Source organism: Triturus cristatus, chromosome 12, assembly GCF_964204655.1.
Source record: "Triturus cristatus chromosome 12, aTriCri1.1, whole genome shotgun sequence".
NCBI lineage: Eukaryota > Metazoa > Chordata > Amphibia > Caudata > Salamandridae > Triturus > Triturus cristatus.
The window spans coordinates 410,414,370-410,486,458 of NC_140595.1; the positions used below are offsets into that span (position 1 = coordinate 410,414,370).

Here is a 72,089-nt window from a genome sequence, read left to right on the forward strand (position 1 = left end):
ATGCTTGTTTACTTTGCACCCAACTCTGAAGGAGGCTTTTGTTTACCATGTGTGAAAGCAGTGTGGTATAACGAAGGCTTTTTACCTGTTCTATTTTTACTTCCCTCAATAATAATCTTTATTGTCCTATTGCTAAACAATGAAAACCTTATGAAGTGAGGTTCAAAGAAGATATTTCTTACATTGAAGGTGTTCAACTGTAAGCAGAAATACAAGAGATCACATCTACAATATTACAGAGCATTACATTGGCAAGACAAAGATACCCAGACCCTTGAAGACCCCTAAATATATTATGTTAATTGTTTTGTCTGTCTCTTTCACCAAGTTAACTTTAGCGTTTATTGATGAAAGTAATACGAAGCATTGTAAATGCCATCAAATGTCAATGTACGCTACTTTACAATGGTAAAAAATTACCAGAAGCTGTAATAGCATAAATTTGGCTCCATTCTATTTCATTGGTTAGGCCACATATATGTTTACATTTGTACTTATGTATTTGTGTGACACAATAATATTAAAGAGATAAAGTGCACTTCAGGAATAGAAAGTGCATTTATTGTCTGCTTTGATATATATGTGTGTGCATATTAATGTGTTTCCATTTCAGAATCTTCCACATCCCTAATATTAACCTGGCCATTGAGAATTTTAATCTATGGATGCAAGACTCACTGGATGTAGTACTCCCCTTGAAACCCACTCAGAAAATCAGCAGGAAGAATACCGCTCCCTGGTTCACCCCTGAGCTAAGAGAGCTAAAACAATCCTGCAGGAGGCTTGAAATGAGATGGAGACGGGACTACTCAGACCTTAGCAAACTGGAATATAGAGAATCCATTAGGTCCTACAAACGTGAAATCAGAGCTGCGAAACTGCTTTTTATGAAAACAAGACTAATTTACCTGCAAACTCCCCCAAAGAAATTTTTCGCATTGCTAAGACCCTCACCAAACTACCTTCGAAACAGCCTTCAGCTGACAGTGCTCTTGCTCGCTGCAATAACCTGGCAGAATTCTTTCTACAGAAAATCCAAAAGATCTATTCCTCCCTTCCTATCCTACAGAACGATCACAGTTTGCTACCTATGCCAGAAGCACAACTTCATCCTCAAATCTTATTAGAGCCATTTCCGCCTCTAAATCTGGTTTTGCTGAGCCTAATCATCACTAAACTTAAATCTGGCTCTCCCACAGACTCTGCCCCCCCATAACCTCACACTAGCCACAGATATCATCTGTCCTGCTATCCTTGATCTCGTGAATTCCTCCATCTTATCTGGTACTGTCCCGTCAGCCTGGAAATGTGCCATGGTCAAAGCCCTGCTAAAGAAACCCAATCTCAGCCAGGATGACCTCGCCAACTACCGCCTCATTTCTCTCCTTCCCTGGGTGAGTAGAATTCTTGAGAAAAACATAAATACCATCATGGTGAGCTTTCTGGAATCAAATGATTTACTTCATTCCCCCCAGACCGATTTTCGTCCCCAGTTTGGGAACGAAACCGCCCTCCTCGCAGCAACAGAGGAGGCAAGGAGGATCCTGGTTCAAGGGGGTACTGCAGCGATCATCCTCCTCGACCGCAGTGCAGCTTTCGACACTGTCAATCATAACACCCTGATCCTCAGACTCAAAAATCTGGAAATGGCCGGCACTGCACTAACCTGGCTACAGTCCTTCCTGAGTGGACGCTCCTTTAAGGTCTTCGAAGGAGATGTAGTCTCCAATCAGTTGCCTCTCAGTTGTGGGGTTCCTCAGGGCTCCTCCCTGACCCCCACGCTACTCAATATATATATGAGACCTCTGGCGGAGATTGTCCATCCATTTGGCATAAAAATCATCACCTATGCAGATGACACGCAGCTCGTGGTGGCTCTTAACCACCCCGGCAGGTCATCTAGCACCCTAGGCGGTTGCCTAGAGAAGGTTGCCAGATGGATGGAACTCTCATGCCTCAAACGCAATGGGGACAAAACGGAGCTTATGCTCCTAGGCAACTCCCCCTCCTTCAACGCTAATTAGCTCTGCCCCAACTGTCTTGGGCCTCCTCCAGTCCCCTAAGAACAGATCAAGAGCCTTGGCATCTGGCTCGACCGCTCACTCACCTTCAATCATCAAGCAGCGAAACTCTCAGCCACCTGTTTCGGCTTGCTTAGGATGCTTCGCAAGATCCTTCCCTTTCTTCCTTTTCAAGCTAGAAGGATCATGGTCCAGGCCCTTGTCCTTTCCCGCCTGGACTATGGGAACGTCCTATATCTGGGAGCCTCACAATACACCCTCAATAAGCTTCAGATAATCCAGAATTGCGCTGCGCGCCTGCTTCTACAGATCCGCCGCCAGCAGTCTGCTAAGCCAGCCCTAGAGTCCGTTCATTGGCTGTTGATCCGGGAAAGGACTCAGTTCAAAGCCATGTGTTTGGCCCACAAAGCCTTTTAGAAAACCGGCCCAGCTGTCATCCATTCCCTGATCATCCCCTATCAACCTAGGAGAGACCTCCGCTCAACAGCGGCCTTTCTCTCTTTACCCCCCAGAATAAAGAAAGCCAGATGTGGCGGACGGTCTTTTTCCTATAACGCTGCTATCCTCTGGAACGCTCTTCCACTTCATCTCTGGAAAGAGCCCAACCTGTTAGCCTTCCAAAAGCTTTTAAAAACATGGCCCTTTAGGAACTGTATGTAACTCTCACTGCTCAGTCCTCTGCCGTGTCGTCTGTAGCGCTGGGAGGCCTCAGGGTAGCCATCGCACTCTATAAATGTAATTTCATTTCATTTCATACTAATCTTCTTTAGGTTAAAATTGTAAGGTGGTACGCTAAAATGGATTAAATGCAGTGCACTCGCCTGGAAGTAGCGTGAATGAATCATATGTGTGTTTAAAGTTTTCTTTAGGAATTGTGATCAGTTGAAGTTTATGTTTAACAATACATGAAATAGTTGGCAATATATAAGAGTACAGTATCACTTACATACAGGTGGTGCAATTATATGTGGGTTTAACGTTTTCTTTATGCCATCTTAAATGCACTTAAAGAAAGTTGTTAAGTTAGCGTGATTATGGGCCTTAAGCTTACATTCGAGACGTTTAATACTAATGTAAAAGTTGTTTTTCTGCATGTTTTTCTGCTCTGCAGGTGCAGACCAAAGGCATTCATTAGTTGGTGAAAAGCATATTGTATTTCAGAGATACTGAGGCGAGGAAGAACTGGCAAGGTTGAATGATTTTAACGAAGAACAAAGGGAGTGTTACCAGTTTGTACTATCAGCTGAAGAGAGGAATCCAAGGACGCTTTGGAAGCAAAGACTGGAATATGGAGTAGTGTTCAATGCGCAAAGATCTTTCTTTGGAACTGGAAAAGTACTGTGATTTGCATGAGGTCATATTTCTAGAATGTTATTTGTGCATTTTAATTAGTGAGCCCACCTTGGGTTAGTCAGATTCCCTTTTATACATAGAGAGGTAAATACCTCTCTTGACATCTCTATTGTGTGGTTTCCTGCTATACATGACTTTATAGAACTTTCTACAGAGGTTGACACCTTTTTGCTTCCTTGATTTATTCGGTTTTTCCCTATCCTTAGTTCAGTGTAGGGTATAGTAGATGTTGCGATTCTTTTCCTTGTATGGGGAGAAGGATCAAAACCATTTGTCTAGATTTCAAAACCTTTTCCTTATTATTTGTGACGCTGCCACAGAAATTCTTATATGTTCTTTGCTGTTGAGCACCAATGTTGTAAGACTCTTCGGTCTCACTTTGGATATCTTATATTTTTATACTATTTTTTTAATTGATATATATCAGTCTGGCTTTGAGTTTATAATAAACCTTTTAACTTACAGCTATTGACTCAGACTTTTATTGCGTGGTCCTCATGATCACACTGAACCTTAAGATCTAAATTGTTGTAAACCCATTTTCCTCTCACGCTACTAATAAGGTCTATTGAACAGAATGAACTTAGAATTAGAAAGACCAGCCAAGAGATGTCTCAAAGTCTTGGAATGGAATGGATAAGTATACCATCTTTGCTGGACTGACTCTTCTTTAAAGAAGCGACAGGTAAATTACAAAGTGAATTCTCTGATAAAGCCTTGGGACTCATGAGTTAGAACTACATTTACTTTCTATTTAGTCTCACCAGTGGCTTCAATGAAACTAGCAAATGACAATGAGCCTGATTTAGAGTTTGGCACATGGGTTACAACATCACAAAAGTTATGGATGTCTTGTTGCTTTGTTATGAGTTCCACACCATATAATGCAATTGTAATAATGCGTACAGGATATCTGTCATGTAAGTGAAGGAGTGACCCCCTAAATCAGACATAACATTGTGTTTCCGTGAGTGTACTATGTAACTTAAAGTTTAAAGTTGAACTGTCCTATAATCTGCAATAGATAAACTAGATGTCGACATGTGCCAAGTTATTAGCTGAGAGTCAACTAATGAATGCAAAGCTTTACACTAAGACTTTACACTAGATCTGATTCATGAAAGGGCCGGTCAATAAAAAAATTAATTGTAAGGAAAAAAAATAATTAAGAAATGTTTAGTGGACTTGACACAGACTTGACATACAAATGGTGTGATGCAAAAATACCTCCATCAATCATTATTAAATACATCGTCGAAAAGTTGCAGTTTCATGGTATGGTCTTTCTATTTCTTGATCATGATTGCCATGTACACATGACCGTTTGCTATATGAGAAACCTTGTGGAGTGCATAAAGAGATAAATAATATTTTATATTTTGGAATGCAGGGTGCCGTCTCTGAAGTAGTGTTAGATCTTGAGTGCATTCTGTAAATGAGCCACTGCTCAAACCTTTGATCTACTCACCTTGCCATCTCTTCCTCTTTCGGCCTCTCCCTTGGCTTTTGTCACCTCTGCTCCCTGCAAAGTATGTATATGCAGAAGCACTTTTCCCTATACCCTATAATGTAAATATTTATTTCAAACTTCTTCAGTATGCACTCTCTTATGGCAAATGTGTTATCATTTCTACTTGACTTCTGTAGACCTATAAAATAACCAACAATTTGCAGTTATACTCGATAATCCAAGATGTTTGCCTCATCTCTAGGATATGTGACAGTTCATGCTCTGGGGGAATAGTAATTAATTGTCAGCATGCTGCTGCATAGCGCATTCTCCATGTGTAAGCAGCCACAGTCCAGTTAGCAACAACACTCTGTAAAGACTGCCACCCTTGTCTTCGCTTATAGAAACTTAGCACAAATGGATCCAGAGTACTGCTACTTCATGCTCATGACATACTAAATGGTAAGCAGTTGAACCAGCCCTGCTCTCTGACAGTAATTATGCCAGGGAAGACATAGAGGGCAGACAGAGATAGAGAGTAGGTCTCCAGTGGTGCTGGGTTACTGCAGTATATGCTGCAGAAATTACTCATAGTCCAAAACTCTGTTGCTTGTGAAGCTAAAGTCTGCTCATTTTTAGGGCATATTTAGTAGTGTTGACCCTGCAAGCCACAACATGTTGATTTACTGATTAGGTTTCAGATTCTATAGGTGTTCTCTGGATCCTTCTTTCAACAAGAAAAAGAGCAAAGGCTGCCTGCCATTAAAGGGAAAAATACCCAGGAGGCATATGTGAATCATTTATTTAGTCATTACTATACATCCTTCAGATCAAGAGATCCGTTTCCCAAATTTTGTGATGCCCTAGACTTGTTCTGACCCCTTGCTCAAAATTTACTTATAGATGTCACTTGTCCCAAACCAGAAATGCTCAGATTGACTATTCTATTCCTGGCATGTTTAGTACATTTCTGCACAGTATTCCAACTTCTGTGCTGCTGATGGGGTGTTAATTAATTTGACTCCTATTACTTCAAATCTTTACTATGTGTGCCTCTTCCCAAATGGCCACTGATGACTAATGCTAGTCGAGAAACATTCCCTTATTTACTGTTCACATTTTCCTAGATATAAACTTAGTTTTTAAAGAACCTGAGAGAGCACATGAGCCCTTGAGAGTTAGAGCAATGGATCACTGCCCTCTTGTTGAAACATGTGTGTCACACTCAGAAGGTGGCATACTTGACAAGCCTTTTGAGCAAAATTCCCACCCAAATGTATTTTTGACTATGACATTACTTTCCCTGCCTCCTGATCCTATATCCTGGTTTCCAGAGGTATACTTTTTAATCATATAAATACAGCAAAAATATGCACACCCTTTCTTCCTGATGCATCAAAAGAAAGGCCACAAAACGTTGTTACAAATTGCACCCTTTGCGTGACCAGTCTTTAATTATGCAATCTAATATATGTACTAAAAGGCAGTATTTCAAAATGTTCCATCACAGGTGATTGCAAAATGACCAGCCTAATGACTATTAATTAGCCAGGTTCCTACTTGCAACACTGTATAATTGACTACAAACACCGGGATGTTGAGCTGGTAGAAACAGCAGGTCGCCATCCCTGTGTTTGATTCCCGAATGGGAAACTCTTATTTTGGAAAATTCGGGGTTAGCAGGCAGTGGTCTCCTGGACCATTGACTACTCCCACTGAAGCTGACTTCACAATTTTCAAAGGGGGAGAAGTCCCAAGGGGACACTATCACCTTTGCAAAGAAGTTACCACCTCCTATGAGGTGTCTGTAATTGATCAATGGTTCGTGACTGCAATTGGTACATACAATACCATACAATACCAAATTGGAATTATGAAGAAAATGCTTTTTAAATTCACAAAATCGATTTCAGACAAACCAAAAAGCGATTTTATGGTAATAAATTCTGCATTTTTGGGAATGACAGAGTTTGCGATCGCAAAATGGCTTTGTATATCTAGTCCTTAGTTATCTCACAAGGCACTGGGACCTACTAAAAAGTGGGAGAACTATGTTGTACAAAAACCGCCCTTTTAAATGTTTTACTTTTTATTTTCTATAATAGAAAATATATTCCATAAAACTTTTAAACATTCATAATGTACTCGTCTACTACACCTGTACATAACATTTGATCTAAACTCTCAAATACATACCCCTTTTTCATAAGTACAGTTTGAAATATCATGATATTGCTCCTCCATCAATAAATCTCAGACATTCAGATCCATTTCTCAGGCCTCTTCAAACTATAAGCTGACATCAAAAATGTTTGCATAGATTTGGTTTCTCTATTTCAGTGAATAAAAATAGTACTGCCAAGGCATCAGATATTCGAATTCTTGGGAGAAAAACCCTCCATGCTCCGTGTTGGACCTGGCATCTTTTGGCGTGTTTTCCCTGTCTTTTTGCCCTCTGGCCTCATGTTTTTGATGGTATGCTGGACTTTGCATTTGCTGGTTTAGTGTGTGCTATGCACAATGTTGTCTTCACCTCCTGTAGTGAAGCTGGACTAGAGAGGACAGAACAGGTCTCTACTGAACTCAGAGACTTTCTGCCTAAAACCTCAAAGGAAAAAGCAGTATAAATATTGGGACTCTTCCCCCAGAACTTTAGAACATGTTTGAACTAAGGAACCTGCCAAGAAGAAGAGCTGGAGAAGCTGTGAGGAGGAACTAACACTTTGCTGTGTGCTTTGCTGTGTTGGCCTGCAGTTGCTGCTTCGGTCTTAGGCAGTGAAAGGACTGGACAGGACTGGACTTTCTGCAACTTATTTTCTTGAATATCTCCAAGGGCTTGAGGTGGAGCTTGCTCCCTGTTCAAGAAGTCTCAAGAATAGCAAAGACTTCAAGTTCTTCTTCTACCAGCACTGGTTAATATGTTTTTTTGTGCTGCAACAGAAGAAAAAGTAACCTGACACCGCCAACGACACTGCTGCTGGCTACATGGCATGTTAGCACCGCAGTGACCACTGCCCTGCTTCGCACCACAACCCTGGTCTCACCACCGCTGCCGACTGACACCGCCACTGAGCTGCTGCTCGCACCGTGACCGCACTTTGCACCGCCCTGGTATCCCAAAGACAACGCTCCACGCCGACATCAACACCGCTACCTGCACCGTGGTCCGAGGGCACTGCTAAAAAATTACGCGACACACCGCTCTATCCAACACCGCAACCTTTGCCTACCGATACCGGCGCCATAGACTCCAGACCATCTACGAACGGCAGTGCTTCAGCAATGATGACGTTGCTGCTTGATCGTGACCTGCCGGCACCTCAACGAGCACCGTCCGCTTCGCACCGCAGCCCTGGTCTCACTGACGCCGCTATACACCGTTACCAAGCCGCTGCCTGCACCGTGACCTGAGTGCACCACACACCGCACTGCTGCTCTTCACACTGCTGAACCGACGCCTGTCGATGCTGGGGCTCTGGAATTCAACCTCACGGAATTCGATCTTCAACGCTTGTGACTTCAAGGGCCTGACGACTCCTCCACCGACCTCCGGAACTGATGCTTTCTGACGCTGCCTCTCCTGAGCTCATTGCAGGCCCACAACACCCTGCATTTCCAAGTTACTGTTTGTGGGTCTTCTGGATACCGCATTTGGCCTGAACTGTTAGATTTGTTTGTACACAATGCTATGATATCCCCAGACTGAGCTATTGACTAGAAGGAACTGTATTTTAAGGTTATTCTTGGAAATCTGTATTTCGATTATTGTAAGACGGATTTTTATTGTTTTGGTCTTGTTTACAGATAAATAATGGCTATTTTGCTAAAACCAGTATGGTGTCCTTTTGTAGTGTTTTCGCTTTATTACTGTGTGTTATGTGCAAATGTTTTATACATTGCCTCTGAGACAAGCCTAACTGCTCGTGCCAAGCTACCAAGGAAGTGAGCAGGGGTTATTTTAGAAGTGTAATCCCCTTACCATGACAACAAGGAAGGGTCCCTACTTGGACAAGGTGCATACCACTGCCAACTAGAGACCCCCATTTCTAACACTCCAGCTGTGTACCTTTCTATCTTATAGGTAGAATCTGCAGTTATAGTACTGACACTGTAAATGTCTTGTATCCAATCCATCTCAACCTTATTCTGTTTATTGACTATCTTTAATTTTGATAGCGCTTCTGACCCTTCAATCTTATTCCATATATTCACCTACATACCTAAAATGGAGTGTCTCCACCGTACGTAACCTATGCTATGTGGTGTATTTCGGTGTTAATGTCTCAGTCCATATCTCCTCAATGTATATGTTGTGCCTTTTGGTTAGATTTGTATGCAAGAATGGAGGCCTGAAAGAGACAGCATTCCTAGGTCCCTGTATTTGCATTCCCAAATGGTAAACATGTTTTAAAGCCACCCATGTCTATTAAAGGAACAAGTGCTGCTTTTAAAAAATAAGGTTTTCCTTTGGGAAGTTGTTGGCAGAGTAGGCAGTGGTCCTCTGGGCCACAACCTGCTCAGGGCCACTACCTGCTTCCAACACGATTTGTAAAGGAGACCTGTCCTAAGAGTCAAGCTGCACCTGAATCAGTTACCATCCCACTCAGTTGTTGGCAACTGATTAAAGGCTTGCAGCCACAATTGTGGTCACAAACAAGTGATACATACCTTTGCAACTTTTTAAAAGGAGGGAGACCCCCTTTAATGACTCCTCTTATATGCAATTTGCTAAAGGTTGCAAATGTCTTTTTATGTGTTGGAGGGACTTTTCTGGTTTGTATATCGTTACAACTACTTTGTGGTTGTAACCGTTGTGATTTTGCTAATCACAGCATTTGCAAGCACAAAAGGTGTTTTACCTCAGGGGCCATATTGTGATGTCGGTCGGCGAGCCTCCAACTGCTTGTCCGAGGCATACTGACCGACATCGTTATTTATAGGTAAAAGTCTGTCAGTTGAAAAGAATGGCTGGTGAAATTAATACATAAAACTGAAGTGTGAAAGACAAGCTTTGGGTGACTAAACTATTTAAGAATGGATATTATTATTGTAAAGTATTATGTGAAGGAAACAAAAAAGTCAACTTAACTATTGATCATGAAAACAATACTAAGCACAGCAGATAAATATTAATGCTACTAAATGAATGTGGGTACTGTAATCTTGAAATTTATGGTTTTGTTAACAGCTATCACAAATTCAGAGTAAAAAAACAATTAAAATGAGAGCTAACACCTCCCCTTAGAATATTTAATTTGTTACTGAGTGGAGAAGTCATTCACAGTGGATTTTTACGAACCCTCAAGGTGGTGACTGACAATTAAATGAGAAGAGCAGTATTGAAATCAGACTATACAATCGTAAGTAGCAGGTCCACACCTGACCACGCATCTTGAAGCTTCCCACGTACTAGCTATTCCCCTGCAACTGCTCACCTATATGCTGGTGTTTACATATAATCAACACAAGGTAGTCAGCATCAAGAAACCCTGGATAGATGAGTACTTTAAAAAGGTGTTTAACTTAGCATACTATCACAAAAATATTGGAATGATGTACAAAGCATTTTTGTGGTTGCAAATGCTCTGATTTGGATTTTGCAAACTGCATAAATGCTTTTTGAAATGTACAAGCCCAGTATTGTGATTCTTTAATAGGCTTTAAAGGGCATAAAAAACCACTGTTTGGAATGGGCATGTTTAGGAAGTCCCTTCTAAATAGTGTTTCATTGAAGCACTTAATGTTTTTGCAACCAAAATTTGGTCACAACACTTTGACATTTTACAAACATGGGGTGGTAAACCATTTGCAAAAAGGAAGGGGTCACCTTGAAATCCCTTCCACTTTGTGAATGTAAAACAAAAGTTAAGTTGGAGTATAGAAGGTGGTTCAGGGACTACATTCTATTCTCAAAACATTTTCAGAAAGTTCCAAACTCTTTATTTATTGATGCCCTGTTTCTGCTAAGGAAAATGAACAGCATTTAAAATATATATATATTTAAAAAGCAATCACAGACATAGTGGTATGTTGCTCTGCTGACCCCTGCAGACCCCTATCCCTGTGATGGCAACTTATTATAGTTAGTTGAAATTTGCAACCTACCGCATGAATATTGATGAAGTAGGTTGGAATGCGACCCATTACCATTTGGAATTTCGGATTTTGTGAATTGACCTATTTGCACATAGTTCCAAACTGGTCACAAAAATACTGGCTGCAATTTGCGACCAGTATTTTATGGCCAGTGTTTTATACATCCGGTCCAATATAGGATATGATGACTTTACTTAATGTAAAACCAATAGAAATGCATTCACACATATACAATATATAAAAGGATCATATGTAAGAAAATGTCTAAACATAATCTTCATGTCAACAACAAACTATTCAATCTACTATTCAAAGTTAAGAGGATGAAGGACTATATATAAATTATAGGATCATGAGGTAACCCTTTAATTGAAAAGTTATGTTTATAAGGAGATCAGCTTCAGCAGAATACTTATGTTGTAATATGAAGAAATTAGACTATTTGCAAAGGCAATAATGAGTGAGTGTGGGAGGATTTCTGTGGTACCACTTCACATACTCATAAATTCAATTTGCATAGGAACAAGTGTAGATCAACACCTAGAACAATCCAAAGTCTGATGTGTTGGGTTCTTTGCTGGGGGTGCGTGGAACTACGCACACATAGTCCTATGTGTTATTGGTTAATGTGGCAGTGGCAGAAGGGAGAGGTTAATAAAGCAAATATCTACTACAAAGTGGAAGGAACAACAGGAAAATCAAGGAGGGGTACTGAGAGGAGCATGCAAATACAAAAACACACATATGAAAGTGTGTCAGTTGCAAATCGATAAAGTTACCCTTACTTCAACTCCAGCAGTACTGCAGCCCTCAAAGGTTCAATACTACTCAATCCAAGCCTTTAGCTAAGTCACACACAGCATATGTCGACTCATAGATACTGCAAAGGAATCATCTGGAACCAAAGGAGGCAGGAAACACCACTGCAAGCACAAACTTCAAAACCTAAAAACAAAAGAATTATAATAATATAAGAAAGAAATGGCATGGAACTGTACACATTGCTGACACCTATACACCTCACAATATTGAAAAGGTTAAAAAAAAATAAAAAAATACAAGTATTTTGAAAATGTGATATAACTTTAGCTATTGTAGACCACACACAAATAACATTTTAGATACATTCAATCTCAGTGGGTTGCCAGTAGTTTGGCACCGGGGGCCATATAACAATAAATGCGCATTTTCATTGTTTGCGCCGGGCGCACCTTTGAAGGTCCACCCGGCGCAAATAATGAAAATGCACCCGATTACCATTGATGTGCTGCCCACAGGGCACCCGCAATCTCGGGCTGCCTTGGACACTGTGCATTCCGGTGAAAAACAGAGGGGCTGCTTAACGGCCTCTCCGTGTTTTCACAGTGCAGGCAGCAACCCGTCTACATTTGAAGGGGATTAGAGATCCCCTTGCCGGCAGGTGCAGTCAGTGACTGCGGCCGCCTGAAAGGGCATGTCTGGGGGTCCATAGGACCCCTTTTCCCCCCTTCAGAAGGCTTCTCTCAGGGGGCTCACTAACAGCATGCCACCATTTAGGTGTGAGCATCTTTGCCACTGCGCCTGTGTATGTAATAGGTAGTGGGCGCAGAGGCACAGAGATTCCCTCATTTGCATGGGGCATACACCATGCAAACGAGGGAACACCCCTCAAGATAGCGATGGCGCTTTATGTGCACCAGCTCTATAGGTATTACAGAAGGGGAGGCATAAGCGTCTGGGGCATGTTCTGTAATACCAAAGTGCCCCGGAGTGCGCAAAGCGGGCTCAAGCACCCATTGTGCCCCTGGAGCACTTTATGTAAACTGGCCCCAGGTTGTCATAGTAATCAGCTCTGCCTCACCATATACACTATGCATGATGGCATCCTGACCTTTCATCATGATTGTGATGCGTTTAAATTATGATGTCTCTGCTGCACTATGTTCCTGATTGAACAACACCATTTGGCAGACCCTGCGTTTGCCACAATTTCTTAGTAAGTGACAGGTAAGTGTTGTTCATAAGAACAGAATTTCAACTTGATTCGTGTTGCAAGTGTATTCACTGTCTCAAGCTGATGAACCGTTTGGGATGGTTCTCTTTTCAATGACCTTTGCTGGTTGCTTTCCATGTGCAGCTTATGTGTAAAATGATGCTCTACACAGTAAGGTAGTTCTCTGGCCAGAAACACCCACAACAGAGACTCAAAGAGCTGTAAGGTTTCTGCATCTGGCTGTTATCAGCCAAACTGAAAGTGTTAGCAAAGAAAATAAAAGCACAGTCAGTTTTTCACTGAGGGTTTTAGAAATATAGAGGATGGTTTAAGAGAGCATGCAATTTGAGGATGCAAGACTGTAGAAGGAAGCAGCATTATTTGCATGTGAGATTGTGCTGTATTAGGTACTTTTGATAGGCACTGGCTAACAGTCTGTTTGTTGATAGCATGCCACCAGACCACCTCTATGGCAAGGTCAAATGATCTGCTCAGCGATTGGAAGGGTAAAGAACTTGCTATGGGCAAATATAAGGAGATGTTGAGAGTCTACGTCTGTACTGTGGACCATTGCGCTGGCCCTGTTTAAACAGTAGTGCTCAACATCCTAGTGAGAGCCCAAAGGCGCTCAAGAACTTATAGCTGTCTTTGCTAGCACCTATTTCTTCCAATACAAAAAGGTGCATCAGTTAGGTTCTCAGAGGAGTGGTACAAATGTATTTACTCATTCACTCATCTCTGAGTGTGCACACAGAGGCAGCTGGTAACGTGAGATGTGTCATCCAGGCTTGGCTGTGGTAATGGGATTCATCTGGAATTGTGCTCCACTGTATTCAACATTGGTCAAATAGGACTATTTCAGCAATTTCACTGAATGCAGAATATCACCTAACTCCTGTAGTCATTCCACTTGTGAGCAATAATTAATGTAAAGAACCCTGCTTATCATATGGAACCTACTCATGGGTCAGAAAAATTCTGTAATTGAAATATGTACCAGGTAACTGCCCACCATTCCATCTGTTAACCCTAACTCAACAGGTGATAAACCTGGGAATAATTTTGATTCAGATCTCAATGCATTCCCTTAAATAAATGCAATTATCAGCACAAAGGAACCATTAGGAGAGAAAACCAAGCTTGATAAAACATCGTGCAGCATATCATTAATTTTTACAACCCCCATTCTCATTCACCCAACAATTTGCTTCAACCATTGCAAGAGATATTCATACGTTATTTTACAATTTGATCCCACATTAAGCTAGAACAAAATAAGCACATTAATAGATGTTGAGAATCAACAAGAATGTCTGGTATCAGACTATTGTGCCCTAAATATTGTTTGATAAAAATATCATGTCCTACGTGTGTTAACAAAAATATGATAGTATTAGTTAATAGTAGAAAATCTACACCCAATAAATGAGCATTTTTGTAAATTACTTTAAGGCACTGAAATGTATGTCAAATTAACTTTTTGCTATTGTTATTCTGACATGCAACCAATCAGACACATTTATTAGAGACAATATTTATTTACGGGGGGCGCTAGGTGGAGCACACGTATGATGGCCGCACTATCGTGAGGCTCTTGCAGCCTGGCATGGAAAATCCTACATTTATCCTGCTCACCCATCCCATCTGCACCCCAAACTGAAGCTAAGCACAGCTGTTGATCTGCAGAAGCTCCGATGCAAAATGTGGCCAGATTGTAAGCTCACATCCCCGGTTACACAACCGTCAAACCAGCGCTGCGAGAGCAGGGGGCGCGGAGCGGTGCTCAGGTGCAGCGGCAACATTCACGCGAGCCCACGGAGGCCCACGAGGCAGTCAGGCCCATTGGTGCGAATCCGGAAGAGGCGCCGTGGGCCGGGCGGCGAATCGCTACGTTGCCCGCAACAGCTGTCCGCTGCATAACACTGGGGGAATGTACATAAGGAACCATCGTCAGAGGCAAACCCCCCCCCGCTTGAACGAGCGACGGAGATAGCGGTAGGTGAGGCGAAGCTGCGACCCCCTCCCGCGGTGTCCAACCTGGGATGCCTTGATGCCCTGGACATACCGGTGAGACACCCTGAGCTCGTCCTCCTCCCATAGCCATAACGCCGCTACTGAATCTGCACACACCCGTGATCCAGCACTGCGGCTCAGCCTGGCGGCCTGCGGAGCTACATAAGGCTGCCGTTCATCTCCCTGGCAGCTGCCCCACAACGCTGGAACCTGCGATATCGGAAGGCGCCACAAACCATTGCATGGGCTGTATGCCCCTATGTCTGCCACCTGCAAAGCTCGGCCCCCCCTGGGACATCGTCGCTTCGTAATCACTCGCTGCAGGCCCCCACTTTCACCCAGGCGGCACTACCTTGCCTGCACGGAGCGGTGCCCGGAGACGCCATTACACTAGGGCTCTGTTCTTCCTTCAGTCCTTCTCTGTACCACCTGCGGACACTAGCCTGGTACTTGTATCGGCCCCCCTACTACATCAGACACTTGGCTTCTCCCTGCTATAGTAGTTACCTACCGGAACCCTGCTTGTAGTAAAAAGTTCCAGCAAACTTCGCCACCTCCTCTTCCAGGCGCGAAGCTAGCAGACAGGTGGTGAGCCACTCGCGCACTGCTGCTCAGATTTCCACCGTTCCACGTTAATCAAGTCTGAAGCTCCCCAAGAAACGCACGCAGCAGGGCAGCTCAGACACTGACTATCGTCTTATAAAGGCCACCATGGGGAAACCAGATACTCACCAGCCTAAACTAAATTTCGATACTACCAAACGCAGCGTCCGGACTGTACCAGAGGATCAGGAATTGGATAAAGGGGAAAGTACCCACGGAAGCATGACCTCACCTTCTGCGGACGTACAGAGCATCCTTCAGGAGGTTCACCAAGGATTCGCCACTATCGTAGACAAGGTGGATAAAATGTCGACCCGAATGGACGCCATTGCGCATAAACTCGAAGGGCATGAGGATCGCATCAAAGAGACCGAGCGTCGCATCTCGGATACCGAAGATACAATGTCCCAAGTCGCGACACAGGTTGCACACATGGACAAGCTACTGAAAGTAATCACTGCAAAGAATGAGGACTTAGAGGTGCGCAGTAGTCGCAATAATATTCGCATTCTTGGGGTCCCTGAATCAACCAATATGGGGAAGATGGAAGAATACGTGGAGAAATTATAGCACTGTCGATTGGGTCAGAGGCCTTCTCCAATCAATTCATAGTGGAACGCGGCCACCGCTCCTTGGGTCCACGCCCACCACCGGGTAGCACACCACGCCCTATTATAGTGCGACTTTTGAACTATAGGGATCGGGACATCACACTCCGTGTTGCGAGAAGCAAACAACAGCTGACCTACGATGGCGTTACATTCTCCATCTATCCAGACTTCACTTCCACAGTTCAGGAAGAACGGCGCAAATTCACGGACGTCAAAAACATGTTGGGGTTGGCCCAAATTGATTATGCACTGTTATATCCTGCGCGCCTCAGGGTCACCCATCAAGGTAAACAGCGATTCTTTACTAAGCCGCAGCAGGTGGAGGAATTTTTAAAGCATCTGAAACAAGTGAACCGCACTGCTGGGTCATTAGCATCGTCGCAACAGACCACATCGGAGGGAGCGGAGGATGACTCACAATGATTACCTTACCGATATTTGAACTTCTCCCGAGAGGCAAGTCGTGTTGTGTTGACTGCCTGACACCTGTGCTGCTGCCTTAAGACCTATATCCTGCAGATGATGGGCCTTTTCTTGAGCCCTTTTTCACTGACGCGCCAGGCACCCTCTGCCCACCTGAGTTCACCCATCCCACCGACTGTGGGCTCAACGGGCGAGGCGCACCTGTGCTGTCACCTAGGGGATTCCCCCAGCGGGTGTTCCCCCATTAATGTTCGCTGCAACTACTCTGCAGCATACGTATGTTTTTTTTTGTTAATTTTATTGTTTGGGGTATGGGGGGCACGTAATACTGGCAAATTGGGGATGCTTCAGTGGGAGGGGGTGATGGCACGTGGGGAATGTTTCAGTTTTATCATGTCTCTTACCATGTATTTCAAGGAATGGAATATTGTTTTACGCAGTCCAAAACGCATAACACGCCTAGTGGTGTGCCTCTATAGCTTATCGACATACCATGTCTGAGCCAATGTCAGCCGCACTCCCCCACGGGAAAGTGAACATAGTTACCTGGAATGTTAGGGGGATAGGGGATCCGCGTAAGAGATGCCAAATCTTAGCCTACCTGGACAGGCACCATGTTCACATTGCGCTTCTCCAGGAAATGCACAGCAACCCTCACCATACTCAAACATTTGCGCAGAAATGGGCTGACCACCGGTTCTTTTCCTCTTACTCCTCATCTGCACGGGGCACAGCCATTATTATAAAAAAGCGGACACCCTTCACCTTGATAGGAACATTTTGCAACTCTGAAGGGCGGTATTGCATTGCATGGGGGCGACTAGGAACAGACTCCGTAACGCTGACATCCTGCTATGGGCCCAACATTGATACTCCAGACTTTTTCACAACTCTGTGGGGCAAGATCTTGGAGGTTGGTTCCACACACATCATTTGGGGAGGAGACTTTAATACTGTGTATGACCCTTCGCTAGACCGCTCTAATTCCAGCCCGCATCACTACACGAAATCCAGTTCGACCCTCCGGAGCCTAATGGCATCGTGTTTCCTTACAGATGCCTGGAGACACATGCACCAGTTTAAGCGCGAAGGTACACACTTCACTACACAAGCTGCATCGTGGGCTCGTCTGGACTATGTCCTATTGTCACGGTGATTGGTGCCTGCACTGGACAGTGCTACACATCTCGCGCGCACATACTCAGATCACGCCCCAGTCTTATTAACTCTGCGCCCCTCCGGGTATTGCACCCGGCTTGGCGGCTGGCGGCTACAACCCAATGTGCTCCTAGATCCGGTTTTTCAGCAGGAATTGCGGGAGGAGATTAGTGATTTTTTAAAAAGAAATAAAGATTCTGTGGAAGAAGTGAGCACCATATGGGAAGCTTTTAAGGTCACTATCCGCGGCCTTTGTATTTACAAGAGTACGGGTGTATTGCGCGATATACAGAATACGCTGAGCAGGCTGGAGTCAGACCTACGGGCGTTAGAGACTCGGATGTCGACCACTCCCACTGAGGCTATACTGAGCAAATTCCGTGACACACTGACAGAATACACAGACACAGCTAACCGCGAAGTCAAGTTCAGGGGCAAATACTGGATAGCTAGGAGTTATGGGGAGGGTGAACGCCCTGGAAAGGCTCTCGCTGAAATGGTGCACAAGCCTCGATTCTCCAACTACATAGTGGAAATACAGGGGGCTGGAGATACGCTTCGCGACACGGCGGACATTCTTGACATTTTTACCAAATTCTATTCCTCGATATACACCACCACTAGAACTGCACCATTAGATTTGAGTGATTTTGTCGGGGATGTAGCCCTGGGCTGGCTGGGTGATGCTCGGTGAGAATTCTTATTTGCCCACTTTGAGTTGGACGAGGTCCGTGAAGCTATTATGCAAACCCAATCTGGGAAGGCGGCCGGGACGGACGGCATTCCCATCGAGTTCTACAAGACATACATTGACCTCATGGCCCCTATACTGCGCGAAGTATATGAAGACCCGTTCGAATCCGCCATACTCCCGCCCTCCATGAGAGAAGCTTTAGTCACGTCCATATTGAAGCCTAACAAACCTCCAACTAGCTGCGACTCATACCGCCCACTATCCCTAATTAACTGTGACACTAAAATCCTCGCTAATATTATTGCCAATAGACTCAGTCTATTGATAGAGAAACTGGTCCTTCCCGACCAGTCGGGATTCATACCGGGCAGAGCCACCTCCCACAACCTCCGAACTCTTTTTACAGTCCTCCATAATGTAGCGCCTGAGCTCCCACTGGCTGCAGTATTTCTCGATGCCACTAAGGCATTCGACTCTGTTGAGTGGGACTATATTTTTGCCATCTTGAGGTGCATGGGTTTACCCCCTCTCTTTTTGTTGTGGATACAACTCCTATACCATCGTCCAACCGCCAAAGTACTCATAAATGGGCACACATCCCCCCTTCGAGATTTCGAGAGGCACGAGGCAGGGCTGCCCGCTATCACCCCTCCTTTTCGCCATTGCGGTGGAACCACTGGCGGCGGAGCTCCGGCAGCATCAACAGCACCGTGCACTTTGCTGCAATCTGTGGCAGATCCTAGTGTCACTATATGCAGATGACATTACCCTGTATATCAGGCACCCGCGGAAAACTTAAACCCTATACTGCGCAAATTCTTACGCTTTGGACAACTATCCAGGATAAACATCAATTGGAAGAAATCTAGTCTCTTCCCTCTGACCTCCTCTACATCTAAATTCCCACTAGACTTCCCCATAGAGTGGTGCGACTCGGATCTAAAATACCTAGGAATTCACATCTCCCGGGATAGGGACGAACTTATGCGCTTAAACTATGGCACTGCTATCGAACGCATAAAGAGCAACATCACTCGTTGGATCGCACTGCCATTATCCCTTGTGGGACGAACGTCACTGATTAAAATGGTTATTCTCCCGCAACTCTGTATCTTTTCCTCAATATCCCATTCCATCCTGGCAGATACTTCTTTCAGGTGTTACGTGCGGAACTGATCCGTCTGGTTTGGGGAGGCAAACAATCACGGGTTAGCAGGAGCGTCCTTACGAGGCCATATGCACAGGGAGAGTTCGGTATCCCAGATATGGAGCTGTATTATCTCAGTGCGCAGGCGCACTATGTTTACTATTGGGTATACTCGCCTCGGTATATGCCACAGGTGGCGGCGGAACACTGGCTTGCTGACCCATCGCTGGCACGATCTACACTGATGTTCGGCCTCGTGAAAAGGAACCCACTACTCTTTCGTGCTCGATACTGGCATGGCAACGCATACAAATCATTTTGCAGACTCCCACACTATACTCCCCGGCATTACCGCTGGGAAACCACCCCGGATTGACACTGCTGCAGGAAAAGGCATTTCGCCAACTCCTGGGCCGGGTCCGCATCACTACATGGGGTGACCTGTATCAAGGGGGTACATTTCGCACCGTTGACACAATTTTTCAAATGCATCAGCCGACCCCGTTGGACACCTTCTTATATATACGCCTCTGACAAGGGATAGGTTCCATTACCCAAGATTTCCCACGCGAACCCACCAGCCTTCTCCCGCTTCACGCAATGCTTAGCTCTAAATCGCCGAAGCGCCTTGTCGCGACAATATATCATAAGGTATACTCAGCGCCCTAGACCTCCTTGCCCTGCGCGCACACATTGGGATGCATATCTAGGCTTGGAACTCTCTGACAAGCAATGGGAGTTTTGTTGCACACAAACGGAGCAAATCTCCGCTAGCAGCAGACTGCGGATCACGCATTACAAATTCCTACAACGCACCTATTACACTCCTGCCAGGATGTACAAGTACAAACTCAGGGAAACAGATTGTTGCAACAGATGTGGCTGTCCGAATGCTGATTTTCTGCATCTAGCCTGGAGTTGTCCCGGGGTACACGATTACTGGACTCAGGTCCTGGGCGCTCTGGAACAGATGGCCATGATCCCTATACCGAAAACTCCTCTCTTGGCATTATTGGACTCCACGGCACACATTCCTAAGGCACACTGAAAGTCTGTCTCTTTGAGTCTCTTGATGGCCAAAAGAAGAGTGACTTGTCGTTGGGGTAGAGGGCGGGCACCCAAGTTTAAAGATTGGATAAAAGACTTAGTATACTGACAAGAACAACTCTCCCAGTATGCAGTATGCCTCCCGTCCCACAGACATCTGGGGGCCCCTAGCATGTTACTTACTCGCACTCCCAAATGTGCATCCAGCTACTGACGCGACAACATAAATGCCTTCAGTTTTGCCTCATGGACAGGCGTGAACTCTTACCCCATTTTTACAACCCTAGGGCCCTTCCTACATCATGCCCCCTCGCTGTTCTCATTCGTGTTTTAACCTATTGTTACATAGAGACACACTCAGGTGCCCCGCGTAGCGATTGAAGACTCCCTACTCAGATTCCAGAATCACCGCTTGGATCTTTATGTCGAGGTTCTCCCCTATTGGCAATTTCTAGAGGCCGACCCAACGTAGCACAAGGACATTACTATGATGGACACCGTACTTTACATTGATGGACTGCTCTTTCCTCTTTGTCCATGTATATGCATGATTGCACTTACTCTACAATTGTATGCGCAGATCTTGAGGCAGCTGTAAGATGACATGATTGTTACTTGTAATGAAAGCAACCAAAACTTAAATAAAGTTTAAAAATATACGTATATATATTTATTTACATAGATGAGCTACTGGTTAGGATAAAAATAGAAGCAATTAATACATTCAGGAAGTTAGGGTTTTAAATCGAGGAGCACAAGGAATGGAGATGTCAACTGTACTCCTAATTGGTCTGTGGTGTATTCATGGCTAGATATGTTGCTTTTTTCTGTTACAATATCCTACAATTCTAAGATTTCAACCCAAATCAACTGAAATGTTTGAGCAAGATGTGTTTCATAAGAGCAAATTGTAACATTTTCTTGATGCATGATTCTCTATTCAAGGATAGGGCATACTTCCAGTTCTTGAAAAACATTATTTTCCACTCATTGGACTTCCTTAAATCCACTTTTTTTCCACATAGTCATAATTACAACAAATCACTAATTTAGATGATTAAGGGCCTCATGTAGGTAGCTAAATACCGGTCGGTAACGGCCGAAATTCGGTAAATATCCCGTTACCGAATCGGTAAAATACCGATTCGGTAAATACCGAATACTGAAATCATATGTAGGGGGCACTCAAGTGAGTGCATCATTGGTGTCAGGATTCGTTATTCACCACCAACTACAAGTTGATGGTAAATGACGAATACCTTTAAAAAAGCATTTTTGTGCAATATGTGAAGTGCCATGTGGCAGACACACATGCCCTTAGGGCATGTATGTGCGCCAAATGTGCACACATGCACGAATCAGGGGTGCGACAGGGTGTCAAAGTGACACCCTGCCACCCATGATGATGCCTCCCCTATTACCGATTCGGTATTTACCGAATCGGTAATAGTAACTGGCTTCCCATTCATTCCTATGGGCCTCCAGGCCCATAGGCATGAATGGGAAGGGATGCATCATTACCGATTCGGTAAATACCACTTCATAAATACCGATATTTACCGAATCGGTAATGATTACCGAATAATTACCTACATACTATTTACTGATTCATAAATACCGAATCGGTAAAATTCGGTATTTATGAATCGGTAAATGTTAAGCTACCTACATATGGCCCTAAATGTCTAAAGACTTTGTCAAGCGTATTATCTGCTTAATCTTATTCCCCGAAATTGATAGTTCATTGCAGTTTAACAACATGTGTCCCAGTTTGCTATTAGGACACTCACACTTCCAATATGACTCGTTAGTTGAGCTACCTTATTTATTAATTTTACTAGAGACAATACATTCACATTACAACTAGTGTTGTGTGTATACTGTTGAATATGGATGACTAATTTGCCAACATTCCTTGTTAGTCATTGGGAAGTAGTGGGCAGAATAATGCCGTTGAAACCTTTCTGACAGTCAGACCTAATTCTTTTCAATAGACATAGGCCATCTTCATTCATAACTTTGTAGACTGGTGACGCTCAGGGAAAAGGGCTCAGAGAATTAAACTACAAGTCAACTTAACTTACTTGGTGTTGGTGTAATTGTCAGATATTGTTTGTACAATAATATTTAGAAAAAGACTTACTTTCAGTAAGGAACAACTGTCTGGGAATAGTTGGTTTGTGTATACAGGGCTACTGATTGATCGTGATGTGGTTGAGCCATATATACAGGTGATAGCTTTCACCAATCATTTAGATGTATGAATGTCACCTAAATGGGACTTTTTTGTTGTGTATGCATGGTAAGTTAATGTTCCAGGACTAAATTCCAGAATGTACACCTTGGAAAAAGAAGTGTGTTTGAGGTTTTTTGAGGGAGATTAGGTCTTTCGTCCATCAGTGCTTTTGACTTTAATGACACATTATTGTAATACACGGAGTCCACAGTGAACTCCAATTGTTTGCTATTTGATGACCATATCATTGGTTCTTGACTGGCATATCAGGGTAACACTTGTTCTTCTGTTATAGTTGTAGTGATTTGGGATACTTTGCATATGTGTGGGTGTGTTTCTTCTTACCATGTAAAACTACCTAATGAGTGGTTTTTACATCAAGCTGGTAATGAGGGCATTGCCTGCCATTACTTCTCTTTTATCACGTAGGACTGTTGAGGTGGCAGTGGTGGAGAAGAGGAGGGAAATTACAGCAAGTGGTATATTTTGTAAAGGTTAGTCATCATAAGTTTTTTTGTCCTCATACTATCCCAGCTATTGCAATCTCAGGTGACCACGTGGAACCACCCTCGCACATTCTGCACAGATCATCCCATCCACACCAACCTGGGCTTAAACACCCATATTTTGTTGCTTAGGTGCAAGCATAGGACTACTCTGGTCTTAGAAGGTCTGCCCAAATAGTATCTGCTGTGTCAGGGGTACAGACCCAGTCCATTTTGCAGGACCAGCACACAGCTTTAAGCCATTCCTCCGTGCGAGGCTCCGGGTTAGTCTTCATTAGTGTTGTGCATATTGTTTTGCATATGGCTGCAAAAATGCTATTCTTTTACTTGTTCATTAGGTCCTGTGGACTTGCTGTGGTAGCTGTTTGACATGTTTGTGTGTTTTATGCTTCCCGGTGAGTTTCAATATTTAATCAATCAGGGGAATTGTAAGCGTACTACTCACCCATGAGGGTCTCAAGGTGCTGTGGGGGGTAAGCAGCTCCGTTCAGTCTTGAGCGTCTTCCTGAAGATGTTCTGGGAGGGGACGCTTCTAATGTTGATCAGGAGCACGTTCCAGGTCTTGGCCGCGATGTAGGAGAAGGTTCTTCCACCTGTTCTGGCTCTGTGGAAGAGCAGCGTTTCGGCGAGGTCGGCAAATCGAAGGTTTCTCTTGTGTACGTGGAAGGAGATTCAATCATTGAGGTATTGGGGTCCGTTATTGTGGAGGCATTTGTAAGCGTGGGTGAGTATCTTGAAATTGACTCTCTTCTCAACGGGGAGCCAGTGGAGGTTCCGTAGGTGTTGGGTGGTGAGTTTGTGTCGAGGAATGCCAAGGACGCGTCTGGCTGCGGTGTTCTGAATGGTCTGGAGCTTGCGGAGCACAGACTTGTTGATCCCAGCATAGAGGGCGTTTCCGTAGTCCAGTCTGCTGGTTATGAGTGTATGGGCGACGGCCTTCCTTGATTCGGGGGATCCACTTGAAGGTCTTTCGGAGGATTCGAAAGGTGTTAAAGCAGCTGGGGGCGATGGCGTTGACCTGTCGGGTCAAGGAGAGGGAGGAGTCTAGTACAATGCCGAGGTTTCGGGCATGGTTCATAGGGGTGGGGGGGCTGCCAAGGGCGGTGAGCCACCAGGTGTTGTCCCATGCCGAGGGGGAGGGTCCGAGGATGAGGATTTCCGTCTTCTCCGAATTGAGCTTCAAGCTGTTTCTGCTCATCCATGATGCAACGTCCTTCATTCCTTCCTGGATGTTGGGTCCTTGGTGAGGGAGAGGATGAGCTGGGTGTCATCAGCGTAGGATACTATGCTGAGTCCTGTCTGTCTGATAATGGCAGCGAGGGGGGTCATGTAGATGTTGAAAAGCATGGGGCTGAGCGATGATCCCTGGGGCACTCTGCAGTTGATTTCCATGGGTTCGGAGAGGAAAGGTGACTGATTCTTTGGGTTCTGCCGGTGAGGAACGAGTGGATCCAGTCGAGGGGTGTTCCTTGTATGCCGGTATCGTGGAGTCTGGTGGTAAGTGTGCAGTGGGAGATTGTGTTATATGCTGCAGAGAGGTCGAGTAGGATCAGGGCTGAGGAGTGTCCTTGGTCGAGGGGGGTGCGGATGTCATCTGCTGCGGCGAGTAGAGCGGTCTTGGTGCTGTTGTTGCTGTGGAATCTGGATTGGGAGGGGTCGAGGATGGAGTTTTCTTCGATGAATTTGGTTAGTTGTGCATTGACGGTCTTCTCTGTGACTTTGGCTTTGAAGGGGAGGAGTGATGGGTCAGTAGTTCTTGAGGTCGGTGGGGTCTGCTGAGGGCTTCTTCATAGGTGAAGGATGGTCGGCAGTGATGGCATGAGAACTCGCCGTGGGTGGTGTTCGGCGTCGACCTCTGGCAGTTGTTGTTCCTTCCCGGGTTGATTCCGAGGGGGGCAGCGGAGTTGTAGCTGTGGCAGGTCTTTGATCCAGGGGTCCTGGCTCTGGCTACGGTCGGGTCGCGGATGGGCCCAAAAGGGCTTGCATTTGGCGCGTCTATTGCCGCCAGTGGTGCGGCCGCGCAGCAGCCGCCATTAAGTGGGGGAGAGGGAAAGGAAGCGCATCTGGGAGGCGGGAACAGGCAGGGAGGTGAGAGGCTGAGGGGGCAGTGGCGGCGGGAAAGGGCAAGGAAACCAATGGGCACAGAAAGGCAGAAAAGGCAGAAAAGTTCAACTCAGGCACAGGCACAATAACAAGAAAGGCACAATAACAAGACAGTGGAGAAGCTAAAAGGGAGACAGAAAAAGGCAACAAAAAGACAGAAAACGGCACAAACACAGAGACAGACAACAGCGGCCAGCAGAATAGTAAGTCTCTCCCACTGGCCAATCAGGGACGAGGCGCAGGCAGGAGCCTGCGGGTGGAGGAGGGCCTCAATCACCTACCTACACAGGGGCAGCGGCAAAAGCACAACCACGGAGCTGCTGGGGGAGAGAGCAGGTCTCTTTCATATGCCTTTATGACACAATTTGTGTACTGAACTTTGGACCTGATTTAGATCTCGGTGGACCGGTTAGTCCGTCACAACGGTGACGGCTATCTTGTCCACCAACATACAAATCCCATAGGATATAATGGGATTTATATTTAGGCGGACGGAATATGGATCACCATTGTGACTGAGTAACACGTCCGATGAGATCTAAATCAGGCCATTTGAGTATGTATGTTTTTCCCTTTCTTAGCATACATTTTGATTATGATTGGGTTGCAGATTAGTATAAACTGTTTCTTCTTATTATTATTATTTTTATTATTGTTATTACTGCTGCTGCATTTCTTTGTTTCCATGACACCAGAAGCTATTAGAGCTCTGTGCCTCTGTCAATGTATATTCACTCCTTTAGGTGTGTCTACGGTCAGGATATTTTGTGTGCTGTCCTTGAGGACTTAACTTTTCTCGAGAATAATTTTGCTTTTTGAGTTCACTTTGACTTACTCAGAGTTTCCTAGAGACAGTTTTGTGTTTTAGTGCACATTCCAGTTTCACTTTACTTACTGAGCGTAGACTTTTTTTAAACCTGGTTTTGCGAGAACTGATTATAAAGAAATCCAAAAATAATACGGTTCTGAAACTACATAGTATTATTTGCGAATGTACATTTTGATAATTAATTGCACAAATGGAATGCAAACAGTTCTTTGTACTGTATTCAGCACTCTGCATGTAGATGGTTTTTAGGGCCCGATGTACAAAGCATTTTTGTGGATGCAAGAGCTTTGATTCAGAGTTTGCAACCTCAAAAATGCTTTTTGCAATTTACTAAATCCATTTTAGGAGTCTCACATTTTTTCAAACTCCTAAAATGGGTTTAGGAATGGATAAGGAATCACTATTTGCAAGGGGGGTGTTATAGATATCCCTTCTAAATAGTGATCCCTGTTGATATGTATCAATGCCATCGGGCCGAAATAAGGGTTGTAAACCATTGACAAATTACAGTCCATCGGGTGGTTGCAAAAGGGAATGGGCCCTTTGAAAGTCTTCCCCTTTGTGAATGATACAAAATGTATTTGTTCCCAAGTAGGAGTGGTCCACAGGACCAATGTCAAGTCAACACCCAAAAACAAACTTTAAAAAAAAAAACTTTTCTTTTCAAACACAGTCCCGTTCCTTGAAAGAAACCAGGCAGCATTAAAAAAAAACAGTTTCCTTTATTGAAATGCAATCACAGATACGGTGGCCACGATCCCTATGATGGCCTCCAATCGGAGATGCATTTTGTGACCCACCTCATGAATGTTAATGAGGTAGTTCAGATTCCACCCACTATTAGTCATTTCTGGAAATTAATTATTGGTGCTAAAATACTGGTCACAAATGCAGGATAATATTTTGCAAACAGTAAACAGTATGTATGTGGCCTTTGATTCTTATCCGGTGCAGTATTATCAATTCCCACAGTAATTCTAATTTCACAGGGCACTATCAGGGATCAGCTTGTGATCCTGTGGATCCCCTTCCCGAAGTTAACAATGCCTGTGTATTGGTAACTCTGGGGTGAGAAAACACCAGGGCATTTAGGGCCATCTTATAACGGCCCATCCGTACTCCCATGGCCCTAGCTGTTTTCTGCTAAATGTAACGTATGCAGCTCTACTTTGTTAGAGGTAAAAAAGGATAGACGTTATGTAAATTATTGGAAAAGTCACACTGAATTAGGAAGGGAAAAAAAAGTTTGCAACTTTCACCAAGTTGCATTGTTTTCCATTGAACTTTGGGAAGGTTTAAAAAAAATGGTAACTTCGCATACTCCAATTTTATAGCAAACCCATCTCACTAGTGGGCCCACAATGCACAATTATACTGTCCTGGAGGCTCCTGCAACACTCACAGCAGTTGACATAGTTTATATATTAACTCAACTGGCATTAAAATGATTCGTCGTGTTCCAAATGGGCATCACTTAGAAGACACAGAAACACATTAGAGAAGAAATAAATCTACTCTCAGTTCAAAACACGTATTTTTCAGTGCATCTTACAAGAAATCTCTAATACTTTTCTCCAATGAACATGTATGCTAACACCATTCAAGTTTTGCAGGTTTGGCAAACTGTTTTCTCAGTTCGAAGGAATGTTTTCTGATCCATGCTGATCTAATTACCTCGCCTTTACTGGCAATTCAGGTTTGCTTTTAAGGACATTTTAGAGGAAATTATCTTTACTTTATTTTTTTTAAAGATGCGAAAGTATTTTCTTTACCTCTGGGATAAGAAGGAAAATCAGTTAAATGCTCATTAACTACTGTATATGGTTTGTATAATATTGCTGTTGATATTTCCTGCAAAGCAAAATGTCAAAGGCAGAGATTCACCAAGGAATAGTGTACTCATAATCCATCCATTAATATCACAGTGGTGAGATCCATGTTACAACTGTTTAATACAAGTAAATAATGTCCACTTGCGCCAGCTGTTCCAGCTGCATCGATACACTTATCTTTACCTTTGCAGCTATACAAATGCATTACATTAAAGGAGGTGCTCCTAAACCTCAAGCGTCACCCGCTCGAGCCCAATCACTTTCCATGAAGGATGCCCCCTCGGCACAGAGCAGGGGCCCGATTCACAGAACTAACTTAAGACAAAATCCTAAACTTACTACCATTTTGGTATTCACAGAAGGCACTTACTCATTTTGGTATTCACAGAAGGCACTTACTCATTGATAGGTAAGTGCCTTCTGTGAATACCAAAATGAGTAAGTGCCTTCTGTGAATACCAAAATGAGTAAGTGCCTTCTGTGAATACCAAAAATGGTAATAAGTTTAGGATTTTGTCTTAAGTTAGTTCTGTGAATCAGGCCCCATGTGTCTATCTGTCAAGCAAGCAACTTAATTGAGAAGTTCCTCAGCCAATTTTGATGGTGGGACATGACTGAGGGCCTGAATCACAAAGGGCCTCTGCACTCGTGGGAGGCCACGCAGTCATGGCAGGTGGCCCACACTCGTGGGGGGGTTTCTATTTTTTGAAACTGCACTGCGGAGGTCCCGCCACGCGTGCGGGGCGACGCCACTAGTGCGGGACGCCCGCCATAAGTGCATGGCCCCCATCACAAGTGCGGTCGTCCTTTGTGAATCAGGCCCTTTGTGTTCCACTTGGGTAAATGCATTCAGTGAAAGGCGCATGAGTGTAGCTTAGATCGCTGCAGTCCATGTAACGCAGGTGGAGGCCCAACTCTCAGGGCGGTCCCACTCATCCCAAGCTATGTACCCCTCAAGTGTAGATGCACAGTCCATATTGTAAGATCCCAGTCTAATTGATAATTTTGAACACCCCCCACCTCAAATTCTTCTGTGCAGAATGTTATACCCCGCCCAAACAAAGGCATTACAGTTTCTTGTGTACAAAACCGTCAAAGCCCAAATTATTAATTTGCCCTTATAAATAATTCTTCAAATAGACAGAGTAATTTATAACCAGGAGGAAATTTACACATATAAATATATTACCACTACAAAAGTTCTGACAAAAATAACATTTGCATTGAGAACAGGCGTTATTAATGGTGGATTTAGACCTAGATGTGTAATAATTGAGTCCAACACACACATTTTTGCGCACATTATTACTCTTAGCACTTGGCTTTGCACTTACAGTTGCCAACAGGCTTAACCTTGGGTTATTTGTTCATAAAAGTACATGATTTTGCACAATTTCCATGTGTCTCCTAAATAAACACCCACATTTACCATTTGCAACCGATTTTGCATTAACCCCTGTGCCTAAATGTTGCCTTTACACAATTTATTAAATCCTATTTTCCTAGAAGAGCCAAGCCACCTTACAGAAATCTAATAAGTTACCTTGGCACCAGCCCTACACCTTACAAAGCCAAATGCTCAAATTCATATTTGAGAAATGTATGCATTGCACAACATGTTGTTAGTTGTTGGCGGTTTCTTGAGCATGACTGCGGACTGCATTATGCGGAGGCTGTTTAGTCAAAGGTCTTGTGTCCTTAAGCAGGTCATAGGATGCCCACTTATTCATGCTCCAGGTACTGAATTCACTTATTCAATATGAATATAAAGTATACGCTTTCATTAGGCCATTCATCATGCTGTCAGTCTGCGTATATGGTATCTGCTAATGCACTAGCACCTCTGTTTCTCTTATTTTCTGAACATGTAAAAAATGGGTTTTAGCACACAGTGAACAGCATCCCTTTTGACCCAACAAACTGCAAAATTGTTGCAATCGGAAGAGCACACTCCAAAAATATGTGGCCCTGAATATCGGTGGAATTACTGCATGGAACTCCACTCCGCCTGATTCTGAGCGGCTCCTGTTCCCATATCCATTTTGTTCTGGGTGTGAGAACAATGAACCAGATTTTAAGTGGTAATTCCACCTGGAAAGATTGCATGAGACTGTGGATGCAGCAGCAGAGAGAAAGATACAAAGCTCCCCATGGTAAGCATAGCTTCCCTCCCCTATTCCAAACACTCCTTCCTCTACTCCCACCCCACACAGAGGCTGCAGCATACATTTAGCTCCTTGTCAGAGCAGGTGGAAAATGTGTGCATTAAATGCCACAGAGTTCATTATTTTGTGTGGCTTTATGAATAGTGAATTGGGTCCTATGTAGTTATTCACCATTCCATCGGATTGAACTCCTAAGTGCATGGTACTGGTGGGGTGTTACCGCACAGTAACATAAATGTTGTATGCGGAGTCCCCACCCCACCAGTACCGTGCAATTTATAATCAGGGACTCGGTGTTCTAGACTGTGGTTCAAATTGGTCTCCTCTTCCCCTTCCATAGCCTCTTTCCATAGCCCACTTAGGAACATTAAATCCAGCCCCACACGGCTATTCCCCGATCTATGAGATATAACTCATAGACTCGTGGCACTGGCATGGTGTTACTGCTCAATGACATACATTTTGCAGGCAGAGTTTTCTCAAGACCCATACCATTAATCTCGTAATCAGTGCCTCTCTCTGCTACACTGGGTTTAGGATTGTTTTTTTTAATAACTACAAGGCCATATATACCACAAATATATACAGGGATTGTGTCTGTGAATTTGTACTTTGCTTCTCAGATCCTTGCGCAACATGTGTCACAAATTTATGCCCTTGCAAAATCTGCAGGGTCTTAGTTGTTTTGTGCCACACAAAATATAGTTCCACAGCAGCATGGTTAGATTAAACCCAAGCAGTGGACAACCATATGGGTGATGGTCAGTGAACAGCAGGTCAAAAGGGGGAAAAGGAGAAACATTTCCAATGTTGAATTCAGGCTTCGGAGTAATGTAATAAATTTGACAAACATTTTTCCACCTGTATTTAATCATTAAAATCTGGGCCTGCTTTTTCTGGCTACTTTCTAGACGTCCAAGATATTGCACGATGTTAGATAGTGTACAGTAAAACTACAGCACTTAGCAGCCAATGGATGGGTTACTTTCAGTAGAAGAGTTTTCGCTAGTTCTTTAGCAGCAAATTAGAGGCTGTAGGATATTTGTGGAAACTTGCATCCCACCTTAAGAATCATTGTAAGAAATCTTTCTGCTGCTAATGCCAAAAACAGCATGAGGTTTGGAAGTGAGCAATGGGACTGCACAATTAGGGGTTCAGACCAGACTTTCACAATAGGGGAAGCTTATGATGGAAGTAGCAATGCAAAGTGCTATAGTAAAAATGGATCAGCTATCCGAAAGTGGTTTAAAATACAAACACCCATGACTAAATAATAACAATAATTTTCCAAAATGGAACATGGACAATTGATGCTCATCCTGCCATCCTTTTCACTAAATAATGTGCATGAATGATCGGTGCTGTTTGGTATTTTGCTTTAACTGCACTTTACATGCTGGATTAAGCAACACATACAGATAAAATAACACCCAGTAGTCAAATCATGCTGTAAAGCCGTACGTGTGAAAATTTCATAACAATACTATAAAATAATGTCAAATAGAATTTTATACAGGTTAGAACATCTCATGGGAAAAACTCCAATTAGTGCATTTCAGCTTAGACATTGCTTTAATTTCCATTACATTTTAGCCACTGAATCTGGGCTTCCTTATCATATTAATTAATTCTTGCTGGTGGTCACAACACTAACAATATGTAAAATATCAGAAGATGGTGCTTCCATTTATTGCTATACACCCTTTAACTCATTTAATTGACTACTCACACTTAACTTCTTCCTCTATTATTAGAATCAGCCATGAGTTCATTGCAAACTCATTTCTTGAATTACTTTTGGCACCTTCAGGTAGGTTTCTCTTTCTGAAGTGTAAGGGATTACGTCAGGTTAAACTTGGAATAATATACTATGGGGGGGGGTGGTCATGGGGGGGGTGGTCCCTTGGCATTCCACTCTTCTACTTTGGCAGAGTATGTGGATCAATTTGACTCCTTTTACACTGAAATTACTGTCATGCCCTTATATTATCACCCTATTCCTATTTGAGGTAAACCATATACATGGTACTACTGTAATACTTACCTTAACTAGCAACATACATGTTAATCATCATGTTCTCAATGACCGCAGTCGGTAATATTGCTTGTGGCCCAAAATTAAGCCTGGGTGAACTTCGCTCCATTCTTGGAGTTTGCGGAGTTTTCCTCACTCTGTGGAGCACACGGAGTTCTGAAAAGAGGAGTTTTTTTCCTCGCTCACGCTCCCGAACACCAAGTTGGCGAGGGAGGAAAATACACCTCCCAGTGACATTGTTTCTCACTTGCGCTCCCCAACATCAAGTTGGTGTGCACAAGTGAGAAAAATCCACCTTCCGGTGAGATTTCTAAAGGCGGGCGGTCAGATTTCTCAATGCGTGCAGTCGCGGGTTGTCGCGACTGCTCGTGTTGAGAAACCTTCTGTTCGCATTGAGAAAGTTGCTGCCTGAGTAGAAAATCCACTCGAGCGGCAGAAAAGAAGTAGCGCCCTTTTGCGCTGCGCATTGTGCCATTCACATTGATTTTCCAGCACAGGACAAACACCCGGCGCTCAAAATCAATGCGAGTAGGCATGAACAAGCATACTCCACCACTTGTGGAACTCTGCGTAGCCCAGTGATTTTTTTGGGCCATTTCGCCCAGGCCAGGCTTACCCAAAATGCAAATCTTACCTGCAAATTCTATCTTCAGATGCTTTCTCAAGTACCTTGAAGAGAAGAAAAGAGGGAGGCACATCATTTTAACCCATCAAATCAAAATTATAGTTCTAGAATAAGCAAAATTAAATGACTGCATGAAGACTTGCTGAATGGTCTGAACTGCAGGTGCCAAGCACCCTCCAAGAAAAGGTGGAAGGTGGGCATTTGAGCAGCAAGTCTGTAGAAGAAGAGCAGGGAAATGTTTACCAGCTGCTGGGGACAGTCACCACAGGCACTGTAGACAGTAAAAACCAACTTGGCAGAAGTCCATAGAGCCAGCAGCATATTTTCCATCATCGCCTTTCCCATTAGAACGATGTGACCATCCCTGTACATGAGAGGTGTGGATTGGTGCCAGTAGGGGCGGCTCTATCTGACTGTGAGGAAGTGTTGTCTTTGCAGTTGAATTAAGGTACCTCAAGACATGATTCATTTGAATGATTTCTTGTGATATTTATACAATATGGGACAGATTTATGAAGATGTGACACAATGCAACACAACAAGACAACTTTCTGTGCTACATCACATGGAGAGGGCAGAAATGCACCGTATCTATTAAGATATGGTACATTCTTGCTCTCTCAATGCATTTATCCTTGCATCATGGTGCAAGGGTGGCTGCATTGCAGGCAGGATTGTTTCTATGCAGGAATAATCCTTAAAGGCTCTTTCCTCATTCTACGTGTACTGCAGAAGGATGTGCATTGTATAGTAATTCTCACTTAAGGCTTGCGTTGCCTGGCATCACCTTGAGTGGTGCAAGGGCATTGCATTGCTTTTGTAAATCTGGCCCTATGTCTTTACAGTTTTGGGGCACTGAGAGAAGATATCATGTGACATCACGTAAATCAGTAACTGGATCAGTACCAAGAAATGTGCCCATTAAACTACTCTGTACTGCAGATTTGTTTGAGATCCTTTCAGCTGTTTGGAATTAGGGTATCATCAGTGCTTAATTTGAGCTGGTCGTTGTTGACAGGACACACAGTCACTTCAGTTTTGAGGACTAGCACTTATTGTTCCTCACCACAATTTGACCCAGAGTAAGACAGAAAAAAATACAAAAGGAGGAAAGAAGGAGGAACACAAAGGTGGAATAAAAGTGACAAAGAAAGAAAGCAGAGCTGTAAAACAGTTAAATAAAGAGGCTGGTAGTGCCTGGTGGTGGATGAAAGAGGCACGCAGTGTAGTCAAGACCACGCCCCTGATATTCAATAATGCAGGCCGCTGGCTTCTACCCAACATTGTGGGCCCCAGCACTTATACTTTTACAAATTAAGCACTGCATAATCCTCCCCATGCATAATAATAGCCTAATTTTAATGCGAGCACACAGATAGTTTGTCAATCATTGATGACATTTATTGCACACCCAGGCACAAAACGATCATGTATGTTCCTCTGTATCCCAGGATCAATATGTATGACAAGATGCTATACTTCAAAAACCTAGGGGTAGATTACCTATTCTAACTGGTATACCCAAATGATGGCAAGATGCTATACTTCAAAAACCTAGGGGAAGATTACCTATTCTAACTGGTATACCCAAATGATGGCAAGATGCTATACTTCAAAAACCTAGGGGAAGATTACCTATTCTAACTGGTATACCCAAATGATGGCAAGATGCTATACTTCAAAAACCTAGGGGAAGATTACCTATTCTAACTGGTATACCCAAATGATGACAAGATGCTATACTTCAAAAACCTAGGGGCAGATTACCTATTCTAACTGGTATACCCAAATGATGGCAAGATGCTCTACTTCAAAAACCTAGGGGAAGATTACCTATTCTAACTGGTATACCCAAATGATGACAAGATGCTATACTTCAAAAACCTACGGGTAGATTACCTATTCTAACTGATATACCCACATGATGGCCCAGGTGGATTGACAGATGTAAAATGCTGTTGATAGCTCTGCTTCGTTCCTCTTAACATAGCAGACCCTTTTGAGGATTTTGTTGTCAGGGATTGGCAGAGAGTACGTCTTTGTCCGCATGTAGCTACCTTTTGCACTTTATACCCTAAATTTATATGTATGAATTTCGGCTTATTCTTTTTACATGTGCTTTTATGGTCAATATTGACTGACTAAGGATATTTTGATTGATTGAACTGTTCTTTCAACCATTGTGGCACAGCAAGGGTACTTGCGGCACTGCATTTCATGAAAGGGAGAGAACAGAAATGCTCCATATTTACAGTGATGTGGAGCATTTCTGCAATCTCCTTGCGCTGGCGCACTGCGTGCTGCCTAGCGCCAATGCAGGCACCCTTGCACCATGGTGAAAGGATGCCTACGTTACGGGCAGGATTATTTTTGTGCAGGAAGGCAGACCTTCCTGCACAAGAACAATCCTAAATGAATATTCCTCTTTTTATGTACAGAGTGCAGCACACATGGAAAGAGGAATTAATCAGGAGAAATAAAAATATTTCTCCTTGTTACCCCTGGGTGCATGCTGTGGCATTAAACCAGGTTTACAAGTCTTTGTAAATTTAGGTTTGCATCAAAGTACTTGGTTGGACGCCTGGGAACGCCCCTGCTCCATCCATGCAATCTCTACCAACGCAAAATAACTCAAGGCTGCACTATGCACTGTGTTGTGTTACTTTATATTTACTACACCACGCAAAGCCATGCAAAGTTGCTTTGCGTGGCTTAGTAGAGCCGTAAAATGATTTTGCGTTGGGACTGCACCACAAAAGTGACGCAACCCTGAAGCTAAATCTAAATAAATCTTCCACCTTAGTGTCAGTGATTTATTATGTTACATCTTTGGCAGTATGACAAAACATTCTAGTTAGTTGCTAGATCAGCTGGGCAGTTATGTGGAGTTATGACATTTATGGAAGTAGGAAGATCCTGGTGGTAGCTAGCATGTGGTTTTATGTGTTACTCGTTTTAGGACTGTAACACACATGCTTTTTACCATTGTTGATATGACTTCAAGAACATTTTCTACTGCTCATATAATGATGCATCAATAGAAGAAATCATAAGTAGCTGGTATGAATGTCGAGGTGCTGCTGTCTCTTAAACCAACCAGTATTGTACTTATAAATGCAGTGTAATATTTCTTGCCGTGAACTCTTTAGAAAATGCATATAACGATATATAAAAGGCTTTCAACGATTGATGACAACACGACTTCTCCCTGTGGTATAACATGTCAGTTACTATGAGAAATGCTCCTGTCTGCAAAAGGGACATGCCAATTGTACTCGAGCACAAAAGGAAATGTATGCTACTGTAAATTATTTGTATGCAATGTTTCTTTTTTCATAAGTGGATTGAAACATGTCATGTGAATTTATTCAACTGTGGGAAGCAAAGTAACAATGTTCATCCTTGACTTTATTCAAATTATACCTATGATTAGTTCCCATAGTTTTTTTAATCAAATCTTAATATTTTGAAACTTGTACATGAATTTCAATTACAACCACGGACAGTGAGAAATATTGTCAAGTTCATTACATTGGAATACAGTTTTCTATCAACAAAGTCCAACAAAAACCCTCAACAGCTTCCCTCACCTCAACACCCAGATTTGGCCTCGATAGAGTTAAATCCCATTTCCAGGTACTAGTTTGTCCACTCCTCGTGTGCTGTTATGTGTCTACCATCTTGGAGGAAGTATAGATCATATCAGTTGAGAGGTTTCCGCTGGTATAATGCCAAGTATCCTCTGATACTTGGGGTAGGCGCATTCACAAAAGTCAGTTGAGAGGTACAATCAGAATGGCGCTCGGCTCAAGGGCGTGCTGCCAGAGATCCTGATGTGGTCTGTTATCCCCAAAGTTCTAAGTTGACTCACTCACCCTGTCATGGAGCTGTTACCCCGGGTTCTAATTGTCCTCCGAAAAGCTGGCTCTTTGTTGTGGTTATGGGGAATGTCTCTACCATCGAGGACCCTTGTGCAGAGGCTCATGTCCAGCTTAAGAACAAAGTGCCTCATTGGTTGGCTGGACATCCGAATTTTACACTTCGACATTACGATGGTCCAGTGAGTGGATGGGGTTGGCCCTTCTAAAATGACTCTCTGTGGTGATTATATTATTGTTGAATTTAGGCACCCTCATCTTGCTAAGTGAATTTTCAGTAACTTACCACAACAGTCCTTTCCCATAATTGGTAACATCAGTGTTTTGCCCTTTTGAGTATTTTGCAGGCATTTGCGATCTGGAACAAGACCCTTGTGCCCTCCATCAACCTTACAGAGGCCGTGTTTCAATCTTCCTTGCTCTAATAGATATACGCCATTAGATGACCTCAATGATCTGGACTGACCTAATCAGAAGTCACCTGATAATAAGTCTCCCGGTAGGAGCCCTGTGCCCACCTTGGCCCCATTAAGGCCTACCTTTGATATAGGCGTCGGTCTTCAGAATGTCACAGGCCTTAGCTGGCAGGATGAGAAGAACATCAAAAGAATAACTTTGTGCCCTGGTGTTGTTCTCCACATCACTATCCCTGATGATCGTTCTGTCTTAGGCCGAAATTAATCACCTGGAATGAGGCTGGTTTAACCTCTAAACTGACGGATACGGATTAGTTTCACTATAAAGCTGGGTATGATCTTGTTATGCTCCAGGAAACCTGGTGCCTGGATCACCCAATTTGGGATGGTTTTCAGGGTTTTAGTTTCCCTCCCCAGAGGCCCTTCAGAGGAAGGCATAGAGGGAGTTTATTGGTTTTAGCCCATATTACAAGCAATTTTAAGATATATCATATACCCTTTACCTGCTGCGTGCAGGTAAGAGCGGTGGGGCAGGGAGGGGGGATTTCGACAGACGACGATGAGGGAAAAATAATTATTTTTTTTAAACTTTTTTTCTCGTGGTCGTCTGTTGAATCCCCCCCCCCCCCCCAAACCGGCCCCACTGCTCTTACCTGCACGGGCCGTGGGTGCCCTTTACCCATCCAGTGATGCAGGTTTTGTGGGTGGTGCTTCCTAGTTTATTTAATTTCTGTATAATTAATTTCTATTAGTCTGTGAGACCCAATTACCCATCATGCAACCCAGAGGTTCGGATTTCTGTTGTACACTGCTTAAAGAGAAGGTTTTCATCCATGTCATCAGATTGCAATATCTTAATCAAGGGGGGGGGATTTTAATGCCAAACTGGGGTCTACCACTACAGTTATCCCGCCTTTCCATGTTGGGCAGGACATAGACTTCACTGGGAATAAAGACTATAGGGGTAGAAAGTAACTAAAACTCTTACTGGAATCCGACCTGCAGAATGGAATGGAGTTTAGTGCCAGTCTAGAGTCAGAGGTCCCTACATTTAATGGGCAAGGGCAAGGGTTGGTTATTGACTATGTTTTATTCTCACCTACTGTTGGCTCTCTTATTGAATCTATCAATGTGGTGGTTAATGCCTCTAGTGAGCATAACTCCATTGAGCTATCCTTGGCTTTCCCCGGGCCAGTCCATCATACCCTAAAGGCGAGCACAGTGGGTGTATGCTTGCATGATCAAGGGTTGCGGATTAGGTGGAAGGGTGTGGACTTTCTAAAGTTCCTTATCTGGCTGATAACATCTAACCTACCCCTAGTAGTGAACTATTGGCTGGTGGACATGTAACCCAGTACTGCTAGAATCGAGGCCTTTGTCTCCTTCGATGCTAGAATCAAGGACAACCTCTTGAGCGAGGCACAGACTCCAAATGTCACTGAACCAGGTTAGTTTGGCAAGGAGTGTAGGTGTGCAAATAGCTATCTGCAGGAAGCACTGTCATCAGCCCCTAGGGACAGGATGAAGGTATAGGTGTGTTGAGCTGAATATATAATAGCCATCAGAAATAGAAAGTGTGCTATCAAGCAAGAGATGTGAGAGGGCTTGGTAAATGTGTTGCCAGGTCTTGCTGCTGTGCTTACAAATTCAAAGCCATTTACTCTTATGAGGGCCCTGGGGATAGTAAGTCTGTGAATCGATAATCCTGCTTTCCACTATTCGTACAGTTTGAGCTAGAGGAGGTTTGGGAGGTGACTATGGGTAGCCCTTCCAAGAAAACACCTGGCCCGGGTGGGGTCCCAATGGACCTGTATAAGGCAACCGTGGAATTTTGGTTCCCAATCACTACTAATGTAATTAATAACGCATCCCTATGATGCTTTCCCAAAATATGGCAAACTGATGTGACAGTCCTCGTGTACAAAAAAATTCTACAAAAATTACCAGCAATGCGGTGTGGTGATTTCCCTTCTGAACTCAATGGTTAAGGTCATCAGATGTATAGTTCTGACAAGGATTGGTCTAGTGTGGCTAAGGTAATCTACGAAGTACGATATGGGTTTAGGGAAGGACTAGGCACTATTGAGCAATGTCTCAGTCTCCACTTGGTCATTAGTAAATATGCTTTTTTAAAAGGGAACTAGTTATTCCTCTCATTCATATATCTATCTAGTGCATTTGATAGAGGTAATCGTGGTAAACTTTGGGATATACTTTTGACCCCAGGGCTATATGAGGCTGCGCTGCACTGTGGGGTTAGCACCTCTGTTAGATATGGTCCAGAGGGCAAATGCACTGACAATTTTGAACTACATTGCGGTGCCCTTCAGTGTTGCGTCCTGCCCCTATCCTGTTTCAACTTCATTCATTGGTTAAATGTTACCTTTAGGGAAGGAGATGCCCATGATAAAGTCTGCACCCCTTCGAGCTCTGTTATACGCATTTGATGCTGTGCTAATGTTCTATACTCCTAATGGCATGAGGGCCTTAATTAGCAGCTGTGTTACCTTTATGGATGGACTGAACCTGGACACCAATATAGGTAAAACCAAGTACATGGTATGCAAGAAGAAGGCAGGGAAGGTGGGTTAATTCTCTATTGAAGGAAAACGCATTGAAAGGGTCACAAAATGTCTTTATTTATCAGGTGTCTTTGATGAGGAAACCCACATGACTGCCCTGCACCGCAAACTGGTACTTATACATTAGTCACTCCGTGGGCACCCTGTTTGACTTCTCTAAGAGACTAAGCAGCAAGCCTATACAGCCCCTTTTAGAGGTCTTTCAGAGAAAGTACATACCTCTTTTAATGTATTGAGCGGGGTTTGGGGTTACCAGGATGTTGCACCGATGCAGGTGTAGGAGAACCATTTTTGCCACCGTCTTTTGGGATTACTTCCTTCAACCCTTATTTTTCTACATGCTAAGCTGGGCATTCAATATGTAACTGACTGAATTAAGGTGGCCCCTTTGGTTCTTTGGGTTTCCTTATGGGCTAATGAACTGTCCACCTTAATAGGGAAATTATTACTGATTGCCTGAGTTGTTAAAAGGGGTCTGCTATCCCTGGTTGAGCTATAAGATATCTATGGCTAAAGAAATTGGGTGTAAGGATATATTTTTATCTCCGTCATTGCTCACAAATTCTGATATGCTTAAGGTTAAATGCCTTTCTGCATTACACAACAGGACATGCAGGGAATAGGAGCAGATTCCCAAATCTGTTATGCAGGATTAAGCTATAATACCGACCTCATCCAACTTGGAGCAATACTTTACCTGGGTTGTGAACCCCTGGGAACACTCACTTTTATCTACATTCCATCTAGGGACCATTAAATCACTTTTTTTTTTACCTTGGGCCGATTTGACACTGGTTCTGTGCTTGTTTTCCCATGTGATGAGACTTCCGCACAATCCCACAAAACCCTTTATCTTCTTTTGTAAATATTATGCCTATTTTACTCAAATGTTTTTAAAACCTGTGCTTACTATGTTTGAACTTTGACAATGGAAGCCTAAACTTTATTTTTTAAGAACGTTGCCTAATGTCCAGGTTTGTTTTAATGTTGGGTAGTCTTTTTAAAATCCGCAGTCTCTAAGCAAAGGCCCTTTCTGTTCTAACTTTTACACGTGTCATTTTTCTGATTGGATGGTGATGGATTTTTGTGCAGTTTTTATGATTGATGATGTATTTTTGTGCTTCTTTTATGATTGTTATGAATAATCGAATAAAGCTTATTGATGATCATGATGATGACATGTTATACCACTATATAAACAACAAAAGGAACCACAACAAATAATTTCACATATAAAAATATTGTGAAACAAAGATAGTCAAATGCAATTAAATAGAAAAAATATCAGCAATAAAATAAGTAAATGCAACACAACTTAAATGTTAAGAAAAAAGTTACAGAATACTAAAATATCAAAATGTAAACATCTAAAAATAAAGTCCTACTGTTCTCAAACAAATAAGAACTACATTACCTGGAGTCCAATGCTGTTACATTACTACAAAAAGTTACAATATAGAAAATAAACCACTACATCGACAAACAAAACCTACCACAAATATATAATCTGTAATCCTTTCTACAAAATTATTAATTATTACAATATTAATTTATGTATATTCACCTGGATCATTTCAAAATCCATGAACAAATTGAAACAACCCATCAAAAGGATATGAAAGAAATTAATATTCTAATACTTATTACAAGTAAGCAAACTACAACACAATAGATACAAAAATCATGCCTTAAATGTAAATACATAACACATAAATAATATCAAATACTGATAAAACATCCAATAGAAATAGCCTCACTGCTCAAAACACAATATCCATATTACAATTAAAAATTACAAATGTAGTAATTTGTGATTCATACATACAACATACTTAAGTCCCACACAACATTTCAGAGTAAGGCAAAAAAGTATTACTTACAATTCAGTAACTGAAGTCCTTGAAAAGAATCCATAATCCATAATTGAAATTGTAAATACACAAAAAAGATCCTCATAAAAACAACTCAAAAAATGTACAAATATTTGAAAAGTATATGATCCAACTAAAAAATCCACATCACTTCCTTTGATTCCCTTGAAAACCAAAACAAAATATGCAAAAAAGCAAAAAATAATGTTTTAACTTTGGACATAAAAAAATGTAACTTATTTTTGTTATAGTGAAAAAGCACAATCTGGCATCAAAAATCTTCCACCCACAATTGTATGTTGCATGTTTAAAAAAATACATACACTCCCTCTAAACAAAAAATACCTACATACAAACACAATAAAACATACATCTATACACTTTGGGGCAGATTTACAAGCCCCTTGCAAGACATTTACGTCGCCGTTGCGTCACTTCTGTGACACAGCGGCGGCGTAAACCATGCGCCATGTTGTGCCTTATTTACAACGTGACGCATCTCGGGAGATGCGACACGTTGTAAAGCCCTGCGCTACATTAGACCTGCATCAGGTTTAATGTATGTAGGGTGGGCGTTCCGTCGGAAAAAGCCTCGGAAAAGTGATGCAGTGAAATCTACAAGATTTCACTGAGTCACTTTTCCGATCCTGCTGCGTCAAAACCCTGCGCCTGCTTGAAGCAGGCGGAAGGCATGACGCAGCATGTTCGGTATGGGCAGCCCCTGAGCATTGCTGGAGTTGCGTTGTGCTTGCGACACGACTCCAGCAATGCGCCGCCCTTATGCCATAAGATGCGTCACGCATCTGTTTATCCTTGCGCCATGATGCGCTGCATTGTAAACGCGGCGCATCTGTGGTGGCGCAAGGGTAAACTTGCGTGACGCATCTTTCCTGGCGCATCCCTGCTGATTTGCAGGGATGCGCCCGGAAACATATATCTGCCCCTCAGTCTACATTTAAACTAGAAATCTACAAAATATCCTAATAAGTACGTCCTACCACACTCACATAACTAACATACTCTATTTCCCAATTCCAACTAACAAAAACACTATAGCTATATAAGCTATACACTCTAACCTAACATCCCACCCCACTCACAAGAATTGCTACAAAATAGTAAAAAAAAGTTCCTGAACTGAAATTGAGAACCACACCCAGGAACCACCATTCACTAGACCAGCAAACAAAGTCTAAATAGGAAAAAAACTACAAAATCAAGTTACCGGTGAAAAAAAACAGCAAAAACAAAATAAAAGATTTAATTCCCATCCCAACAAATACAAAAAAGTTGATAATAACCTGAAAAAAGAATTTCAAAAACTGTGGGCCTCATTTATGGCTTTTCAGCGTAGGGCAGTGTAGCAAGGCAACTTGCTGCACTGCCCTACGCCAAAGTGAAAGGGCAGGAACGCACAGTATTGAACTAATACAGTGCACTCCTGTCCTTTCTGCCTGTACTGGTGCCATTTTGGCAGCCTTGCGCCAACATAGGCACCCTTGCACCATAATGCAAGGGTGCCTCTGTTGCAGACAGGATTGTTTTTGTGCAGGAAGAGGCACCTTCCTGCAAAAAAACAATCCAACAAGGCATTTTCCTCTTTCTGTGTGTGCTGCAGAATGCAGCACCCATGGAAAGAGGAAAAAACTAGGAGAAATAAGCATATTTCACCTCATTATGCCTCACCTCGGGAGGCATACAGAGTTGATGCTTTCCCAGGATTATATCAGTTTGTAAATCTGGAGCAGCATCAAATTCCATGAGTGTTGAGTGGGAAAAAACACAGCAGCACCAATGGAACCCCTCCTGAGCATAGAGTAAGGTGACAAAACAATTTGCAGTGCCTCACTGTTAGAAATTGGGGTCTCTAGTTGGCAGAGGTAGGCCCCTTTGTCCAAATAGGGACCCTTGCTTCTAGTCAGGGTAAGGGGGATACACTTCTAAAATAACCCTTGCTCACCCCCTTGGTTGCATGGCACGAGTAGACAGGTTTATCTCAGAGGCAGTGTAAAGCATTTGTGAAAACATACAGTAATACAGTGAAAACACTACAAATGAGCACCACACCAGTTTAGAAAAAATAGTAATCTTTATCTAAACCAAAACAAGACCAAACAACAAAAATCCACAATACAGTAATAAAAATGTGACTTTCAGATGGTAGAAATATTTTAGTTCAAAGCAAATTGCAGAAGCAACACTTTGCACACAAAGTACCTTGGATGCATCACGCCAAAACGGGCCGCAGGGAAGGTGATGCGTCGGTTCCTTACACTCAGGGAAGGTGATGTGCAAGGCACTTGCTCTGGGGGAGGTGATGCGTTGGTTCCTTACTGCAGCGCAGAGGAGTTGTGGCGTCTGTACCTTACCGGAGAGGAGTTGTTGCGTCGATTTCCTACTGCGTGGGGAGTTTAAGCGTCTTTTTCTTACTGCGTTCCTCAATGATGCTATAGACAATCTGGGAAGATGCGTGGATTCTTGCAGCCACACAGCAGGGCCTGCGTCAGGAACGGTGCAGTGATCTCAGACTTCGGAGATCGTTGCACCCGATGTGACATGCGGCGATTTCTCAAGCCATGGCACGCGCTGCAAAGGTTTCTTCAGAGATGCGTCGGAAACAGGTACGGATGCGTCACACTTCTTCGATGTCGCATTGATTTTCCAGCTCCCAGTGAAAAACAGTTCTCTAGAGGTCCCAAAACAACAGCAGGCACCCCTTGCAGTCAGTACTCCCAGCAAGGAAGTTTAGGGGAGCTGGTGGTGAAGTCTTTATGTCTCTGAGACTTCAGAACAGGAGGTAAGCTCAGTTGCAAGCCCTTGGAGATCTTTTTCTCCAGATGGGGACACAGCAATCAGCAAAGTCCTTTTCTCCTTTCCTTGGCAGCAAGTAGCCACTGCAGGCCAACCCCACACAGCAAACAGCTCAGGGACAGTATTCCTCCTCAGCTTCTCCGGCTCTTCTCCTTGGCAAAGGTTCCTCTTGATTTCCCAGAAGTGATCTAAATTTCTGGGGTTGGGGCCCCTCTTTTTATACACAAAAATCATTTGTTCTCTGAAGGCAGAGAGTGTCTGTACCCAGCCAAAACCAGTTCTGTCTTCACTGGTGCAGCTTCCTGGCAGGAGGTGGAGACAGCATTGTGGAAGGCAGCCCAGGCCCTTTCAGTTGAAAGGAAATCTCCTCCCTCTACTCTAAATGCAGCCCAGGTCTATTCAGTTCAGCCCTGACCAATCAGGGTTTCTGGAGCCACTGCTCCTCTACAGCCCCTGTCATCCAAAAGCCAAACATACAATACACAAAACAGGCAGAGGCATACTGGATGGCTAAGAAAGAAAATACCTACTTTCTAAAAGTGGTATTTTTAAACACAGAATGTAAAAATCAACCTCACTAAAATATGCATTTTAACATTCTGAGTTCAGGCATACTAAACTTTATTTTCCTACCTTGTTCCCAGGGGTTGTTAGTTAGTTCTATCCTATGGGAACAGGTACCTTTGCAACAGTGCAAAACGAAATTGGCACTAATCCACTATCAGGTCATGCCACACACACCAGGGCATGTCCTACCTTTGCCATACACTGCACCCTGCCCACAGGGGTACCCTGGGCCTACCTCTGGTGTGACTGAATTGTAAGAAAAGGGAAGGTTAGGGCCTTGCAAGTTGGTGCACTTGTGAAGTCGACATGGCAGTACTAGACTGCACACAGGCTCTGCAATGGCAGGCCAGAGTTACATTTACAGGATGCTTGTGTGTGTGACACAATCAGTGCTGCAAGCCCACTACCAGCATTTGATTTAGAGGCCCTGGGCACACACGGTGCACTGTACTAGGGACTTACTAGTAAATCAAATAGCCAATCATGGAAACACCAATCCATAACAGCAATTTACAAAGGGAGTACTTGCACTTTGGCACTGAACAGCAGTGGCAAAGTGCCCAAAGCATCTAGACCAGCACACAGCAAAAACACAGGAGGCAAAGGCAAAAATACAGGGGAGACCCACGCCAATGGTGCCAGGTCTAACACTCACCTTACTCATGATTTATGAGGCCACTCAAAGCCATGAAGGGTGACTTTGTGAGGCTTCACAAATCTTTATGAGAGCCCTGCATTATCCATGCCTCACTTTACATGGCGAAACAGTGATGCAGGGCTCTCATAAATATGCCCCTATAGTCTTACCTTCATATTATGTTCTACAATATTCTGGATATCACAATATCTTCTGCCGATATTAATGTGGAACACCCCCGCTACAGTACACAGCCTTCGTAGGACAGCTTAGTAACAATATTCTCGAGTTTTGTAAGATCAATATTGACTTTTTGTATGGAAATAATTTATATTGATGACTAGATGCTGCTGCTTTTTTGTCACCTGGTGTTTTAAGACATCATTAGGATATAATGAATCGGAGAAACATATCAAAGGATTTGAAAGGCTGAAAGGTGGCTAACTAGAGTATTAATGTGACTTTATCTGTGCCCAAAGGGAAGTGGCCAAGTGTTGGGTAAAGCCTGGAGTAGCTTAATTATCTTGAACACACCAAGGGCCTGAATTACGACTTTGGCGATGCGCTGCCGGGTTTGTCCCGCCACCGCACCACCAAACCCATGGTTGGTCCAACCGCCCGATTACGTGTGTTTCTCATCTGGCAAGCTTTTTTGCAGTTCCCACTGCGATGTCTCTGAAAATGGGCACTGCAATGGGAACGCCAAAAACAGTTCCCTCAAGGCGTGGACTGTAAAGTCGATGCCGTGCACAAACTGGGGTGCATGCACACAGGGGGGCACATGTACGGCCCCCTTTGTTTCCTCTCTGTCACGGTTTTCATGGAGGAGGAAACTTCCATGAAAACTGTGGCAGAGAGGAAACTTGCAATATGCTTTGCGGGACCGCAGCAGTCCCGCCAAGCATATTGCCGCCTCAACACAATCACATTACCACCACGAAATGCCGATTCCCTGGTGCCTGCAACGGCGCAATGGCAGTCTGACCGCCCTAATTGTAATAGGGCGGTAGGAAGTCCGCCACCCCGCACCCCCACCCAGACTTGTAAGCAAGCCCTTAGTGACAGAAAAGGGAGGGTGATATGGCAAGAAGGCTACTAGATTACTACTCAATAGAGCACAGAGACTATCTACTACTTCTACTAAAATAGATTTTGCCTACATGCACATTTGATTACAGGGTTGTTAATAGATTTTTGAGTTGGAATATAGAAGGCAGAATTTGCATCAGGTAAAAATACATGCCTAGTAGTTTGAAAAGTGATTTGGGGACACTCCAGTATCCACCCTTTCAAAGGGAGGAATTGAATACAAGAATCAGCATTCAGGATATCAGATGTTGAATAGAGGGGATGGCTCATTGGTGTACCGCTGGTGGAGATGGCATGCATGTAGAATTGTATATCAAGATCACAGACATTCTTGGTCCATATATCTCGAACGTATTTGAGGAAGCTTGGAATAGAAGGTACTAAATGTGCTACTAAATGTTGCTGTTGTAGGTCACAGTCACTCCTTAATAATGATGTGAAGACGGATACTGGATGATCTTGAGTCCAAAAATCTCATCTTTAGTAGAGGATGGACCAATCTGAATGTGTTCCTTAGTTTACGTGAACTCTTCTATATATTTGATGCTATTTCAGGCTTGATAGGTATGCAAACTTCAATGCAAAGAAGGCTTTCAGTTGTGTCCACTGGAGTGTTCCAGGGTCTTTTTATGGTGCATTGAAATATTATTGAGAAAGCAAATTATTATAGTATAATAAAGTTCTGTATCAACTATCTGTTATATGCAAAGGGACTTTCTACAGGGATATCCGTCCATTTCCTTAATCTTCGCATCAATTTTTGAACCATTGCCAGTCATGATGAAAAAGGCACTGCTACTGTGGTGCCATAGGTTTGGTACTTTTTTAATGTTCTAAATATTCTATTCTACATGTGTGGCCCCACGCACATATTTCCTAAAATGTTTCAGATCATTTAGAAGTTTTTGTTTTCACCTAGATTGCACATAAATTGCCCCAAAGGAGGTTATGGCGACCTCCTAATTGTGCCTTGGTGGGACCTGACACTGTATATTGCTCTGGAAGCAGATGCCTTAAAATACTAATATGAATATTAGTGAGGGTTGAAATGAACAAAGTGGTGAATCTGTTCTTTGTACTAATTCTACCGAGGTAAAAGTATGGCAGTTTTGGTCCATTTTTCAAATGTCAATGGTGGTTTGTATCACAGTTGCATTAAGATAGTGATGCCTAGGTTCTTAAACGTTCTCTAAATGATGCGCATGCACCTAAAAAAGTATGCATCTAGGAGACTGGCTTAACTAATATTAATCTTGATTTGAAGTGGAAACTCACCATACATAGCTCTTTCCATTTTGGAAGTGGGGTAAGAGGAGGGTTAATTGTATGATTCAGACTATGAGCTATAATATGTTGCTTCTAATATTGAATACATCATATAATGGCAAGTGACACACCGCGTGTGGACTTAGAAAGTGTTTGGAGGAAATTCGAAGAAAAAGTGATAAACAAAAATTATGATAAAGAAGGAACATATGGATTACTATGAAGGAACATAATCGCCAATGTGGTGGAATTTAGCTGTGCAATTGGTTGGGGAGTAATGACGCCCCATTTTTTGAAGCTTCTAAAATTGATACATAGTACCCTAGGGATACAGTATGCAAAATTATGTTGTTTTAAATGTTCGGAAATCTAGTGAGCCCAGTAGAGTTAAAGAACAAGTTATGAGATCCACAAGACTGATGCCAAGAGCTTGCCTCTATCAGATAAGAACAATCATATGTTTTGGATGTGCTTTGGGCAGGGTGAGAGGTGGTACCCCCATTATCCTGAACATATTCCTTTACAAGTAATCCTTGTTTGGTGATACTCGAGCCTCATGTTGCAGGGAATCTGATTGTGTGAAGAGTTTTCTGTGGACGAGCTACATCAGGACGAAACATTGCTGAGACTGGGGGACTTTTGAAGTTCTTGTCGCCAGAACACAGTAAATGTTTGAAGCATGCTCCTCAGTTATAGTTTAATGTAGAAGATGACTAGATTTTTAGAGCAGCAGGACGGATATTGATGTGTAAGGTTCTCCCACCGGGTAGAAGGCCCAGCCCTTCTTTCCTCCATCTGTCTCTGCTTGCCCCTACAATTTGCTTTTGTACACATTCACTTGCATATGTCTTCAGTTGTTCTTGCAGTGCGCTGTAATGCCAATTGGTGCAGCAGCACTACGGGCAAACTATAAACAAATAAATAAACAAGTGAGTAAATTAAAAAAAAGAGTTGAATAGTGGCTATAAGATATGATGAATGGATTGAGGCCTAAACCCTCTAGGATTGTGAAGTATTTATTAAAGTGGTATTTTCAGTAGGATGGTATTCCATCCGACACACTTCATGCACGTATCACTCTAATTGTATTGGTTCCTCTGTTGCAATACATTAAAAAACAATCACATGGGTGTCCGTGTACAGCTCTTAGACAGTTATTCCAAGACGTATTATGATCCGATGATGCACCCTACAGAAAAAGCACAAATTCACTGCTTCAAAATCAGTGTATCATGGTGGCCCTAAAATAGAAAAGAAACCCACCGGTTTTCTTACTTATGACCATGGTCCAAAGTATAACGTTTTAAAATGGCTGCGACCTCTGATGTATTTTAAAGCAGCATCACTTCTATGATATCAGTTTTGACTACTGAATATATATGCAGTATGTATATTTCTGAAAAAGTAAATTCCATGAAAGGACACAATGAGAAATGTTCCACTAGCAGGGTACTTTATCTTGAAAATATCGTGCACCAGACAGTTATATTCACTGAAAGAAGAGGTTTCTTTTGCCACTTGATGAGAATGATGTGCCTGGCACTAATAAAATATTAAACTCCAATTTTAAGGATATGTGTAAGTAGCTTAGCCAATTCCTTCATAATAAAATATTTTACGGCACACGAGGGGAACCATGCATCACAATTTCTGCACACTACTGGCTGCACACATTTCCCGTATGCCTGTATCTGCCTTGATTAGTCACTTGTTTCTACTTCATTTATGTATCATTGCATGTAATGACTCCAAGCGTTTTAATAATATATGGAGGGAGGCATAAAAACAGGTTTTAGATTGTTTTGCTTATTAGTTTATAGTACCTACTGAAACTACTTAATGTTATGTTTAGAGTCATGTGCTGTCATTTTTGTTCGGTCTGTAGCAGACAGTCTAAACAGAATAATGATGGTCTATGTTTCCTCTTTCAAACATCATTCAGATTATACATAACATAAAAATAAGTTTAATGACCATTGTGAATTTTTCATTTGCTGTTGTAACTTTTAACTTTACTCATGTTTTGGAGTATTTTGGGTCAGAGATTTGACTGTGTACCCCAGCCCCAAACCTGGTCAGTGTTTGCCTGGAGAGCTCATAGCCGGCTAAATTAAAAGATGGTATCGAACCACTATCAAACCACATCTGATATTTCTTCAGTTTCAGAGATATAGGATTTATCACAAGGTTTGTTTGGCACGTGCACAGCTCCTTTTAAAACAGTTTAACAGTTAATGTTGACTTTTCGAGATTTTGAGTGGATGTTATGACCGTGCTTCCAGGGTGTCACTCCTCTGATGCGAGTGCCTCAAATAAATCCTGGTGTAGCAAACCCTAGATTTAGGGTGTGTCCCCCGGGCACTGGTTGAACGAATGAATCATTTGCATTGTTTAAACCAATAAACGATTGTTTGTGATTTTCAATAAAGTTGCACTCTTGTCAATTCATTTGAACGTTCGTTTAATTCATCACGACGTTTTTTTGTAACGAAAATGCAGTGTTTAACAAATTCTACGTGTCTCACATATCCCAATGCATTTCGGCTTAAACATAGCCTTCGTCAGGGGTTTATCTATAACATAAATGAACAAAATGAGCTTTCCTGCAATGTATCTGACAGACAAAGAAAACGATAAGTTCATTTGGCTAAAATGTGTCAATTGCATAACGTAGGTTTGTGGTTTCTCCTGTTCGCCATAAATCTAGCATGCTCCGGTTTTTATCTATGTGTGGATCTTTACGTGAGTTTGTACGAGTGGCTTTTTGAACTTCGATTAAAATTCGTAGTGCGGATGTGACTATGTGTATGCAATTTAATATGTTGGGTTCACTGGTGTTGGTTACTTACTCGTGAGTCAGCGTGGTCTGGTTCTAACTGAGCTCCTTCGGTATGTGTCGGTCGCTGAAGCGCTCTCCCTTCGTGTCGGTGGTTGGATTGGAAATTTCATATCGGTTCTATGGGCGTGTGATTAAGTGTGCCTTGGAGTGTAAGAGTCGAAATAGGACTATGAGTGTGGCGGTTGGTAATGGTGCAAGGGTTTCTGGATCTAGTAGTGCTTGTGCGCTGATTGAATTCTACATTATGTCTGATGGTAGATTAATTAACACATAATATTAGAAGCATAACGGTCTTAAAAAACTTCTCAAGATGATATTAATTAGGCAATTTAAATCAGAGATAACATGTAAATTCCATGCGATCGTTCATCCCATGTGGTTTCATGGAATTTAGTAGACGTATCCAATAATTCTCCCGTTTTAACAATGTCTTATGGTTGTCTCTTTCTTCAATTTTGTTAACCGTTTCTAGGACCATGAATTTCAATTGGCTTACGTTGTGACCACTTTCTTGGAAGTGGCTGGCTACTGTGGATTTTGCATTGTTTGTTCTAATGTTGCTTTTGTGCTCATTCAAGCGTACTTTTATTTTTCTTTCTGTTTGTCCTACGTATATCTTCCCACATGGGCATTTTAAGGCATATATGGTGTTTGTAGTATCACACGTGGCTGTTACTTTCAGTTTGATGTTATGTCCTCTCATTGGGTGAGTTATTTGTGATCCTGGTATAATGTTATTACAGTTGTTACAATTTTTACAAGCGATTGTGCCTTTGTATTGGATGAGTTGATTTGATTGAATGGGGTTCTTTATTATTTCTCCCAAGTTTTTAGCTCTGGTGTATGCGAATATAGGTTCATTTTCAAAGATTTGGTGAAAATCTGGTTCTACACGGAGTATGGGCCAGTGTTTTTTAATGGTGTCCTTGAATCTTTTGCTCATGGTTGAGTATTTTGACACCACGGTCATGCGATCTTGTTGGTTCCTCTTACTTGGTAGTAGTGCCATTTTTCTGCTGATCTTGTTGTTTCTCTCCTCTGCTTGATGTAGGATATTTCGGGGATATAACCAACAAGATCGCATGACCGTGGTGTCAAAATACTCAACCATGAGCAAAAGATTCAAGGACACCATTAAAAAACACTGGCCCATACTCCGTGTAGAACCAGATTTTCACCAAATCTTTGAAAATGAACCTATATTCGCATACACCAGAGCTAAAAACTTGGGAGAAATAATAAAGAACCCCATTCAATCAAATCAACTCATCCAATACAAAGGCACAATCGCTTGTAAAAATTGTAACAACTGTAATAACATTATACCAGGATCACAAATAACTCACCCAATGAGAGGACATAACATCAAACTGAAAGTAACAGCCACGTGTGATACTACAAACACCATATATGCCTTAAAATGCCCATGTGGGAAGATATACGTAGGACAAACAGAAAGAAAAATAAAAGTACGCTTGAATGAGCACAAAAGCAACATTAGAACAAACAATGCAAAATCCACAGTAGCCAGCCACTTCCAAGAAAGTGGTCACAACGTAAGCCAATTGAAATTCATGGTCCTAGAAACGGTTAACAAAATTGAAGAAAGAGACAACCATAAGACATTGTTAAAACGGGAGAATTATTGGATACGTCTACTAAATTCCATGAAACCACATGGGATGAACGATCGCATGGAATTTACATGTTATCTCTGATTTAAATTGCCTAATTAATATCATCTTGAGAAGTTTTTTAAGACCGTTATGCTTCTAATATTATGTGTTAATTAATCTACCATCAGACATAATGTAGAATTCAATCAGCGCACAAGCACTACTAGATCCAGAAACCCTTGCACCATTACCAACCGCCACACTCATAGTCCTATTTCGACTCTTACACTCCAAGGCACACTTAATCACACGCCCATAGAACCGATATGAAATTTCCAATCCAACCACCGACACGAAGGGAGAGCGCTTCAGCGACCGACACATACCGAAGGAGCTCAGTTAGAACCAGACCACGCTGACTCACGAGTAAGTAACCAACACCAGTGAACCCAACATATTAAATTGCATACACATAGTCACATCCGCACTACGAATTTTAATCGAAGTTCAAAAAGCCACTCGTACAAACTCACGTAAAGATCCACACATAGATAAAAACCGGAGCATGCTAGATTTATGGCGAACAGGAGAAACCACAAACCTACGTTATGCAATTGACACATTTTAGCCAAATGAACTTATCGTTTTCTTTGTCTGTCAGATACATTGCAGGAAAGCTCATTTTGTTCATTTATGTTATAGATAAACCCCTGACGAAGGCTATGTTTAAGCCGAAATGCATTGGGATATGTGAGACACGTAGAATTTGTTAAACACTGCATTTTCGTTACAAAAAAACGTCGTGATGAATTAAACGAACGTTCAAATGAATTGACAAGAGTGCAACTTTATTGAAAATCACAAACAATCGTTTATTGGTTTAAACAATGCAAATGATTCATTCGTTCAACCAGTGCCCGGGGGACACACCCTAAATCTAGGGTTTGCTACACCAGGATTTCTTCAGTTTCCTCAGGGACACTTTTTTCACAGTGATTTGCCATTCTTTCTGCACAGTGCTTTGAGGCTTGCGGTGTCCATGAGCAGATATGTTTGACAACATCGGGCATGGTGTACATGAGCAGATATATTTGACAACATCAGTCAGCCATGTAGACACCACCCCTTCTTCCTGCTTCCCTTCTTTATCCTGTGCTCGGTAAAGCTGAATAACCTGGTGAGATTAGGATGCAGTCCCTGCTGAGCTATTACAGACAGAGGCCCCACCAACTTCAACTCCTTACTTCTTCTCTGTATTGCAGTCTCAATTTGGAAATTTGACCCGTCTACGAGATATGCCCCAGTATCTTACCTGGTCTTACTTTAATGTTATGGTATTCAATAGTTCAGTCATGATATATTGACAGGTCCATACTAAAACTTCATTCTCTGGTAGAAGGTCGTTCAGATTGAAGCCGCCTTGCATGTGGCAGGTAGGCTTGTGGTAAGCAGGATGTAGTCAGAGTAAGCCGAAGTTTATTCAGCCCAACTTTTGAAGATCGTGAGGAACAGCTCTTGGCCAAGACATGTTTCCAGATCAGGCAGAGGTCTTGCTCTCTCAGTGGAGGGATTTCATGTCACAGTTGTATTCAACACAGAAAGCAAAATCCAATCCTTCTTGTAGGCACAAGATGGCACTAAGGGCTAAAAAAACAAGAAGGTGGATAGGAGACAGCTATGGTTAGTAGCGAAGCATTATCGGCCAATCGCCTCCTTCCAGCGCTAAGATACAGTGAACTTCTGATCCTTGCATTAGAAAACCTAGTACTTTCTTGACAGACCAGCTCAATGACAGAAGACTACAGAGATTCTACAGAGATGTAGGTGAAAAGCACAAACAGGTAAGGAAGAGCTAAGGAAGTAAATAAAGTATCTTCTTGGAACATCAAGATGTGGTGATGTTGTTCCAAGTAAAGTGGCAGCTCTCCTTCCTCATTGTAGGATCCTCAGCAAGCAGAAAATAGTATTTTTCATTGCACTCAGAGTAATGAAGGGACTTATATATGTAATCTACTAAGATATTAAGAACTCCATTACTCTAATTTGATTCTTTGCTTTTATATGATTTACAATTTTGATTGTAAAATATTCCAGATATATATTATATTTGAATGTTTATGTACTATATCCAGTTGCACTATTCTAGACACAAATATTTAGCATCTCTATCCATCGTAGTATTGAACCTAGCAGTTTCACCAGCCCTTTCAGTCAAATAACATTAGAATTTTTTTCCTTCTACCATTATGGACCCATGCTCTTAATATTACTTTTTCCCTTTTACTATGTACAGCGCTTTATTATGTCTTAGGCATCTTGGCACCTTGCAAGTACAATCAACTACACCAGGCAGTAATCCAACAGCATAACTAGAGTGTTTCATGTTCAACAAAAATGTAAATAAAATTGAATATGACTTCAGAATGTATTGTTTTTTCAAAAGAGATATTGAATCACTGCAGTTATCTATAGACCCGAGAGGTCCAGAGGCATTCTGAACATTGCCTATGATAAAATTATAAATATTCTAATTGTTACTCCATCAGTAATACAACAATTTCGTCAGCTCGTTTCACAACCTTTTGGCTGCTTATTGGCCACTTCTCTGATCAGGAGCTCTGCCTATAGAGTCTCTCAAACAATGACCAGCCTGGTGCTGCCTTCACGGGTGGCATAGAGCTCAGTTATTTCATATTGAAGATACTTACTAAAGCTGTGACCAGCAAGAAGAGAGCACTGAAACACATGCTTGTTTGGGATTAGTGTAAGGCCTGAAATTTGTAGTCTTCATCTAAACAGGGAATTATAGGAAATGGAAAAGGGGAGGATTGCAGGATTTATATTTGAGGTTATATCAGAAGATACCAAACCAGGTGAATATGGAAATATTTGTAATGCATAATGAAACATGAAGTGTACTTGTGCTTGATGGACTTTGTCAGTGCCTTGGATTGTGAATGGTCAGTATACAAATATTAATCTGGAGGAGGTTCCTGATAGTCCCATGCAAACTGTACAATGTGTGTTTGCTATTACCACTTTAGGATTGGTATACAATTGAAGTCCCAACCGCTAGTCATCGGAAGGTTGTCTACACTGATTTCAGCAAGAATGTCCTGCAACAGCTGGGTCCTTAACACAGGACAAGCTTAAATTGATGTAATTAGTTGAGGCAACAGTCCATGATGTGCTACAAACATCTTTACAGCTAAGGCATTGAAGAAGAGGACTGAATCGTATCAAATCAACAGCCAAGATCAATATTATTTGAGAAGTAACTAGTATTCTCTTAAAGCCTTTCTTGGTTAAAATCAGTCCATATATTGATTCTTATGGATGCCACAATGGTGGCTCCTGTGAAGGCATTGAATATTTGGTGTGTGGCTGCTTTGGCTTGTTTCACACATGTCATCCTTTCTGAAAATACATAGTCCTTAGTCTGCAAGGAAGAAGTCAGACGCACTTCTAAGATTTGTTGTGAGTGATTAGCGGTTTCCTGTTGAATCTCTGTTGGAGGTCATTCATGTCGTCAAGCTTTGGCACTCATGGAGGCTGTTGCTGCACAGAGTTTTGTGGTGTCTGAAAAATAAATGGTTTATGTGGTGATACCCAATGGATGGGAGTAGACTTGGTTGAGAATGTCTGAGTAAAACAACAATAGGGCTCTCAGAGGCCCATTTGTAAAATATGGCCCTTACTGTTGATTCATTGGAGACATAACTGCTTCTTGAAGGCAAGCCTGCCAATTTCAGGTAACACCGAGTACCAACTATCATCTCCCATTGAATATTGCTTTTTATTTCGCCATTTTAGTGTTTTGATTCTGCTGTGTCAGGTTATATAAGCTGTATGATGTGACATTAATAGAGAATGATGCAGTCCAATTCTTTGCTGAAAGGCCCTTATTGTTTTTCTGTGCTATCATGTTGCTCTTCAAGAATGGATTAGGGTTAGTACCCCGTGCAGAGCAGCAAAAGAATTCACTGTCAGTTGGCTACAATGTTGCGAGCCAGCTTTCTTCGGATAATGCATCACTCCTGCTGCAGCTGGGTGGGTTGAAAGAGGTGCAGCAACTGCCAACTAACTTATTGCTAAAAGGTTTGCCAATAACTTCTGCTAGCTGTCAGGTAGACATTTTCTGTCATTCTGTGTATAAAAACTAAGAGGCAGCACCAGCACGCCCAATAATCGAAGGTTGGGCGAACGATAATGGAAGACTTGACTGAATCTCATTCAGTGTGTTTCACAGTTGCCATTATTGCCCCTTCCAGGGGATGCAAGAAACCTTTATTTCCCCAGTGCACCTATTTACTCAGTTCTGCATTACGGGGACTCATGCACTTTGATTTGCATAGCCTTGGACAGCAAGAACAATGACTTCTCTGGTAATTACATAATCCAGGTGGCTGTGCATGAAGTGGGTCATGCCCTGGGTCTAGAACACTACAATGATTCATCTGCCATAATGGCACAACTTCTAGCAGTGGCTGGACACCCAGAACTTTAAGCTGTCAGAGGATAACCACCCTGGAAACCAGCAGTTGTGTGGAAATGTTGATGGAGTGTTTGTTTGAACCAGGTCCCCCAAAGCCACAACAATTAACAAGCCAATAACACTCATCCACATATTCCTACATTCAGGCCCAACACATGTGAAAGAAACTTTATCACCATGGCCGTGCTGAGGTGGGGGATGTTTTTGTTCAAGGAATGCTAGTTTTGGAGTGTATGTGATAACCAGGTGTTGAATAGCTACCCTCTCCTCATTGGGCAGTTCTGGCAAGGACTTCCCAGTGCCGGCAGTGCTGCCTATGGATGGAAGGGTGGCAGCCTTGTCTTCTTCAAAGGGGACAAGCATTTGGGTGTTTGAAAAATACATCTTGGAATTTGGGTACCCCACATCACTGAAGGAGCTTGGGATGGCTCTCCACTTGATCCCTATTGGCAAGATGCACCTCTTCCCGACGTAACAATTATTTTAGATTTAATGAGGGGGATAAGAGAAGTGAACAGCGATTACCCCCAAATGCATAAGGTTGTGGGATGGAGTTTTAGACTTTCCGAAAGTAGCCTTTATGGCCCCACATGGATTCCTCACCTATTTCTACAAAGGCACCAAGTACTAGGAGCTCAACATCCTGCAGCTGAAATCTAGGACAAGCTTCCCAAAGTAAGTGTTGCACCACTTGATCAGTTACCACCACACTCTTAAGGAAGAAGATGAGACAGAGGTGGTCATCACGAAGATAGATGAGGAGGGAGGCTTGATTAGCACACACATCATTGATGCACCAGTCCTCCTCTTAACCTGTGTCTGTGCTCTTGGCATCTCTTTCAATGGCACGTTACCCCCAAGAAGCTCATGAGAGACTATGGCTCTGGCAGGTCGATATTACGCTCGTGCTGGCATCCGTGCTGCACATCAACAAAATGAATAGATGGATTCCCCTTTCTTCATATTGAACAATGTGGGTTGTTTGCTAGTTATTTGTTAGGGGCTTTGGGATGGAAGGAGGAACTTAAGGGAGATAACAACCATTCCTTTCCATTGTGTTTTCTCTTATATGAGTGACAAATCATGCAACCTTCTCTTTCTCTTTTTCTCATGCTAAATTATATCAGAATCTGTTTGGCCTGAGTATATACGCTATAAATAGATGCAACTTCTGGTGTGATTAGAGATTGACATTCAAATTACTGAATTTTCATTTGTTTAAAGTTTCAACAATCTAACAGCATTACTTATATAATTTATGAAGACCGAAGGAAATAATTTGGTCAGAATCCCAATTGGAGGACCTTAAATACTAATACTTAGGCTCTCTTCATGTTTGCACTTGGCCTGTATCTCTTTACTTTCTTCCCATTTGAAAAGTGTTTCATTTTACAATGCCTCTAAGGCTCTAGCAATCAGGAAAACTCTGATTGGTTGCTTGGTAAAATGATTGAACGCTTTTTGAGCAGAGTGCATGTCTGGGAAAGCAAATAGACACTAAAGGAATTACAAAGGAAAGAAGGCATTACTTCTTATCGTATTCACTGCAATATCAGCAAGTGAGGAAAGCAGTAAACAGGAATATGACTGTCAATTTACAGCTCTTTACTTTCTCTTTAATGGTGGTAAAATCATTTTTTTCACCGGCAAAATGTACTTCACCATTGGAGAAGTCACCACAAGCACTGATTGAGACAACATAAATATGGTAATATTACCAATCGGGGACTGCTCTCAATAATGTGCAAAAGGATGACAAAAATTGTGTTATTCTGTTTGGAGAACTAGAATTCACTATCTTGGTCCAATTATGTTCCTACATTACATATTATCGTGTTGTATACCTTCTCTGAAGCTGGCCAGGCGATCAAGCTCTGTGGTGTAGGTGTGTGCTACTTGGTATAGCATCTATTGATGTGCCAATTGTGGAATAATTTGCATCCAGCGCAACCTCTCTCCACTCTCTTGAAACACCATCAATCTGGCCGTGGTCTTTAATTTTATTATAAACCATCTGTATTCACGTCTTACAACAGCAGAAAATGATTTGCAGGAGGGCATATGCCACTTGATAGATGGTGGGTTTGATGGAGCAAGGACTCGTAGAAAAGAGACTTGCTCGGAAGCAATCCTCTCATTTAACTTCTAACCTTGTATTAACTATGTATTGTGTAAATTAATACACACCACATTTGACATAAAAGAAAGAGAAACTTGCCTAAGTGTCTTACTAATAAGCAACTCAAGCGAAATTCTAAAATGGCCGCTAACGGGAAATCTAACGCAGTATGACGAGCTGTCGCTTGGAGGGAATTTCGTGCGCCGGTGCAGACGCTAATAAAATGGCTGCTAGAAATCTCACAAGCTTGGCATCTGCTCTGCTGAAACTAAACCAAGCTGTTTTTCTAATGCTAATGTGGGGAAAGCATTTATAAGTAAATGGGATTAGAGTAGAGATAGGTGGTATACAGTGAAACCATTTTATTTTGAAATTAATATTTGTCTTTTTGACTTTCTCATTTGTATGTATTTGGGCCTCTCGTACGAATCCGGAGTCTGTAACCCACCTGATCTCCGCACATGCGTAGTGTGATTGAGCCAGAAGAAGTGATGTGACTCTTGAACGCAATCCAAGGACGCAAAAGATACATACCATGGGAACCAGCCCGAAGTCAACCTGAAATGAATGGGAGCACATGAAAATTATGCTTTTGTGTCTAATAAGATGTGAATACGGGTGGGAATAAAGATTTATTAATAAAAATTAATGGGTGGGATCTTTGAACAATGGACCTAAAGACTAAATTGAAAAATAAGCATGGTATGATGATCATCCCCCCTTGCCTGTCCAATCAGAGTTAGTAATTTTTCGATATTGAAACATTAATGGGTGGTACCTGAATACCAAAGAGTATAATTGAGGTAGTTTTTAGTTAGTTAGTCAAATGGAGATTTGCAGAATGATGCAGAGCTCGGGATGCTGTCGGAGTGATAAAGAATTGAATGCAGAACAATCTATCCTAAAATTAATTTAGAAGAAGATCGCACAAGAATCTCGAGGGGAAAGAGAGTGTCAAAGAGGGGTGCAACGCAAGCGTCAGTGTTAGAGAGGTCATCTATCCTTTCCTGATTCCTGTCCTGAGGCCTTTGTCGCCTGATCTTTCCCGGGGGACCCTTCCCAGCTCCTTGACCAGGGGGTTGATTTTCACACCATCCTAGGTAAATATAATTTCATGAATGTGCAGATGTGCTTTTCTCTCTATCCTCTCTTTTCTGAGCAACGTCATTGCTGAGTATGATATATCTGTTTAATTAATTAATAATTGAATCTTCCTTCCTATGAGTGACGGAGACTGTACTGTACTCTGAAAGTGGCCTACATGAAATAAATTTAGATAAAGCCTTTAAAATTTTCCTGAGTCTGTGGTCATTTCATTGCAAAGAGAATTAATCCATGTCATTTCACCATCAACTAGTTCAACTAATGGTCCATTGACCAGAGGAAAGAACTTTTTGATCAGTGAAAGATTAGTTAGGAATAATAAGTAACTAATCATGAAGCAAGAAACAACACAAACTTTGACTCCAGCGGTTTTACTTGCCTGTGCGTGTGTATGTGTGGTTGTGGGCCCAGGTGAGTATATGGTATTGGAGTATCTGTTGCTGGTTCACCGCTGGATCAGTGGGTTACGGCTGCATCTGCCACCTTGCAAAAGTCTCTTAAATCAATAGAATTTAATCAATGTACTTGACAAATATGATTTAATAAATCACGCTTGATCATCATTTGGTCAACTAATTTCAATTGTGTTTGCTCACTCATGAGCAATGTTTTAAGTATTCGAAAATAAGCTTCCTGGTATCGACACTGTTATTGAGAGCAATTACTGTAGCTTTAAAATCATTGACAATTACTTTTCCCCCCAATAATTACATATATTTGTGTGTGTTTGGCTGTTTCCGCAAGAGTATGCTGGTGTGTGTGTGCTTAGATGCTTGTAATTGTACACTGTGTGTTTTAGTATTCAGTCCAAGTATTCTTAACACAAATCTATATATGAATGAGTAAAGAGACAGTGCAGTAAATCTGTCTGTCTGGAGTGTCGTGTGGTACAAGGATGTGGAGAAGTGTGATATTGAAAATGTCTATACCTCGTCATTAGGAAGAAACACATTACAGACCACGGAGAGAACAGATCATTTAATGAAAGTTCGACCACCCAGGACGATCCTCTCATTTGATTTTAATGCTCAAGGGTAACTGGAGGTCACTTGTTTTTACAATGGTTAATGCAGTAATTTATACTCCATTATTTACAAGTGAAATGTGTTTTCTCAGGCTCTAAATTCCCATTACTCAGAGATGGGCTCTCCTGTGTTCTGTCCTCTCCGAGGCCTCAGAGTTCAATCCATCAGTTGTTGCGATAGCAGAAGCATTACCGACTTCGGGTCATCCACCAACACACACAGCATGCCAGCTTAATGACTACAACATTGCACTGGCCCCAAAGATGCTCTCTTGATTAGCCCGCATGATCAGCATGAATAATGGATCCCCTGTGCTGAGCAAGGGTGGTGGTGGTGGGAGATGTGAAATGCAAAGCGGGCAGGGCTGTTCTGGCAGAGTAAAGCATCAGATTCAAAATGCTATCATGCCATGCCACATAATGCACGGACAGCATGCGCTGTAAGGTTGTGGGCGTTTCTTGCTCCGTGTTTAAAAAAAAAAAAAAAATAAATACTGAGGGTAAATGATTCATTTTATAGTACAATTGTTCAAAGATAGTGGTAAGAAAACGACATCGAGCCCTTTTTAGAGTTTGGCGGACAGTATACTCCGCCACAAACGTGGCCACCCTATTACAAGTGTATTATAGTCTATGGCACTTGGGATACAGCGCTTGAGATATCTGCCATATTTTGACAGAGTATCCCGCCTGTTAAACTCTAAGGACCTTATTTATGAAAAATTGTGCAGCACAGCAAGTCACCTAGCTGTGCTGCGTCACTGGGAAAGGGCAGGAATGCACCGTATTTAAGGCAATAGAGTGCATTCCCGTCCTTTCCCCTGCGCTGGTGCACAATGGGCGGGCTAGCGCCAACGCAGCCAGCCTTGTATCATGGTGCAAGGGTGCCTGCGTTTCATGCAGCATGGTTTTGGTGCAGAAGGGGGCATCTTTCTGCACAAACAATCCTGAGAGGCTTTTTCCTCTTTCTATGTGTGCTGCAGAATGCAGCAAACATAGAAAGTAGAAAAAACGAGAAGAAATAAAGATAGTCCTCATCTTTACGCCTCTCCTTGGGAGGCGTTTCATATAGGCGCATTCCCAGGTTTCCCTGTTCCTCTAAATCTGGGAATGCATCAAAATCCATGGATGTTACGTGGGAACACCCACACAACACCCATGCAAATGCCTCCCTAGAGTATTGAACCCAGTGATTTGTGCTGCGTTACATTACTCGAGATTTATGAAGCCACGCACGGCCACGCAAGGCGACCGTGCATGGCTGCACAAATCTCGTTTGCGTCGCTCTTGCACCACGTTGTGTGGTGCAAGAGCGACCCAAAGGGGCTTGTAAATATACCCCTAAACGAGGCCTATAGTTTTTAGAGACAGAAGGAAAACTTATGAAATATTCTGAAACTTCCTTTTCTGGCTCAATATCCAAGAGCGTTATTTCTCTGCAAATCATGTTTTGTGCATGTACGAAAATACAGCTGAGTTCTTTTTTTTTTATTTCAAAAGAATTTTATTATTTTAAAGAAGCAAATACAGACATGAGATACAAGCAAAAGTGATACAATTGATATCAGACAAGGGCAATAAATATGTTAGAATAACATTAAATAATAGGAAATCAAATCATTGTCATTCATTAATCCGCAGATATCAGATAAATAAATTAATTAAGGAGAGACGAAACAAATTGATATCCGGCAAAGATAATTATCAAAAGTATCACCATCAGATAGCAAAAATAGGGATAAGAAGAAGGAAAAGAGAGGAAGAAGGAAAAGACGGAAAGAGTAGGAAAGAGATGAAGAAAGAAAAAGAGAGACAGGGAGGAAAAAAGGAAGAGGAGAGGATTTCCAAAGGATTCACCCGACACACAAGACAACACTAACCAGACAAATCAAAGGGATATTGCTCCACCAACCCCTCGGAGGCCAGCTCCATGTACGAATCTAAGGCTTTCCAAACACCAGTAGATATAGAAGGAGAGAGATGAGCATGGTCAACTGACGTATGAGCACTTCGTAGAAAGGAAATCCAAGCCCACCAAGTATGGTAAGAGACGGATGAAAAGGATTTCCACTCCATGAGAATTACTTTGACTGCAATAGTCAATAAGAGATCCAGCAACTGTAACTCCATGGGATCTAAAGGCAGAGGGACTGGGGCCGCCAACGGACCTAAAAGGATTAATGGAAAAGAAAGTTGGAATTTAATATTAAAGATGAGCATGAGGTGTTTGTGAATTAAATCCCAAAAGGGTTGGAGAAGGGAGCAATCAAGGAACATATGTTGAAAATCGCCTGGTAAAAGCCCACAACTCCAGCAAAGATTGTCTTCTTTGAGATTTAGCGAATACAAACGAATGGGAGTCCAGTGAAGAAGATTAATAGAGAAAAACTTAGACTGCATTAAAGAGGGGGCGATTTTGTTACGAAGAGAAAATTTACCAATATCTTGCCAGGTATCAGAAGAGATATGATCGGTAACACTATGATCAAAATGATGTAGCCATTTTTGCTGTGCGACAGTTTGGGAAGGAAGTGTAGAGGACGATAAGAATTTGTAAATCCGAGACGCAACATGACCAGTCCTGATCCATAACTGAAAAAGCGTAATCATAGGGGAAGAAGGATGAAGGTGCATTTTAGCAAGTGCTACCTTTATCTTAAGAAAGGTATAAAAGTCTAAATTAGATAAAGAAAATTGTTGAGCTAGGGATGAGAAAGGGGAAGGGTCATTGTTGGAATCATAGAGATGTTTAACAAGTGAGACACCTTTCCCAGCCCAGTAAGACATCAACTCTGGATCAATATTAATTTTAATTTTAGAATTCCGCCAAATAGACGACCATCTAGTTTTATGCAGTGGAATTGCTACTCTTTTATCAACCTTGCGAACCGCAGCAATAGTGTCTAAAATAATAGAACGAGAGAATGGAATAAAAAGGGTATTCGTGGTTAAAAAAGAGGCAGTCGGCAGTGGGGATGCCAGTTCCTGTTCTATTGTCAACCATGCTGGAACATGAAGAGATGGAGAAGAAAACCAAAGGGCACCCTGGGACGCCAGGAAAGCAGTTTGATACTTCCCCCAATCAGGAAAATTACAGCCTCCCATATCATAAGATTTCCGTAAAAATTTATAAGCAATCCTAGCCCTTCTGTCATTCCATAGAAATTTGGAGGTAAGTACGTCAAGTTCATGAAAGAAGGAATCAGAAAGCCTTACTGGAAGCATAGAGGAAACAAAATTAATAATAGGTGTGATCATCATTTTAAGAGTCTGCAGTCGGCCCCACCAAGAAATATGCTTCGGAGACCAAGTTTCTAAAAGACGTCTCACCTTAAGAATAGTTTGGGATTCATTATAAGTAGCCGTAGCATATAGGGTGGAACAAAAATAGATACCCAGATATTTTAGCTGTTTAGATTGCCACTTAAATCCCGCCGAACCCATATGAGAAGAGAAACAGTAAGCATTTAAGGGGAGCATCTCTGTCTTATCTTTGTTCAGAGTGTATCCTGAAACTTTTGAAAAAAGAGAAATCGTATCCGAAATAGCAGGGATGGCCAGTGCAATATCATCAGAAAAAATGAGAACATCATCTGCATACGCAGCTGTTTTAATCTGATGAGACCCAAAAGAGAACCCCTTAATACCTGGATGTGAGTCAATCATTCTAAGAAGAGGATCAATAGATAACAAAAATAAAAGAGGAGACAAGGGACATCCCTGCCTAGTACCTTGGCGAAGGTTAAAAAAGGACGACGTAGCTCCATTCACTCTTATGTTCGCTCTAGGTTGGGAGTAAAGAGACATAACCATACGGATAAAGGAGTCACCCAGATTGTGTGCACATAGAACAGCTCGTAGAAAAGGCCAAGAGACCTTATCAAAGGCCTTTTCCGCATCAAGGGCCAAGGCCGCTGCCGGAAGCTTGGAGCGCTTGGCAGAACCGAGAATGTGACAAAAAGTGCGGATATTATCACGTGCAAGACGACCCTTCACAAAACCTGTTTGGGAAGGATGAACCAATAGAGGAATAAAGGATTCTAGACGTTTAGCTAATATTTTAGCAAAAATCTTAGCTTCCATGTTAAGAAGAGAAATAGGACGAAAATTTTTGGGATCCGAATGATCTTTTCCTTCTTTGGGGATTACTACAATAGTAGCATCAGCAGCAGAGCCAGACACAGAGCCATCTTTAATGAAAGCATCAAAGACGGATTGAAGCTGCGGCACAATCTCAGGTATAAAGGTTTTATAAAACAAAATAGGATATCCATCAGGACCAGGAGCTTTACCAGAGCGAGTTGCTTTAATTGCAGAAATAATTTCGTCAGAGGTAATCGGGCCATTTAAAGAGATATTATCTGCCTCCGATATAGTTTTCACCGGAACTGTCTTTAAAAACTCTTGGCATTGTTCAAAAGAAGATTGAGTAGAAGGGGTATATAATTTATTATAAAAATCTCGAAAGACCTCAAGAATTTCAGTAGTCTGAAACTTTTTCTTACCAAGATGATCATTAATAGCAGAGATTTGGGAAGATTTATAAGAAGAATCTTGGAACTTTAATGTAGCCGCAAGCATCTTGCCAGCCCGGTTTTTTAGCAGCAACTTCTTAGATTTCTGAGCCTGAAGACCTATATGAGCTCTCTTAGTGACTATAGAATTATATGTATATTTTAAATTCTTAATAGATTGAAGGCAAGATTTATCTTTAGATTGCCGAAAAAGAGATTCCTGAGTTTTAATTTCCGCTGCTAAGTCCGTAAGTTCCTTTCTGATGGCAGCGTTCCTCCTTGACATACATTTAATGACCTGACCACGGAAAGTGCATTTAAAAGAGTCCCAAAGAACAACCGGGGAAACAACTGAACCCACATTCTCACGGAAAAACATCTCGATATCATGGGAAAACTCTCGAACCTTGGAAACATCATGTAATATTTCTGTGTTTAGTCTCCAAGATCGAGGACTCGCCCTAGGGGTGAAGGACAAAAGTGTGAACGTCACCGCGGCATGGTCCGAAACCAAAATAGGGTGAATAAGCGGAGATGAGGAAGATTGAACAAGAGAGGAGTGAACCAAAAGATAGTCAATACGTGAAAAGGACGAATGAGGGGACGAAAAAAAGGAGAAATCACTGCCAGTGGGATTATGAAGACGCCAGACATCCTGAAGATGGATAAGAGAGCACATATTGATCATTTGTTTATGTGATTTAGGGGGACGAAAATTAAATGCAGAATTCCTATCTAGGATAGGATCCATTGGTAAATTAAAGTCACCACCTACAATAAGATTACCAGAATGAGGTGTGTCATTTAGCTTTTTGGTGATTACTTTCCAAAAAGAGGGATCATCCTTGTTAGGGGCATAAATATTCATGACAAAGAGATCAGCATTACCATCAGACAACTTAGATAATAACCAACGTCCCTCTGTATCCTGTTCAGAGGAAACAATAGACAAACCAGAATGCTTAGAAACTAAAGTAATTACCCCATTTCTTTTGCCACAAGCATCTGAACAAGCAACATCAGAAACCCATTCTTTCTTCAAAAATGACGCCTCCCTAGCAGAGACTTTCGTCTCTTGAAAAAGGACTAGATCCGAAGAAAGAGATTTGCAGTAATCTAATATCTTTGACCTTTTTACTGGATGATTTAAACCTTTCACATTAAGAGAAAGTATATTCAATCCAGACATAAAACCAATAATAGGGAAAAATGATATTCTATATTTGATAGAGGATGTACAACAACCAAAAAAACTCGAAAACAAACACTAGCCAACAACACAAAACAGGAAGAATCCAAGGAGGAAATCCGAAGAGAGAAGGGGAAAGAAGAGGAAAGAGAAAGCAGGAAAGTAGGCAGAAGAAGAAAGAAGAACCAACAAGGAAGGTCTGAAAAAGACCAAATTCATACCAGGGGGGACATGGGAAGATGAGCAAGGGGACCATCGCGAGGGATAAAACAATCAGCATAACCAGCCCCAAAATAGTACATAACTGATTATACTTAACTTAGAAGGAAAAATATCTGAAACATGAACTAGAACTAGAATTCATTAGAGTATTCTAAAAACTATTCATCATGTAAGTCTAGATCGGAACATGTATATACCAAATTAATAAATATGTAACCAATACATAGTAACATAAAAGAATGGAGAAAGCAGAAGAGGGAAAAATGTCCAATGTTACAAATGAGGAAATGGTGAAAAACAAGCTAATAGCTATCTCAAATATGAGAAAGCATCAAAACCGATACATACCTTATGAAGAGCAGGAAAGAATAAAGAAAAAGAAACGATTTCCACAGAAGATTATAAGGTGTAGTATGAAGAGAAAAAATGAAGCATAAGAAAGTAAAGGATGAAATAACTGACCAATATAACAGTCAATGAAGCTCTATGAAAGATAAATAAGAAAGCAAGTACATAGTAAAAAATGTAACATCTAAAGAAAGTTATCTAGTAAACTGTCCGCAAATACATAAACACTTGTTATACTTAATTTAATTTAAAGAGGCAAGAGTATCTTAAATATATAACTATATAAGTAGAATAGCAGTGGAATAAAATAGAAAAACTAACTATACAGACAATAAAGTTATCTCTATATATAGCAATTAATAAGTGTCTACGAAACAATTTATGCAGCTAAACCATAAAACAATACAGATAATAATCAATAACGTACTCCATAGAGACGAAAACACCAAAACAAAAGAAGAAATACAACACCGCAAGAGTCAGAAATTGAAACCAGGAAGAAAGGAAGAACAAGAATGAACCAGAACCTGACGTATGCACGAAAAAAGCGAACAGGAGTGAGACCAACCTATCAAGAAACAATATCACGAAACAATAGAAAGTACATAAAGAAGAAATCTCGAAGATATCGGTCCATTTCATCATAAAGATATGAGGTAGACCTGACAAAGAAACGGAGAAAAAACACAGGCCACACTGAGCTTACACCGTCACGTACGAGAAGAACAGCAACAGCACACCAACAACAGCGGACAATAAGACCACCATGCAGATCTAAAAAAGACAAACTTAATAGATCTGGATAAAAGAAAACTCATTGCAGTTATATGTAACCACGTCAGGTGCCAGAGGAACCAGGGTCCCGCGAGGCCTCCATTTGAAGTTCCATCTGCAGCTCCATCTGATTATCCAAAAATGAGGCTAAATCAGCAGGTTCATCAAAAATTCTGGAACGACCTTTGAAGGTAATGCGGAATTTTGAAGGGCCAGAAAAAGAAAAGGGAATATTCATCTCAGAGAGACGCTTCCGGAGATTAAGAAAGCCCTTCCTCCTTATTACTGTGTCCCTAGCGAAGTCCTGAGAAATTGAAATGCGATGGCCATTCCATGAGACAGTTTTAACCTTCCGCATATGAGCCAGAATTTGTTCCGTATGTTGATGGCGCAGGGGCTTAAAAATTATCGCTCTTGGTTGCGTGGCAGATTTAGAGCGAAAAGTGGGAACACGGTGTGCCCGTTCCAGCTCAAAGTCTTTTTGAAAAGAAATTTGTAGCGTAGAAGGAAGCCACTGACATAAGAACTCAATCATAGCAGGGGCATCCTTCTCAACACCCTCCGGAAGACCAAAAATGCGCAGATTGGATCTGCGGTTACGATCTTCTTGTTCAGTGAGATCTCTCCGCAATGCCGCCATTGAGCGTTCTAACTGGCAAAGAGTCCTAGATTGCTTCTGCATAGTATCCTCTGCACCACTAATGCGAGTTTCTGTGGCTGATACACGAAGGGAGAGAGCCTTGAAATCATTCCTAATGGCTGCCACCTCCACTTGCAGCAAATCTGTGTTAGTCTTGGTAGACTGCGCAATGTCGTGAACATCATTAAGGCGCGCCAGAATAGTCTCAAGCGTGGAAGTGGTGTCTTTGTGAGGATTGTCCGGAGTAGGAGATATTTGCTTGGACCTCTTAAGAGAAGCTTTAGAGTCCTTTGCGTCTTTAGCAGTTGGTGACAAGCCCATATTTGCAGCCATAGAGCACACAGCCACCGTAGGTGCAAACTACAGCACCTCAGAGAAATGAAGGGAAGGAAAAAGCCAAAGGATACTAGTATATAATATAAAAAAAAGAAATGAGCAAAAAGTGGAAAGCGCACTTTCAGCAACCAACACAGGATAGAACTAATGGCGGGCTTACATGGCAAGTGAGAGGAGTCTCATGACAAAAATATAATGTTCTCCAGGTATCAAAAGAAACGCCTTCCGAACACAAAAAGATCAAGAAGCAGGGTGTCATAGAGCAGAAAAACACCAAATAAAGGCATCTGAGGCACTCTGAGGAGAAGTATAGTTAAAGAAAGTCCAAATATTCTCACCACAGGTAGTAATGCAGCGTGGGTAATGAACGAAGTCCAATATAAACATCCAGAACTATGAAGACAGTCACCAGCACCTGCTTTCCATCATTCCTGGCAAGTCCGGAGAAAAAGCGCCACCGTGTTGTGGAGAAAAAGCATCTCCGTCAGATAAGAAAAAAACAAAATGGCGGCCGCTCGTAAAAGCACCGAGCACCACCACAAAACGGCAGAAAAACAGTTACGGCAGCTCCAGAGATCGAAAATCCCGCTCAGGCAACACACGGCAACATCAGGGATATAAGGCCACCTTTCAGCATGTATGGGGCAATGTGAGGTAATAAATAAGCCTCCGACGGCCCTCGCTCGGCACGGAGCTCAAGCGCGACCCGCCATCTCGTAGCGGCGCGCAAGCCACGCCCCAATACAGCTGAGTTCTAATCCCTCAGGGTTACTTTTGGTGGTGAATTAACAGATGATGCTTTCAGCCATGGACCCACCCTCTGCCCTTTCGTCAAAAAAATCAGCTTTTCCCTCTGTCCTAATTTGAATGCCTTTCCCCGATAGCGTGACCTAGTAGTAGGTCTAGGGGCACATCCAAATTTCATTTTTTATTTCAAGTTAAAAGGCTCGAAATTCTGTTAATAACGCAAAAATAAATATTGAAAATAAAATAAAACGTGGGGGCATAAAAGATAACTTCACTTAATGATAAAAGTGCAGAAATAAATCCGAAGAACAGATGATAGAAGTCCAAAATGCTCAAGAATTAGGACAATAATCAGACAGTGTTACATTGCAGGTGGCAAAACACGTTCTACTGACATAACTTCAGAGGTATATTCATAGATGCAAGACAGCGGCCATTTCCATACTGGTAGGAAAAAATGGAACATATAAATATTTTAAAGAAATGCTTTCCTAGTTCAAATCAAGCATTGAGGCGGCAAGTGCAACTAAATATTTGAAAGAAACAAATCTCCTCCTACTGTGTACAAACTAAATGCAAAAAAGTAGGAAGTCAGCTCATCTCTTGGCAAAACACCGTGAATAAGACAAAATTTGTGACAAATCTGTCACAGAATAAAAAAAATGAAAAGCAGCAGCTGTGTCAGGCAGATGCCTCTGGTAGTAAAAGTGACAGTGACATAAGCCGTGACAGTGGCAAAGGCAGCACTCGAGCTGGGAATGAAGAAACGCATCCCTCCTCATCTACAGGCTCTGAGAGAAGCCACTTAAAATGATCTCATAAAACACCAGAAGAAGGAAGGGCCGGTGTTTGTTTCACAACATAATGTGCAATTAGGTGGAGCTGGTCTTCCACTATTTGTGTCAGTTTCTCATTAGCTGGTCCAGGGATGTATTACTGCTAAGAAGCTGCCACATTCTAAAAACTGTAATCAAACAATTCGTTATAGAACAGGAGAAATGGTAGAAAGAAGTGGAAAAGGGAAAGGAAACCAAACACCAATTAGAAACTAAAACAATCCTTTTCTCTCTACCAATTAAGCTACGAAGATCATTTTTGGAAAGATTTAGCGTTCCAGTATTCCAGCTTCAAACATCAGAGAGGCATCATGTTCTGTGGGCTATACCACATCTTTGTAACATGGTTCTCAGTTTGGGGCAAAAGTAGCAATACTCATGATGGTAATTTTTCGCCCAAAATGTACTTTTCTGATGATAAGATTGTTCTAAGGTGGAGAATTTGTACTTTGGCAACTTTATAAAGTTCTCCAACTTCAAAATGTTTGCTATAAAAATGCAACCAAAAGTGAGGTTTTCATAAGAAAAAGGAGAATATCAACTTTTGACACAAGATTGCTCTCGCAATATTGTCATTGTGGGAGCAATGTCAAGAAATGTCAAGAGCGAGTGAAGTTTTGTAAAGGTGACTAACTTGTGTGAATCTGTAATGTTGGTCACTTTTGCAAAACCTGACCTGCTCTGCTATAATTTTGGACACCGCTAAGATTTGACTCCATCAATCACACTGAAAAGCGTCTGAGATTTTCACAGACTGGACAGTCTCAGACAAACCACAATGTCCTTGCCAAGTGGAAGCACCATTGTGAACAGATCATCTCCCGGTTACTTTTTGCAGTAATCATTGCTTTGCCAAAGTAATGGGAAAGAGAGTGCACTCATGGGGAAGAGATATATTAGTTGGTGCTCAGTGGTGGGAGTGAGTGCAGTTTACTGGCCTGTTCCTTTATCCTTAGCCTCCCTTTGATGAAGATAATGAATCTTGTTACTTTGTTCCATGCATGGTTTGTACACTGGGTGTGTCCAATGAACATTATACTCTGACTTTGTTCTGTGAAATATTGGCAGGTGTTCTCTTCCCTTTCATGTGTCTCCTAATTTATTTGGTCTCATCTAAATCACCTCGTTAGAGGAATATTATCTCTAGTAAAGAAGCACACTCATCAGATGTATTTAACACCAGGGTGCAGATTCCGATCCGTTAAAAAAAATTACCGTATGACTCGTATCCGTATTTTTTTACGTACGAA

General features: G+C 42.1%; 1 pseudogene; it reads left to right on the forward strand.

Moving 5' to 3' along the window:
- Nucleotides 1-18,040: 18,040 nt before the first annotated feature.
- LOC146776035 (matrix metalloproteinase-14-like) lies at nt 18,041-57,857 on the forward strand (annotated as a pseudogene).
- The last annotated feature ends 14,232 nt before the right edge of the window (nt 57,858-72,089 follow it).